Source organism: Dromiciops gliroides, chromosome 2 (assembly GCF_019393635.1).
Source record: "Dromiciops gliroides isolate mDroGli1 chromosome 2, mDroGli1.pri, whole genome shotgun sequence".
Taxonomy (NCBI): domain Eukaryota; kingdom Metazoa; phylum Chordata; class Mammalia; order Microbiotheria; family Microbiotheriidae; genus Dromiciops; species Dromiciops gliroides.
In genome coordinates, this window is record NC_057862.1 from 663,364,010 (window position 1) to 663,428,678 (window position 64,669).

The 64,669-nt window shown below is 38.7% G+C and overlaps 3 protein-coding genes across 3 annotated transcripts; all 3 read left to right on the top strand.

Moving 5' to 3' along the window:
* Nucleotides 1-5,324: 5,324 nt before the first annotated feature.
* LOC122741061 (zinc finger protein 850-like) lies at nt 5,325-24,153 on the top strand. Its single transcript, XM_043984125.1, has 4 exons — nt 5,325-5,494; nt 15,415-15,541; nt 16,854-16,949; nt 20,512-24,153. Exons 1-4 carry the CDS (start codon nt 5,459-5,461, stop codon nt 22,632-22,634), a joined length of 2,382 nt encoding a protein of 793 aa, XP_043840060.1. The 5' UTR covers nt 5,325-5,458; the 3' UTR covers nt 22,635-24,153.
* Nucleotides 24,154-45,727: 21,574 nt separating this feature from the next.
* LOC122741074 (zinc finger protein 780A-like) lies at nt 45,728-56,962 on the top strand. Its single transcript, XM_043984153.1, has 5 exons — nt 45,728-45,949; nt 46,528-46,622; nt 50,778-50,904; nt 52,422-52,517; nt 55,742-56,962. The coding sequence occupies exons 2-5, from the start codon at nt 46,587-46,589 to the stop codon at nt 56,941-56,943; spliced, it is 1,461 nt and encodes a 486-aa protein (XP_043840088.1). The 5' UTR covers nt 45,728-45,949; nt 46,528-46,586; the 3' UTR covers nt 56,944-56,962.
* Nucleotides 56,963-57,276: 314 nt separating this feature from the next.
* On the top strand, nt 57,277-57,621 carry LOC122741079 (zinc finger protein GLI4-like). Its single transcript, XM_043984159.1, has one exon. It carries the CDS (start codon nt 57,277-57,279, stop codon nt 57,619-57,621), a length of 345 nt encoding a protein of 114 aa, XP_043840094.1.
* The last annotated feature ends 7,048 nt before the right edge of the window (nt 57,622-64,669 follow it).

Consider the following 64,669-nt stretch of genomic DNA (forward strand, 5'->3'; position numbering starts at 1 on the left):
TTTCAGATGTAAGACACGGGTTGTGTTGTTTTTTGAAAGTAACAATCTTTTTTTTTCTTAGCCTGTCTTCCCACTACACCTCCCCACCCCTCCGACAGCAAATTAAATGTTTCCTTGACTTACCTCAAGTTTCAGCTAAAGTCCCAAGAAGACTTTCTTAGTTCCCCTTCATCTTAGTTCCTTCGCCTTGAGATTACTCCCAGTTTATCTTGTATATATCCTGTTTATACACAATTGTTTGCATGTGACACCCTTCCCCTGCCACCATTTAACTGTGAAGTCTTTAAGAACAAGGACTCCTTTTTGCTTTTCTTTGTGTCCCCAGTGCTTAACACAGAGCCAGGCACATAGTAGGCACTTGATAAATGTTTACTGAATGAATGAATGCTGGAGCACTGTGGAAGATTTGATGCAGTCCTGTGGACATGAGTAATGTACAACATCATCATTCTCTGCATTGTTACTGGGGGAGTGAAGTTGGTCTTGGGACCAAATCCACTGACTGATGCAGGTAGGGAACTCAGAATCAGCAGTCATTCAGGAAGTTCCTTAGACATTGGGAAGGCAGATAGTGGGGGTAACTGAGAAGTAAGGTTTGATGAGGCATCACTTGCATCAGGACAAAGGGCAAGGAATTCCAGGTGATAGGACAGTATAGAGATGAAGTAGTTACCTATGGGGTTAGACTAAAAGGGGAGAAAAGTGAACCCACAATCAGGGTGATGAACTGGGCAAACAAGGAGGGATTGAAGAAGGTGAGTTCATAATAAGAAATGAGAGTAGATATGGACCTGTGAGGCTGAAGGAGAGATAGAAGAGTATTCTATCTGTTAAGAGTCCCATTTCATCAGGTCTTAGTCATACCTATAAGGTTGAATTTGCCTGCTTGTCTTAAGACCTCTAGTTTCCCTTGCTTGTCAGATGTGCTTTGTACACTTATCTAGACACACTTCAGGCTGTGGGTTTCATTGCTGGATCCATTCCTGGATTTGGTCTCCTGGGATGTATGAGTTACTCAGCAATGTTTCTATTATTCTTCTTTCCTTCAAGTTACACTTGATGAAATTTACCTGGGTGGACTGTGAAAAGTTTGTTTTCACTGCCATCCTTTTGAAGTTTGTGGCATATTAGACATTTCTTTTTCTACCAACTCATATTGTGAATTCCACACCCCATTCTGAGATACCACTTTCTTAACCATCTGTTTACCCTGCCCCCATACCAATATCCTTGTCTGACTTTTTTAGCCTTGCCTTCTAGAAGTAGCACTTGATGGACACATACCCATCAGATGAATAAAGTTGATCAGAAACAAAAAACAAAAATGACAAAATATAGAGCAGCTATGGGAAAATGAATATTAATGCATTGTTGGTGAAACTGAACTGGTTCAGCTATGCTTGAAAGCAATTTGGAACTTTTCCCAGAAAGCTATTCAACTGTGCATATGCTTTGATCCAGCAATACCACTACTAGGTCTCTATCCCAGAGTGACCAAAGAAAAAAGAAAAGGAATAATATGTCCAAAAAATTGATAGCTTCTTTTGAGGTAGTAAATATTTGGAATCTGGGAAAGTATCTGCTGTGAAAGTAGTAGAAGGGCATAAGAGACAGAAGCTCAGACCAGATATTCTTCCCTCCCCAGAGGTGAGTAGAGCCCAACATTAACATAAAGTTCAAAGACAAGTGGTAGGCTAGAAAAATGAGCAAACAATATAAAAAAGAACCTGAACACAAAAAGTTGCCATGGGAACAGGGAAGCTCAAGACAACTGCAGAAGATACCAATGATATGAACACAAGTATAAGCAAAGCCTCAAAGGAAGAATGCAGATTGGACATGTGCCCAACCAGAATTCCACACAAAGCTAAAGGAAAGTTTTTGAGTTTTTTTAAAGAGTAAAAAAATGATTTAAAAAGTAACAGTTCCTTATTGATAGCCCCAATTTCTGCATAGACTCTAATTGCTGACCCAAATTCATTTGTCTAATTTCTTTTGTTTGAATTTTATTTCTCTTTTGACCCTGGATTTTCTTGGTGGTGCTCCATCATCTCTAGGGAGTCTCTACTATCTTTCATTTGACACTATTAATTCTTTTCCCCTCAATTGCTTAGCCATGTTGTTTTACTTTGGGGTTTTATTCATTCTTCCTTCTCTTTTTAGGATCTCCTTGTGTAGTTTATCTGCATGAGGACTGCTCTTCTGTTGACTCTTTTTCTCATAGCTTTTGGTGTTCATGCTCTCCCCCTACACACACACACACACACATTGTCTCATCACTTACTCTTTACTTAGTGGGAGTAGTCTCTCCTCTCACTAGTGCACAGACTCCTGAGGCTTGTCTACAATATTGCTTCAGGCTCCTTGTGTTAGGGGATATGGAGATGATGGACCCCTTTCCCTACCCTAGGTAACCTTTTCAATTACTGAATTGATTCCAGCTACTTTCTCATTCTCCTATATGGCAAGCCCAGTGAGCTACATTCAGCATTTGGCACAGTGCCTGGCACATAATAGGGGATAAATAAGTTCTAAATGATTGACTCTGGAGTGTGCCCCTGAGTTGCCCTCAGGCACAAAGTTGAGATTTCCTTTGTGCTCTCTATGGCTGGCATGTGCAGTATGTTCATTGAAACCGCCAAGTATTAATGTTCTCTGGCATTAATTCATAGGATGTACCTCCCCTAACAGTTCTGTCTATTTAGATTTTGTGATCATCTATAATTTCCCTGTCATTAGCACAAAGTACTTTGTTTTCCAGTCTTGGGATTGAGGACACTTGCCAAAAGTGACTATTTTATCATCTTTTGGATCATACAAAATTAGCCTGTGGCTGTTACTGTGATGCCGTGTGGACCCTTGCTTGTCTCAGACACCATCTTTGGTTCAGCCTTTGTCATTCTTGGGAAAACCAACTAATGCTCACCTCCTCCAATGTTAATATGGACATGCAGATTAGCGTAGTTCAAGGAAATTCTCAATATTTGCAAATCCCAAATTTCCCTGAATTCCCCACATTACAATTTTACTTCTCTGCACTACCTTAGTTGTAGAATGTGAAGTATGAATTCCAAGGGAGGATGGACTCTAATAGGATGGTGGACACTGAAATCAATTAAAAATATGAAAAAGAAGACAGTCCCTGACCTCAAAGAGTTTGCAGTCTAATATTGTTGTTTAGTCATTTGTCATTTTTTAGTTGTGTCTGGGTCTTTCTGACCCCTTTGGGTTCTTTTTTTTTTCTTTTTCTTTTTGGCAGAGATACTGGGGTAGTTTTCCACTTCCTTCTCCAGCTCATTTCACAAATGAGGAAACTCAAGTAAACAAAGTTAAGTGATTTGCCCAGGGTCCCACAGTGAAAGTCTGAGGCTGGATTTGAACTCAGGTCTTCCTGGCTCTAAGGCAGTGCTCTATCCACTGTACCACCTCGCTGCTCTCCAATCTAATAGAAGACAAAACAAAAAGAAGCTAAAAAGCTGGAGTCCATGGGGAAGGCTACCTATTCAGGGACATAGTGGAGAACTCAAGTCAGGGAATTCCCAAAGTAGTACATGGTAAAATTATGAGGTTGTGACATGAAACACATTTAGCATAATACATATTGTATATCTGACTACCTTTTAATTTTCCTGGGACTATTTTCTCCTCAAGCAATAGGTATCATATGCAATAAATCTTGCCTCTTTGATTTTCAAAGTAACAATATCTGAGAAGAACAAGAAATAGATAACTTCTCCCTTCTTTCTGAATTTTCCCTCTTTCCATTTTTGCAGAAGTGGTAGGGTTTTTTTGTGGAATATGACCTAGTGTTTGAGTCAATAAATGTGTTAGTTAGATTTGCTGAACTGCTTTTTCTCCCTTTTTATTCCTTGTTAGAAGGGATGATTCTTTGCATAAGAAAGGGGGAAGAACATGTATGTGGGGAGAAGCAATGTAAAAACAAACCTATCAATAACATTTGAAAACACAACCTAGTATTTTGTCAGATAATAATTCACTGAGCCTCTGAGAACAACTCAGTCAGAGTGGAGTCAGCAAGATTTCAGCTCAAATTTGGCCTCCAACACTTACTATCTTTGTGACCCTGAAAACGTCATTTAAACTTGTTTAAGGATCAACTTCCTCACCTCTAAAATGAGCTAAAGAAGGAAATGGATAACTACTGGAGGATCTTTGCCAAGAAAACCCCAAATGGAGTGAAGAAGAATGGAACAAGCCTAAACAACAAGGTCCCTACAATTTCCTGATTCTGTTCTCTTCTGTTTTTTGTTTTTGTGGGGTGATGAGGTTTAAGTGACTTGCCCAGGGTCACACAGCTAGTAAGTGTCAAGTGTCTGAGCAGGATTTGAACTCATACCCTTCAGAATCCAGAGCTGGTGCTTTATCCACTGTGCCAACTACCTGGCAGGGAGGGGCGGGGCTCCAAGGCAAGTAAGGCCGGGAGGGACGGGGCAGGCCTACATTCCAGGCGCGGGAGGGGCCAAGTTCATAGCATGCGCAGCAGAAGCAGAAGCCTCCGGACCACGATTCCCAGAAGGCCTTGTTCACCTGGGGAGCTTTTCCCAAAGAATATGGCCTGGCCTTTACGTCACTTCCGCCTGTCCTCCTTCAGCCTCTTCCATGGTTACTGCAGGTGTTTTCTTTTCCCGTGGGAGCAGAGTCAGCAGGATCCAACAGCAGCGCCCGCGCACTTGGAGGCCAGCTGCGGGGGTGCGGCAGGGTCGGAGCATCGGGGTCTCATTGGGGAGCGTCCCCCAGAAAGCCCTTGAGGGGCCCCCCCATAGCACCAAGGCGGCCAAGTGGTGGGGACGGGCCGGCGGGCTGTGGAGGCGGAGCCGGATTCCTATCAGGCCGCAGACAGCCCTGGACTCCAGAGCCCAGTCAGGCCTCAGGTCTTCGTCCATTCCTGCTCCATGTCTGGTCCTGGGCCCCGCTTTCACTTGGGCTTCTCCTCCTCCCCGCATCCTCCTGGCTGTCACCTCCTCCGGGAAGCCTCCTCTGATGCAGCTGGTGCCCCGGGCGCTCCCTTTCCTGAAAGTGTCACCTCTGTGTCCGTGCCCAGACTTCACTGTCGCCTTGTCCCTCCCTCGAAGCATCCTCTTCTCGCTGCAGATCACCTCCTGGGTACCACTTCTTCCAGGAAGCCTCCTCTGCTGGCCGAGCCATCAGGGCCCTCTGTCTGTCTGTCATCCTGGTTTCTCTCTAAGGGGGAAGGTCTTCCAAAGACCAGTCACCGCCACCCCCCCCTCCACCGCCCCGCACCAGGCCCACTCCTGCATCTCCTGCACCCTCCACCCCCACCCCCCACCCCCCACTGGAGAAGTGAGAATTTCTAGCCTTTGAGTAGGGGACACAGAGAGCTTGAGCTGGACTTCTCACGATTCTCCTTTCCTCTGCAGAACCTTGGCCTCTTGTGGCCTCTGCTCTTCTCCAATAGGTGCTTTCACTGCGCAAGGGAATGGCTCCTGTGCTCCTGACAACCAGGAATGGAAGGGTAAGTGGGGACTGCTGCTTTCCTGAGTTATCTGTCACTTTGAAGACCATTGGATACATTTCTTTTTGGTAGACAGCCCTAGAAACTGTGGGCATCACAGAATCATCTATTTAGAGTTAAAAGATAATATAGAAGTCACCTATTTATCCTCCCTTTACAAAGAAATTACCTTACCTTTATTTTGATTTTTAAGACATTCAACAATTTGGGGGTTCCAAATTGTTTCCCACCCTCCAGCCCCTCCACCACCCACTGAGAATGCAAGCCAAAGAGTCCACATTATGCATGGGAAGTCATGCAAAACATTTCCATATTAGCCATGTTGCAAAGGGGAAAAAATGCTTTAATCTGCAGGAAAAGTTCCTCAGTTCTCTTCATTTTTCATCATGAATCCTTTGGAATTTTCATGGATCTTTGTCTGGATCAGAGTAGGTAAGTCTTTCACAGATGATCACTGTTACAGTATTGCTGTCACTGTACAGAATGTTCTCCTGATTCTGCTCAGTTTTCTTTGCCTCAGTTCATACAAGATTTTCCAGGTGTTTCTGACACCCCCTTTTAGCTAATCTGAGTATTATGAAATGGTATGTTTCAGTTGTAATTTGCATTTCTCTTAGTGCTTTAGGATATTTTTATTGGACAATTGATAGTTTTGATTTTTTCTTTTGTAAAGTGCTTTTTCATAACCTTTGAGCTATTTTATTTTAAATTGGGGAATGGCTTTTATAAGTTTGACTGAGTTTCCTATATATTTGAGAAGTGAGGCCTTCATTAGAGAATTTTGCTGTAAAACCTTTTTCTATTTTCCTACTTGCTTTTTTATTTTGCTACATTGGTTTTGTTTTTGCAAAACTTAAATTTCATGTAATCAAAATTATGCATATTATCCCGTGATTTTCCTAGTCTTTTGATTGGTCACAGGTTTTTCTCTTATCCATAGACATGACAAGTAAATTCTTCCTACTTTGCTCATGATATCATCTTTCATGTTTAATTCATGTACCCATTTTGACCTTATCTCTGTTTACCTTGTCCGATGTTGGTGTATGCCTAGTTTTTGCAGACTGCTTTGCAGTTTTCCCAGCTATTTATCAAATAGTGAGTTCTTCCCCCTAAAGCTTGGATCCTTGGATTTTTGAACCACTAGATTATTATGGTCATTTATTTCTGGATCTTTTCTACCTAAACTACTCCACTAATCAACTACTGTATTCCTTTGCCCTCAGCAGATCGTTTTGATGATTATTGCTTTTTAATATAGTTTAAAATCTGATACTGTTAGATTGCCTTTCTGCATTTTTATTTTGATTTTTATCTATCCATCTATTTACCTATCTAGGTCTTTTTTGGTGGGCAGTGAGGGTTAAGTGTCAAGTGTCTGAGGCTGGATTTGAACTCAAGTCCTCCTGAATCCAGGGCCAGTGCCTTATCCACTGTGCCACCTAGGTGCCCCGCCTTTCTGCATTTTAAAACAAATTATTCCCTTGATATTGTTAGCCTCTTGTTCTTCCTGATAAATTTTATTATTTTTCCTAGGTGTACAGAGAAAAATTAATTGGTAATTTGATTGGTGTGGCACTGAATAAGTTAATTTAGGTAGAGTTGTCTGCTTACCCTTGAGCACTAAATATTTCTCTAGTTGTTTACATCTGCCCTTGTTTTTGTGAGAAGTCTTTTTAAATTATATTCATCTAGTTCCTGGGTATGTCTGGGCAGAGAGACTCCCCAGTATTTTATGGTGTCTGCAGGCATTTTAAATGGAATTTCTCATTCTGTTTCTTGATGCTAGGTTTTTTGGTAATATATAGAAATAGTAAATAATTTATGTGGGTCTATTTCGTATCCTACAACTTTGGTAAACTTTATTGTTTCAACTTGTTATTTAGTTGATTCTTTTTTTGTGGGGGGAAGGGGTGGTGGTGGGGGCAGGACAATGAGGGTTAAGTGACTTGCCCAGGGTCACACAACTAGTAAGTGTCAAGTTCCTGAGGCCAGATTAGAACTCAGGTCCTTCTGAATCCAGGGCTGGTGCCTTGTCCACTGTGCCACCTAGCTGCCCCCACTACTAAACTTTTAAAGGACATTTGATTCCAATACCCTATGAATGATTTGAAAAAAAAAATGGATAAAGGTATCCAACCAATTTTTTTCTTTGACACAAAGTAGGTTTTGGTAACAAAATCCAGGGATAGCATAAACAGGGAAATAAAATAACAAAACCAATTTCTCTAATGAATATTAAGACAAAAATTTTAGAGAAAATATTAGCCAGAGATTCCAACAATGTATCACAAAGATCATACACTAAACTGGGTTGTTTTTATTTTTTTTTTTTGTGAGGAAATTGGGGTTAAGTGACTTGCCTAGGGTCACACAGCTAGTAAGTGTTAAGTGTCTGAGGCCGGATTTGAACTCAGGTACTCCTGAATCCAGGGCCAGTGCTCTATCCACTGTGCTGTCTAGCTGCCCCTGGGTTGTTTTTATAAAAGGAATTCAGAGCAGGTTCAATATTGGGAAAATTATTATCACAATTTATCATATTAACAAGAAAATGTAGAGAAATAGGATTTTCTCATTATTTGCAGAAAAACTTTTTATGAAATAGAGCACCCTTATTAAAAACACTAGAGATAATGGGAATGAATGGAGCTTTCCTTAAAATGATAAGTAGTGTCTGTCTAAAACTGTCAGCAAACATTACCCCAATCGGATCAGGGGTGAAACAAGGATGTCCATTATCATGGTTATTCGTTATTATATTAGAAATATTAGCTTTAGCAAGAAAAGAAGAAAAATTAGAGGAATTAGAATAGTTATTCAAGGAACAAAGCTATTGCTCCTTACAGATGATATGATGGTATACTTAGAGAATCCTGGAGAATCAACTATAAAACTACTTGAAATAATTAAGACATTTAGCAAAGTAGCAGGGTATAAAATAAACCCACATAAATCATCAGCCACAATATATATGAAGAAAAATGCCCAGCAGCAAGAGACAGAGAAATTCCATTTAAAGTAACTGTAGATGGTATAAAATAATTGAAAGTCTACCTGCCAAGACAAACTCATGAATTATCAGAACAGAATTACAAAACACTTTTTATACAAATAAAGTAAAAGCTAAAGAATTGGAAAAATATCAGTTGTTCTTGGGTAGGCTGAGCTAATATAATAAAAATGACAACTCTGCCTAAATTAATTGACTTATTCAGTACCATACCAACCAAAGTACCAAAGAAATTGTTTTATAGAACTGGAAAAAATAATGAAATTCTCTGAAAGGATAAAAGTTCAAAATATCAAAGGAATTAATGAGAAAAATACAAAGGAAGGTGGCCTTGCTGTACCAGATCTAAAACTATATTATAAAGTGGCAGTCTTCACAACTATTTGTTACTGGCTAAAAAACAGAGTAACAGAACAGTGGCATAGATTAGTTATATGAGACACAATAGTCAGTGACTATAGTAATCTATTGTTTGATCAATTCAAAGACTCTAGCTTCTCTCTTTGACAAAATCTACTGTTATCTCCTACCATATAGCAAGATAAGGTCAAAATGGGTCGATAATTTAGACATAAAGGATGGTACCGTACGCAAATTAGAAGAGCAAGAAATAGTTTGCCTATCAGATGTATGGAGAAGGGAAGGATTAATGCCCAAACAAGAGCTAGAGATCATTACAAAATGTAAAATGGATGATTTTGAATACATTAAATCAAAAAATTTTTGCACCAACAAAATCAACACAACCAAGCTTAGAATTAAAGCAGAAAGCTGGGAAATAATTTTTATAGCAAGTGTTCCAGATAAAGGACTCATTTCCCAAATATATGGAGATCTGAGTCAAATAGATAAGAATACATGTCATTCTCAAATGGCTAATTGGTCAAAGAATATGAACAGGCAGTTCTCAGATGAAGAAATTGAAGCTATAGTCATGAAAAAGTGTTCTAAATGACTATTGATTAGAGAAACACAAATTAAAACAACTCTGTGTTACCTTTACCACTTATCAGATTGGCTAATATGACAAAATTGGAAAATGAAAAAGGTTGGAGAAGATGTGGGAAAATTGGAATATCACTACATCGTTGGTGGAGTTGTAAACTGATTTAGCCATTCTGGAGAACAATTTGGAACTGTGCCCAAAGGGCAGTAAAACTGTACACCCCCTGTGATCCAACAGTACCACTACTAGGTCTGTATCCCAAAGGGATAATAAAAAAGGGGAAAGAACCTACATGTATAAAAATATTTATCCCTGCTCTTTTTGTGAAGGCAAAGAATTGGAAACTGAGGGAATGCCATCAATTTGGGAATGGTTGAACAAGTTGTGGTATATGAATGGAATGGAATACTATTGTTTACAAGAAATGATAAGCAAGGTGGATCTCAGAAAAGCCTGGAAAGACACATGAAGTCATGCTGAATGAAGTGAGCAGAACCAGGAGAACATTGTACATAGTAACACTAACATTGTGTGATGATCAATTATGATAGATTTAGCTCTTCTTAACAGTACAGTGATCCAAGACCGTTCCAAAGGATTCATGATGGCAAATGCTACTCACATCCAGAGAAAGAACAGATGGAGTCTGAATGCATATTGAAGCATAGTATTTTCACTTTGTGATTGGTTTTTTCGTGTTTTTTTTTCTTTTGCTGTTTCTTTCACAACATGACTAATGTGGAAATGTGTTTAACATGTATAGTCTCTTTTAGATTTCTTGCTATCTTGTTAAAGAAAGGGGAGGGAAGGAAGGAGAACAGTTGAAAGCCAAAATTTCAGAAAAAATATTTGTTGAAAACTATTTTTTTGTGTAATTAAAGGTTCAGCAATACTATTTATGTGTGTGTGTATATATATATATATAAAACCAAAACACAACCAAACAGATGTGATTTGGAGGCAAGCAAGTGATGAGTCAAGGAAGAGCTTGGTGAGGACTGTGAATAAGGGTGGCTGAGAAGGCTAAACAGCTAAAATCTTACTTGGCTTTAGTTTTTTCAAATGAAGAATGATGATCTTTGAAGTGGGATGGAGAGCCCCAAAATTGTCGATAGCCAAGTCATTCACAATTCTTCAGCACACTGTATTGCTGTTACTATGTACAGTGTTCTCGTGGTTCTCCTTGTTTCACATTTTATCAGGTAGCGTATGTCTTTCTGTGTTTTTCTGAAATCATCCTGCTTGTCATTTCTTATAGCACCATAATATTCCTTGACAATCATATGCCATAACTTGTTAAGCCATTTCCCTATTGATGTGCATCCCCTTGATTTCCAATTCTTAGCTACCACAAAAAATGCTGCTATAAATGTTTTTATACAAATAGGTCATTTTCCATTTTTGGAGTATAGACTTAGCAGTGGTATTGCTGGAAGAGAGGGTAGGAACAGTTTTATAGCCCTTTGGGCATAGTTCCAAATTGCTCTTCAGAATGGTCAGATCATTCACAAGTCCACTAAGAATGCATTAGTGTCCCAGTTTTCCTACAACATTTATCATTTATCATTTTCCTTTTTTGTCATATTAGCCAATTTGATTGGTGAGAGGTGGTATCTCAGATTTGTTTTAATTTGCATTTCTCTAATCCATAGACATTTAGAGCATTTTAATATAACTAGGGATGACTTTGTTCGAACATTGCCTGTTCATATCCTTTGACCATTTATAAATGGGGGAATGATTTGTATTCTTACAAATTTGGCTCAGTTCTCTATGTATTTGAGAAATCAGACCTTTGTTAGATACCTGCTGTGAAATTCCCCCCAGTTTTCTGCTTTTCTTCTAATTTTTGTTGCATTGGTTTTGTTTGTATAAAAACTTTTTAATACTACAAAATGATCTGTTTTACATTTCATAATGCTCTATATCTTGTTTGGTCTTAAATTCTTCCCTTCTCCATAGATCTGATAGGTAAACTATTCCATGATCTCCTAATTTGCTGATGGCATCAACCTTTATGTACAAATCATATATCCATTTTTACCTTTGGTGTATGGTTTTGAGGTATAACTAGTTTCTTCCATGCTGTTTTCTAGTTTTCTTATCAATTTTTGTCAAATAGAGAGTTTTTGTTCCAAAATCTTAGATATTTTGGTTAATCAAACACAAGATTACTATGGTCATTTACTATGATGTCTCATGTATCTAACCTATTCCATTGATTCAGAACTCTATTTCTTAGCAGTACCAAATTATTTTGATAATTGCTGCTTTTTTTTATTAATAAAGTATTTTATTTTTTTTTCCATTACATGTAAAGATAGTTCTCAACTTTTGTTTTTACAAGCTTTCCAATTTCAGACTTTTCTCCCTCCCTCCCCTCTGTCCCCCCTCCCCTAGACAGCAGGTAATCTGATATAGGTTTTATATATATACATAATAACATTAAACATATTTCTGCATTAGTCATGTTATAAGAGAAAAATCGGAGCAATAATGAAAAACCTCAAAATAGAAAAACATCAGCACCAAAAACAAAAGAAATAGTATGGTTCATTCAGCATCTATACTTCTTTTTTTTTTTCCCCCTGGATTTGGAGATCCTCTTCTATCATGAGTTCCCTGGAACTCTTCTGTACCAATAATTGCTGCTTTAACAATATAGTTTGAGATCTGTTACAACTTGGCTACCTTCCTTCACTTTTTTTTTTTTGCAGGGCAATTGACTTGCTCAGGGTCACACAGCTAGTAAGTGTCAAGTGTCTGAGGCCGGATTTGAACTCAGGTCCCCCTGAATCCAGGGCTGGTGCTTTATCCACTGTGCCACCTAGCCGCCCCCCTTCACTTTTTTTCATTGATTCCTGTGACATTCTTGATCTTTTGTTCTTCCAGATGAATTTTATTTCCATTTTTTCTGACTCTGTAGAATAGGGTTTTGGTAGTTCGATTATATGGTGATGAATAAATAGATTAATTTTGGTAGAATTGTCTTTTTTGTTGTTGTTGGCTTGGCCTACCCAAGTGAAAATATTTTTCCAATTTTCTAGATCTGACTTTATCTGTATGAAATGCGTTTTGTAATTATGTTCATATAGTTTCTGGGTTTGTCTTGGTAGGTAGACTCCCAAGTACTTTATGTTATCTTCAATTATTTTAAATTGAATTTCTCTTTCTATTTCTTTCTCCTGAATGTTGTTAATTTATAGCAAAGCTGATGATTTATGTGGGTTTATTTTGTATCCTGCAGGTTTGCTAAAGTTATTCATTATTTCAGCTATTTTTTGGTTGATTCTCTAGGATTATCTAAGTATATCATCATATCATCTGCAAAGAGTGATACTATATTTTGTTAAATGTCCATTCTCCCCATCCCCTACCCCCAAAGGATGATACTCAGTTTTTCAGGGTAGGTGATTCTTGGTTGTATTCCTAACTCTTTTGCCTTCCAGAATGTCATAGTCACAGCCCTTTGGTTCTTTAATGTAGAAGCTGCTAAATCCTGTGTAGTCCTGATTGTGGTTCTGTGATATTTGTCTATTTCTTTCTGGTGGCTTATATTATTTTCTCCTTGACCTGGGAGCTCTGGAATTTGGTTATGATATTTCTGGGAATTTTCCTTTGAATATTTCTTTCAGATGGTGATTGCTAGATTCTTTTAAATTCAGTTTTGCCCTCTGGTTCTGTCAGTGCAGTTTTCCTTGATAATTTCTTGAAAGAGGTTGTCCAACTTCTTTTGTTGATGGTGGCTTTCACGTAGTCCAATGATTTTTTTTTGTCCAATAATTTTTAAATGATCTCTCCTGGATTCATTTTCCAGGTCAGTTCTTTTTCCAATGAGAAGTTTCAGTTTCTTTTTTTTTCTTCTTTTTGTTTTGTTGTATTTTTCCTTGAAGTCTCATGGAGTCATTAGCTTCCAATTGCCAATTCTAATTTTTAAGAAATTATTTTCTTCAGTGAATTTTTCTACCTTTTTTTCCATTTGTCCAGTTTTATTTTTCATTTAGAACTTTATTTTTCCCAAATTACATGTAAATACAAATTTTGACATCAAGTTTTTAAAAAAACTTTGTGTTCCAAATTCTCTTCCTCCCTCCCTTCCCCCCTTGAAGAACTCAAGCAATCCTGTATAAGCTATACATGAGCAGTCATGCAAAACATTTCCATATATGCCAGGTTTTGAAAGAAAACAGACAAAAACAAAACTTCAGAAAAAGGAACAAACAAAAAAAAATTATGCTTCAGTCTCCATTCAGACATCATCAGTTCTCTCTCTGTAGATGGACTGCATTTTTCATAAGACCTTCAGAGTTGTCTTGGATCATTGCATTGCAGAAAATAACGAAATCATTCACAGCAGATCATCTTGCAGTATTGCTGTTATTTTGTATACAGTATATTTCACATTGCATCAGCTGATGCAAGTCTGTCTGGGTTTTTCTGATAGCATCCTGCTCATCTTTATTTTTTTTTAATACTAAACTACATTTATAAATAAATTGTTTTCACTGTTACTATTATTAACTGTTTCCCTCCATCCTATTCTGTCCCCTATGATATTTACTCTATTTTCTATCTTCTTTCACCCTTGCCCTCCTCAAAAGTGTTTTGCTTCTGACTGCCCCCTCCCCAGTTCTATTTTTTTTTTAAGTGAGGCAATTGGGGTTAAGTGACTTTCCCAGGGTCACACAGCTAGTAAGTGTTAAGTGTGTGAAGCCGGATTTGAACTCAGGTACTCCTGACTCCAGGGCCGGTGCTCTATCCACTGCACCACCTAGCTGTCCCACCCAGTCCTATTTTTTAATGAGTTATTTTCTTTGGTGAATTTTTGTTTGTCTTTTTTCATCTTTTGTGTTTCTTTTATCAGTGTGTTGACTGCTTTGTCATGATTCTCTTGCATTAGGCCAGTTTCTTTTCCTAATTTTTCTTCTACTTCTGTTACATGTTTTTTAAAACTTTTTAAAAGCTCTTCCAGAAGTAATTTTTGGAACTTAGGCCCATTTATATTTTTCTTTGATGCTTCACAAGTTGCCATTTTGACACTGTTGTCGTCTTCAAAATTTGTGCCCTGATCTTCCCTGTCACCCGAATAACTCTAGAGTCAAGTTCTTTTTGTTGTTGTTGTTGTTGTTATTGTTTTGTTTTTTGGTCATCTTTTCTATCTATTTTTTGACTTTGTGTTTTTATATAAGAGTTGGACTCTGCTCCTGCAGTGTTCCAAGGTTCTTGTTCTGGGGCTTAGTGCCTTGTTGGTGCCCTTAACTGGGCCTCAGCCCTACACTCCCATGCCAGTGAGACTGAGTTTTCCTGCTTTGCTGGTAAACTGCTTCCCTGGTCCTCATTTGGTTCCTTGGCTTTTTAAAATGTTGTTTTTAGGGAAATTCAGGAGGGCTTTAGGAAGATTCTTCTTCACTCTGCCATCTTGGCACTGGAATTCCTTTAATAGTTGTTTTTACTTGTAATTGGGAAAAAATTTATTTTTTTTTTCAAAAGAGTGGTGAAGAGGTCATGCTGATTGGTCAGAGGATCTGAGAACGTTTAGCCTGCAAGAGAAGACTTGGGGCCTCATGATAGCGATGTTTCACTGTTTCATTTCAGCAAGTAGAAAAAGATTAGGCATACTACAGCCTGAGCTCAGAGTGCAAAGGTAGGAGCCATAGGTACAGGTTGTAAAACTGATATCATTTGAACCACTAAAACAATAGGCATTATTTAAGCATCATGCTATGTGCCAGGCATTGTGTTGAATGCTGAGGGTACAAAGGAAGGCACAGATAGCCCCTGCTCTCAAGGAGCTTACAGTCTAATAGGAAAGTAATTCTTAAATGCCTGCTGTTTGCACAGTACCAGGCACTATACTATGTTTCACATAAATGAATGAAATAATCCATAGAGTCAAGAACTTGACATTCAGACTTGGAACAATCATAGCTAACCCTGGGTAACCCAAACATTTTGGTGTTTCAGGAATCAGTGACATTCCAGGATGTGGCTGTGGAATTCACGCAGGAGGAGTGGGCACATTTGAACCTGTCTCAGAAAAAGTTGTACAGGGATGTGATGATGGAGAACTATAGCAACCTGGTCTCTTTGGGTAAGAACAGCTCTCCCTTTGGAGTCTTGATATATATATTGTGAAGACGTTCAAGATTTCAGCAGTCTTTGCTTAGTATGAATGGAAACTGAGTTATTGATTTTTTGTTGTCCTGAAAACTGCTAAGTCCAACAAAGTAAAGAAACAATAGAGTCTCTAAGCCATAGAAAATAGGTTTATTGAGAGAGGGTATCTGTCTCACAATAAAGCTGGTCTTAGGTCTGGGACCCAAAGACCCTGAGCAGTACCGGGAGATGGTAGTTATACCCTGCTATGAATACTTGAAAGCAATACACCCTAACCCTTTATAGGACCAACTCTTTTAGAGCATATTGCTGATGGTTCAGAAAAAGTATACACATAAACATAAAAATGAGCTTGAGGGGTGCCTCATCTTGGCTGGTGGCTTGCCAGTTCTGCACAAATGGGACATAGCCTAACAATGTTAAAAACATTATCTTTCTATAGTAACATTGTCATGATTCTCAATGCTGATTGCTTTCTTCAGCTTATAAGTTACTATGTTTAGCCTTGTGGTTTACCACAATGGACCAAGGCATATCACAACAAAGCTGTTTGTTACATAACCCATATTGAACAGCTGAAATAGAGTCAAAGAACATTGGATATGGTCCATGGAATGACAAGATTGAAATATGCACAGAGAGAAACAATGTACATATCTAGAGAATACTTAAACAGATTGAATCACCTTTTATCTCATAGTGATTATTATCACAGTTAAATCATTTATATCTAAGGGGTGGTGAAAATCTCACTCACAGTGTTGTTTCAAATCTAAGATTTTCTGTTTAATCCCAGTGGAGGTATCATCTCATATTCAAAGTGTTCCCATTGTCTAAGCTGGGAGTGTGTGCAGTGTTTTCTTTTTCCCAAGGCCTACCCCGTAACCCATTCTCACATAATATAGACTATCCTTCAGTGGTCATTTGTACCATCCTTGAAGTCTTCCAGCATGCCTACTGTTTTGTCCCCCAAAAAGAGCACACATAAGCTAGCTTTGTGTTTTATTAAATTTCATGGATGTTTGAGTTGATGTCAGTTCTCCTTCCACCTAAGAAAAATGCTGCTGCTCTCTCCAACCTGCGTATTGGACACTCCCTGATTAAAAAAGAGAAAAAAAATTTCAGATAAAATCAGCTAACATAAACAGTGACATATTTTGATGATATAAGATGCATTCTGCATTCTCATTCCCACACCTCTCTACTAAGGGTAGGATGGAGTATTTAAATCCTTTATTTTAAGATAGAATTCACAGGTTTCCATGCTGTTCTTTTTCAATGAACAGGATTTGCAGTTTCCAAACCAGATGTCATCTCCCTAATGGAAAGAAAGGAAGCCTTCTGGATGCCAGAGACAGATATCCCAAGAAGCAGCTGCCCAGGTGACTACATCAAAATCAAGCTGATGAATCCTAAAGTATAGCTCTGTTGGTCATTTTAGGTCAAAGTTCTTACAAAATGGTTATCAATGAGATATTTAACATTTTCTTCTAGTTTCTTGTTCTTTTGGTTTTGTTTCATTGGTTCTTGATGTCTTATAAAGGTAATAGCTTCCACTTGCCCAGTTCTAACTTTTATGGAAATATTTTCTCCAGTGTACTTTTGTACCTTTTTCCATTGGGTCATTTCTACTTTTTAAAGAGTTCTTTTCTTTCAGGAGTATTTGTGCCTCTTTTTCCATTTGACCAATTTTACTTTTCAAGACATTCTTCTCATTGGATTATCGTACCTCTATTACTATTTGGCTTATTTTGTTTTTTAAAGTGTTATTTTCTTCAGTGTTTTTTGTGCCTCCTTTACCAAGCTGTTGACTTTTTTTCATGGTTTTCTTGCATCACTTCCCTTTCACTTCCAATTTTTCTTCTTCTCTTGATTTTTTTTTGGGGGGGGGAAGGGCAATGAGGTTTTCAGATTTCTTTTCTGTTTTTTCCTGTCTGTTTCTTGACTTGTAACTCTGCCAAATTGGGGTGTCTGCTTCCAGAGGAGAAGGGGCACTTTTCCAAGCTTTAGATTTTTTATGCAGCTATTTCCAAAGGTCATTCTGGGGACCGGTAATGTTTTTATTCTTCTAAGGTGGTATTATCTGGGGAGAGGTGTTTGCTACTCTGCTATACTATGCAGTGAATGGTCTGTGAGCAACCATAAGTACTCTTTTATGGCTTGGAACTGTGTCCAGGTTCCCTGTGACCGAAAGCTCTAGTGTGCTAGTGTTCCTCCTTGGAACTGCCATGCCCCAGTCAAATGCAACAGAGTTCTGCCCCCAGTGCCAGAAAAGAAACCCTTTTAATTATCTGACCATTTTTCTGACCCCCTTCTTATCTTTGTGCTGAGAGCTCCAACAGCAGTGGCTGCTGCTACTGATTCATTTGCTCCCAAGGCCTACTGCTGGTTCTTGGGGTTGGTTTGCACTGATGCAGCTTACACTGGACTGTGATATTTTCTCACCATCATGCAATTGACCTTTCCTACTGTAGCCGTTGCCATGGTGCTGGTACCTCACATCATCACCACTCGTGACTCATGGCCAAATAAGGGGGAGGAGGGTTGAGTTTAAGAAATTTGGTAGGTTAATCAATTCCTGGCTGGCCCGCCAAAACTGTAGGTACCATTTTTTAATTGGGGAGTGTTAGCTAGGAGGCTCGCTACAATATCAGGGCAAGGAAGGAGACCAACAGCCTCTCTCAAAACAGAGCAGGATTTATTTCACAAGAATGAACTTAAAAAAACACAAACAGGAACAGTAGGATTAAGGGAAAGGATATAAAATGGGGAAAGGGAAATTATACAACCTGAACAACACAACCGCCCAGGAATCAGCTGAGAACACACAGCAGCGTCCTGTTGCCTTCCAGCTACCAGCTAGAATGGCGAAAAATCTCCCTTCTTCCCAGCAGATCCTAGGCTGGCCACACACAGCCCCCAGCCAATTGGCTGGACACTTCGACAGTCACAGGACTGCCATCGCTGGGTTTCCAATCATAATTTTGCCAGGCCCATGTAGGCATCAGTGAGTGGTGATGACATGAGGTACCAGTGCCATGGCTACAGCTACAACCAGTGGGTGGAGCAATGCGGTTTGCAGAGCTCCAGGCCAGCGAGCGCGCCAAGGTTTTTTTTTTTAATTCTAGCCAAAAGATGGGGTAATAAAAACCTCAGATAACAATTAATTCTTTACATTACCAACTTTGTAAGTTGTCTTGGGATGGAAAATTGTTTCACCTCATCCTTTTATGGGTCCTGCTCCCCCAGAATTTGTTTTGAGGCATTATTTAAAGTTGTTCAGAGGGGTTTAGATAAGAGCTCAGGGAAATCCCTGTTTTTTTTCTCCACCATCTTGGCTCTGCACCCCTAAGTTCTTACAAAATGTTGAACAAGGTCATGGTAAAAAGAGCTAAGATTTTTTAAAAAAGAAATTACTTTTTTATGCATCTATTTACTCATATACTTCCACTCTCTCTCTTTTTTTTTTTTGTGAGGCAGTTGTGGTTAAGTGACTTGCCCAGGGTCACACAGGTAGTAAGTGTTAAGTGTCTGTGGCCAGATTTGAACTCAGGTCCTCCTAACTCCAGGGCCAGTGCTCTATCCACTGCACCACCTAGCTGCCCATATACTTCTACTCTCGAAGAAACTTTTTGCCTCAGTACAGGGTAGGTTTTCTCTTCTGTTCTTTGAAGATCATCTTATCTTATGCAGATATTCTTAAGCCTCAGTTCCCTTTTGAAATAAACACATTACTTAAAATATTAACAATATGGCCTTTTTTTTCTGAGTCTCCTGATATTTTCTTTTGTATGGTTTTTATGTTTATGTTGCTTTGCTGCTATTACTTTTTAAAGCATTTAATCATAACATAATTAACATTTCTTCATTTTGTCATGTTATATATTATACTATTTTTCTTTATGCTTTGAAATTATGTTTTTAAATGCACAGTGATATTTTCATATGACAGGATTTGTTTAGCCATAGGCCTATCATTGAACCTATATATTTTTAGTATCGTGCTATTCCAAACCTAACTGCTGTAAACATTTTTGAGAGAGATCTTTGTTTAGTTTCAGTAAAATTTTGAGGATATGAACCTAGTAGGGGGATCATTGGATCACTGGATATGAATAGTTCATAGCCCTAGCTTAAAGTCCTGTTACTTTTTAGAGAAATGGTTAACAGCAGCTTAACAAATACCTATTTCACCATAACTGCCAAATTTGTTTTCATTTTAAAGTATCTTTTTGCTAATCAGATGAGAATTTGTTGATATATCCAAATAGTTTCATTTTGACTCCTTTAATCACTTGAGTTTGTGTAATGTTTCAGGTAGTAACTATTAATAATTTCTCGAATGAAAAATACTTGTATGTCTTGATACTTTTTGACATTGGATTTCACCCTTACAAATTGGAATCAATTCTTTGCACATCAGATATGTTGGATTTTTAGTAGAAATCTATGACAACAGTTTTTTCATATGATTCCCCTTTTCCTTATAGTTCTTCTTTATTCTCCTTACTTGATGACTCTTCTATTTCTCCTCACTCTATAATTTCATTGACTCTTCTTGTTCTTTCTGTTCTATTTCTTTCCTATTTTCACCTCACAAGGTAAAGATGTATTTACAAGCTCTTAAAGGTATATATTTTTTTATTGATAGTCTTTCATTTCCTTATTCCATTCAAATGTCATTGATTTACAGTAGAATAAGGGCTTATTCATACCTCTAGGAAATTTCATCTTAATTCAGTACCTTTAAATAAGTTAACTCTGATAACTATGAGTCATAATGTTTTCACATAAGAAAAACTATAATCCATATTAAAAGATTACTGAGACTAGCCCTCAGGTGGGAAGGCTAGAGAATAGTTCTAAAACAAACTTTTTATCAACTAGAAACCTTGGGAAAAGGCAAAAAGACAGGGTTAACCAGCCCTTTATTCTTCCTTTCAGAGAGCAAAGAATTCAGTGGACAAAAACCTTACAAATATAATGATTGTGGGAAGGCTTTCAGAGTGGGCACACAACTTGTTCAGCATCAAAGAATTTGTACTGCACAGATTGCTTATACGTGTAAGGAATGTGGGAAGGGCTTCCGTTACATAACACAGTTTATTGAACATCAAAGAATTCATACTGGAGAAAAACCTTATGAATGTAGTGAATGTAGAAAGGCCTTCAGACTGAGGATACAACTTACTCAGCATCAGAGAATTCATACTGGAGAGAAACCTTATAAATGTAATGACTGTGGAAAAGCCTTCCGCATTACCATGCAACTTACTCAACATAAAAGAATTCATACTGGAGAGAAACCTTATCAATGTAATGACTGTGGGAAGGCCTTTAGACAGAGGACAAAACTTACCATGCATCAGAAAACTCATACTGGAGAGAAGCCTTATAAATGTAAAGAGTGTGGGAAGACCTTCCAGTGTAACTCAGAACTTAATCGACATCTGAGAGTTCATACTGGAGAGAAACCTTATAAATGTAATGAATGTGGAAAAGCCTTCCGCCTTACTGTACAATTTACTGAACATAAAAGAATTCATACTGGAGAGAAACCTTATGAATGTAATGAATGTGGGATGGCCTTTAGATTGAGGAGACAATTTATTCAACACCAGAGAGTACATACTAGAGAGAAGCCTTATCAATCTAATCATTTGGGGGAAGCGTTCAGACCGAGTGAACAGCTTACTCAGCATCAGAAAATTCTTCTTGGAGAAAGACCCTTTGTATGTAATGAATGTGGGAAGGCCTTTAGGCTGGAGAAACAATGTATGCTACATCAGGGAATACATACTGGGGAGAAGCCTTATGAATGTAATTATTGTAGGAAAGCTTTCAGACTGAGGCATCAGCTTACTCACCATCAGAAAATTCATACTGGAGAAAAACCATTGGTTTGTAAGGAATGTGGGAAAGGCTTCTTCTGGAATTCAGATTTCATGCGACACCAGAGTATTCATACTGGAGAAAAACCTTATAAATGTAATGAATGTGGAAAGGCCTTCAACCGGAAGGCAGAGCTTCCTCTCCATCAGAGTATTCATACTGGAGAAAAACCTTATAAATGCAATGAATGTGGAAAGGCCTATAGACTGAAGACAGAGCTTCATCGCCATCAGAGTATTCATACTGGAGAGAAACCTTATGAATGTGATGAGTGTGGGAAGACCTTCAGACTGAAGACAGAGCTTTCTCACCATCAGAGTATTCATACTGGAGAGAAACCTTATGAATGTGATGAGTGTGGGAAGACCTTCAGTAGTGAACGATCACTTAATAAACACAAGAAAATTCATTCTGGAAAGATGCCTTATGAATGTAAAGAGTGTGGGAAGACCTTCCACTATAACTCAGAACTTAATCTACATCAGAGAATTCATACTGGAGAGAAACCTTATGAATGTAATGAATGTGGGAAGGCCTTTAGACTGAGGAGAAAACTTAGCTTGCATCAGAAAATTCATACTGGAGAGAAGCCTTATCAATGTCACGAATGTGGGAAGGCCTTCAGACTGAAGACAGACCTTCCTCGCCATCAGAGTATTCATACTGGAGAGAAACCTTATGAATGTAAGGAATGTGGAAAAGCCTTCCGCCTTACCATGCAGCTTACTCGACATAAAAGAATTCATACTGGAGAGAAACCTTATGAATGTGATGAATGTGGGAAGGCCTTTAGACGGAGGACAAAACTTACCATGCATCAGAAAATTCATACTGGAGAGAAGCCTTATAAATGTAATGAATGTGGGATGGCCTTCAGACTGAAGAGAGAGCTTCCTCGGCATCAAACAATCCATACTGGAGAGAAACCTTATGAATGTGATGAATGTGGGAAGACCTTCGTTAGCAAGCCATCACTTAATAAACACAAGAAATTTCATACTGGAAAGATGCCTTATGAATGTAAAGAGTGTGGGAAGACCTTCCGCTATAACTCAGAACTTAATATACATCAGAGAATTCATACTGGAGAGAAACCTTATAAATGTAATGAATGTGGAAAAGCCTTCTGCTATACCATACAACTTACTCGACATAAAAGAATTCATACTGGATAGAAACCTTATGAATGTAATGAATGTGGGAAGGCCTTTAAACAGAGGGCAAAACTTACCATGCATCAGAAAATTCATACTGGAGAGAAGCCTTATGAATCTAATCATTGTGGGGAGGCATTTAGACCAAGTGAACAGCTTACTCAGCATCAGAAAATTCATCATGAAGAAAAAACATTTATATGTAATGAATGTGGGAAGACCTTTAGTCTGGAGAAACAATATATTCAACATCAGGGAATACATATTGGGGAGAAGCCTTATGAATGAAATTATTCTGGGTAAGCTTTCAGACTGAGGCATCAGCTTACTCAACAACAGAGACTTCATACTAGAGAAAAACCATTTGTTTGTAAGGAATGTGGAAAAGGCTTCTTTTGGAATTCAGATTTCATGTGACACCAGAGTATTCATACTGGATAAAAACCTTATAATTGTAATGTATTGGGGAAGGCTTTCAGACTTAGGTCACAGCTTAGCACCAGAGAATTCAATCTGGAGAAAAACCTTTTAGATATAATGTGTGTTTATTGGGTCTTTTCCCCAAAGAGGTCATAAAAAAGGGGAAAAGGACCCACATGTACAAAAATATTTATAGCTGTTCTTTTTGTGGTGGCAAGGAATTGGAAATTGAGGGGCTGCCCATCAATTGGGGAATGGCTGAACAAGTTGTGGTATATGAATGTAATGGAATTCTATTGTGCTATAAGAAATGATGAGAAGGAGAGGTGGGGAGCCAAAATAGTGGAGGAGAGGCTATGACTCCCACAATATTCAGATAAACCTGTCCACTCATGCCCAAATAATGTGGTAAAAAAACAAAACCCAGAGCAGCCTAATACCCATAAGAACAGAGTGAGACTATTTCTCTGCAAAAGAGGGCAATTCCAATCACCTACTGATCAGGTTGAACATCTCAACGCACAGTCCAGACCCAGCTATGGACAATGCTTCCAGTACCTGTCAGAGTTTTCGGCACCAGCAGCTTCTGAGGCTGTGATCATGGACTGGTGAGGTGGTTGGGCAGTAGGCCAGGGTGATGTGGAGGCATTATCTGCTGGAGTTAGGGCAAAGCGCCCTGGGTCTGAACCAGTGGGCTGAATTGAGTGGTGGTTGCCCAGCGGGGGAGGGCACAAACATGCCAAGCTTCTGACCATAGAAAATCAGAGTTCAATTACACTTCTCTTTCCAGGTCAAATAGAAAGTGACTGATTACTCATAAGCCAGGCAGGCTGAGAAGAAGTCCAATCACTTCCTGGGCCATGCTGTAGCATGAACAGTGTGTCCTGGAAGCAGCGCTACACTTTAAGAAGGAGTTAAAATCCAAGAAATAGTAAACTAGGATGAGTAGGCAGAGAATGCAGAAGACCATCGAAAACTTCTCTGGGGTAAAGGTAGACCACAGTACACCCTCAGAAGAAGAAGATAATAACAGGGTTAAAGCTCCAACATCCAAAGCTTCCAAGAAAAATATGAAGTGGCCTCAGGCCATGGAAGTTCTCAAAAGGGACTTTGAAGAAAAAGTAGGAGAAATGGAAGGAAGATGTAGAGAAAGGGAGGAAAGAATGGAAAGAGAAATGAGAGCGATGCAGGAGAGTCATGAGAAAAAAGTCAACAGTTTGAAAAGCCAAATGGAAAAGTAGATTAAAAACCTGTCTGATGAAAAGAATTGCCTAAGAATTAGGATTGAACAAATGGAAGCTACTGACCTTATGAGAAACCAAGACACAGTAAAGCAAATCCAATTGAATGAAAAAATAGAGGGCAATGTGAAATATCTCCTTGGAAAAAGAGCTGACCTGGAAAATAAATCTAGGAGAGATCATTTGAAAATCATTGGACTACCTGAAAACCATGACCAAAACAAGAGCTTAGATATGTGAGGACCAAAATTTGATGTATAGAGTGTTTGGTGACTCGCCTTAATATTGGGGTCCCAGAAATATGACGGACCTTTTAGGTTTAACCCTCCCCTCTGAACTGCCCTTTTTAGATATTTCTCCTAGGCCAATAAGAATGGAACCTCTAAGCTTTAGTTCACAAAGGATCAGATTTTACTGCTTGGGAATTAAATAACAAAGGTGAAACGAATAAAAATCAAAGATAAGTAAATAGGAAAATAGAAATACAGATAGATATTCTTAACTCTAAACTTAGCCTATGCAATCCCCAGACCATTTTCTATTAAGCTAGTTCAAAGGAATTTAGGGTTTTCTGTAAGTAACTCACCCAACACCTGAACAGCACACCAGTCTAAATTTGCACATGCGCCACCAGGACAGCAGTCCCCAGACAGAGGTTGAACTAGCGTTCCAGAAGTGACTCAAGAGCTAATGTTCTGGAAGTGACTTCTAACCTCCCTTCAGGGAGCATTCAATTTTTTCTCCCCCAAAAGGGGAGGTCTTTCAAAAGCTGTCTCTACCACAAATAATTTTTACCACAGACACCATCCTCCAAGAGATTGTGAGGGAAAATTGCCCTGATATTCTAGAAGCAGAAGCTACAATAGAAATTGAAAGAATCCACCAATCACCTCCTGAAAGATCCCAAAAGGAAAACCTCCAGGAATATTATAGCCAAATTCCAGAACTCCCAGGTTAAGGAGAAAATATTGCAAGCAGCTAGAAAAAAGGAATTCAAATACTGTGGAGCTCCAATAAGGATAAAGCAATATCTAGCAGCTTCTACATTAAAGGACCGAAGGACATGGAATATGATATTCCAGAGGGCAAAGGAACTGGGACTACAGCCAAAAATCACATACCCAGCAAAACTAATCATAATCTTTCAGAGGAAAAAATGGAATTTCAATGAAAAAGAGGACCTTCAGGCATTTGTGATGACAAGACCTGAACTGAATAGAAAATCTGACTTTCAAATACAAGACCCTGAAGAAGCATAAAAAGGTAAACAAGGAAAAGAGTTCATGAGGGATATTAAAAGATCAAACTGTTTATATTCGTACATGGGAAGATAATACTTCAAACTCATAAGAACTATCTCAGTAAGGAATTCACAGAGGACACAGGTCTGAACTGAATATGCAGGGATGATATCTGTAAAGCATTTATGTTTTGTTCTTTGTGGGGCAGACAGGGTGGGGTGTCCTATGTCTGGGGCTGGATTTGGGCTTGGGACCTCCTGGGTCCAGGGCTGGTGCATTGTCCACTGTGCCACCTAACTAACCCATGATGACATCTTTAAAATAGGGTTGAGGTGTAAGAGGAATAGACTGGGGGAGGGGGAAGAGGAGAGATGGTCTGGGGAGAGGTAGTTCACATGAAGGAAACAAGAAAAAAGCCTTTGGAGGGGAGGGGAAGAGGGGGAAGGAGTTGGGGATTGAGTGAACCTTAATCTCATCAGAATTGGCACAAAGAAGGACTAACATACATACTCAAGTAGGTATAGTAATATATTTTTGCCCCGAGGGAGGGGAGGGAGATGGGGGGGGAGAAGAGGGGACGGGGGGGGGGGGGAAGGGCAGATTGGGGGAGATAACAGTAAAAAGCAAAACATTTTTGAGGAAGGTGAAGGTGTTCTGCATTACTGCACAAGTATGACATATTGAATTGCTTGATTTCATAGGGAGGGTTGAGGAGGGAGGGAGGAAGAAAAATTTAGAACACTGAATTACCTCAAAGAGCTTAATCTCATCAGAGTGGGCTCTTGGAGGGAATAACATTCACACCCAATTGGGAGGAGTAATCTATTTAATCCTACAGGAAAGTAGGAGGGGAAGAAGATATGGAAGGAAGGGTGAAAAAAAGGGAGTGCACCAGCCGGGGAGGGGACAGTCAGAAGTAAAACACTTTTGAGGAGGAATAGGTTAAAAGAAGATAGAAAATAGAGTAAATATCATGGGAAGTTAATAGGATGGAGGGAAATAGTTATGATGATTGATTATAATGGCAAAACATATGGTACCTACTTTGCTGGGCTATCATGAAGAAAATTCTCTGTCAAGTTTAAGGTACTATATACAGGTTATGATGAACAGGATACTATCAGAAAAATCTGGAAAGACCTACATGAACTAAAGCAGAGTGAAATGTACTGTATACAAAATAACAGCAATAGTGTAAGATGATCTGCTAGGAAGCATGTGGTTCTTTTCAGCAAGGTGATGATCCAATATAACTCTGAAGGACTTATGAAAATTGCAACCCATCTACAGAGAAAGAACTGATAGTATCTGAAAACAGATGGAAACACATTTTTAAAAAAAATTTCCTCTGACAATTCCTCAATCTGAAGTTTTGGGGTTTTTTGACTGTTTTCTCTTACAACCTAGCTAATGTGGGAATGTTTTCTATGACTACTCATGTATAACTTATTTTGTATTGCTTGAGTTCTAGTGGGTGGGGGGTGGGAATGGAGGAGGAAGAGAGGTTGGAACACAAAGTTTTAAAAGATTGATGTTAAAATTTGTTTTTCCATATATTTTGGAAAATAAAATACTATTCAATAAAAAAGAAAGAAAGAAATGATGAGCAGGTGGATTTCAGAGAAGCTGGAAGGATGTGCATGAACTGATGATGAGTGAGATGAGCAGAACCAGGAGAATACTGTACACTGTATCATCAACATTACGTGTTGATCAACTGTGATAGACTTGATTCTTCTCAGCAATACAGTGGTCCAAGGCAGTTCCAAAGGACTCAGGATGGAAAATGCTCTCCAAATCCAGAAAAAGAAAAAAGAAAAAAAGAACTGTGGAATATGGATGCAGATTGAACCATACTATTACTTTTGGTTTTGGTGCTGTTGTTTTTCTTTTCTGAGGTTTTTCCTTTTTACCCTGATTTTCTCTTATAACATGACTAATGCAGAAATATGTTTAATGTTATTGTACATATGTAACCTATATGAGATTACTTGCTATCTTGGGGAGGGAGGGGAGGGAGGGAGAAAAATTTGAAACTAGAGATCTTATAAAAAGAAATATTGAATAATATCTCTACATGTAACTGGAAATAATAAAATACTTTTATAATTAAAAAAATAAACATAATGTGTGTTGAAAGATCTTCTGCATGAAATCAGAAGTTATTCTGCACCAGAGAATTCATATGAGAGAAAACTTAAGAATGTAATAAATGTGGGAAGGCCTTCAAGAGTAAGACCCAATTTATTGTACATCACAGAATTCCTACTAGAGGTATTCTTTATGAATGTAAGTTGTGTGGGAATGCTTTCCACTGTAACTCAGAACTTATTCAATGTCAAATAATCCTTACTGGAAAGAAAAGTTTTGAATGTAATGTATTTGAGAAAGCCTTCTACCTGAACTCAGAACTTATTGACATCTGGGGGTTCATACTGCTGAGAAATATGACTGTGAGAATGTCTTTAGTGGGACACAGAACTTAGTTGACATTAGAAAATTCTTGGGGGCAGCTAGATGGCACAGTGGATAAAGCATTGGCCCTGGATTCAGGAGAACCTGAATTCAAATTGGGCCTCAGGCCCTGGGCAAGTCACTTAACCCTCATTGCCCCACCAAAACAAACAAACAAACAATCATTTTTTCCTGATTTCTCCCAACACACTCCCTCTAGACCAACATTTAAAATGCACCAAATTGAATTCTGAGTGAGAAAGTGAAGGAAAAGTCACACTGACTCATACAGGAAGTCAGAGGAGTATGTAGACAGTGAAGTAAGAACTGGCCAGAAGTGCAGTGCATAGGATTTTAGCTCAGCAGTGCTGAGCAACCTAGTGTGTCCAAGGAAGGTAAGGGCACTGAACATTTGATCAGAAAGCTTTCAGGGGACTTCTGTGCTAGCAGTAGGTGCTGGATGAGGTGCCATTTGGCAGCTCTAGGACCCATTACTCTCTTCTGAATTGTAGGTCCAAGTCAGAGAGGAATTGTTATAGTGGCAAGGGAGCATGTGACTGTGCCTGATTAAGGTAAGGAAGGCAGTGACCTGACTTCTTCCCGGGTCAGATTACCCTAAAAGCAACAAAAAAAACCCAAAACCTTACAAGTTCATAGACTTAACCTTAGAAAGCAGCAGAGGATAAAAATCAGATCAGATCTCATAGGTGTCCCCAGAGGTAATAAGAACCAAACACTAACAGAAAGTCCAAACTCAAAGAAACAGGCTAGAAAAATCAGCAAACTTTCCCCTGCACCCACACCAAAAAAGAACATAACAATAAAAAGCTTCTATGGGCACAGGGAAGCTCGAGACAAACTCAAAGGCAATGACTTATAAAGCCTGAAAGAAAAATGCAAATTGGACACAAGCCCAAAAAGAATTTCTTGACAAGCTCAGGAGAATTTTTTTAATAGAGCAAAATTTAAATCAAGTAGGAGTGGTAGAGCAAAGTTTGGGAGAAAAAATAAGAGTTGACACAAGAACTAACAGCTGGGGGGGCAGCTAGATGGCGCAGTGGATAGAGCACCGGCCCTGGAGTCAGGAGGACCTGAGTTCAAATCCGGCCTCAGACACTTAACACTTACTAGCTGTGTGACCCTGGGCAAGTCACTTAACCCCAATTGCCTCACTAAAAAAAAAAAAAAAAAAAAAGAAAGAAAAAAAGAACTAACAGCTGGGTTAAAGATACATGAAAAAGTGCTGAAGAAAATAAATTCTCAGAAATTAAAATTGGCCAATTAAAAATTGGTGAGTTAAAAGAGGTATAAAAAAATCACAGAAGAAAATATCTTCCAAAAATTAGAATTGGTCAAGTGGAAGCTAATGATTCCATGAGACATTAAGAAACAGTAACAATGTCCAAGGACCAAAAATATCAAAATGTGAAGCATCTCATGAGGAAAACAACTGATCTGGAAAATAGACCAAGGAAAGATAACTTAGTAATTATTGAGCTACCTAAAAACCATGATTTACAAAGAGGCTAGACATATTTCAACATTATAAAAGAAAACTGTCCAGATATATTAGAACCAGAGGGCAAAGTAGAAATAGAAAGAATCTACTGCTTCCCTCCTGAATGAGATCCCAAAATGAAAACTCCTAGTAATGATGGCCAAAATCCAGAGCTTCCAGGTCAAAGAGAAAATACTGCAAGCAGCCAGAAAGACACAGTTCAAATACCATGGAACCACAGTTAAAATCACACAAGTTGCAAGAGCAGAGGACTTGGGGTATGATAGTCCAGAAAGCAAAAGACCTTAGATTACAACCAAAAATTATCTACCCAGCAAAACTATGTATAATATTATTAGGGGGAAGGGGAATGGATATTTAATGAAATAGAGGATTTCCAAGCATTCCTGAAGAAAAGACCATTTCTGTAGCACTTAAACACAAGACTCAAATCATAAAATAGTAAGCATGAGTGAGAAATCATGAGGAAATTAATAAGATTAAGTTGTTTTTATTCCTAAATATACTCTTTAGAACCCTTAAGAACTTTCTTATCCTTGGCAGTTTATACTTACAAAGAGGGAATGGGTATAAGTTTGGTATATTGGGATAATCTCCAAAAAATGGATGGTTGAGAAAGGGATGCAGTGAGAGAAGGGGAAAAGGAGCAGAAGAATAGGGGAAATTATCATAAAAGATGTGCAAGGATGACTTTTTACAATGTTAGGAGGGAAGGGAATGAAGCAGGCAATGCTTGAACCTCATTCTCATCTGAAGTGTTTCAGAAAGGGAAGAAATACACAATTGGGTATAGAAATTTACCTTGCCCAAGAAAGAAGCAGGCTAGGAAGGGGCTCAGAGAATGAGGGAGGGGAAAATATTAGGGAGGGTAGACTAAGAAAGGCATAGCATCAAAACAGACTCTTAAAGAGGGAACAGAGTAAGCAAAAGAAGAAGAAACAGAATGTGGTACAGACTTAGGAATCAAAACTGAATGTGAATGGGATGAACTCAACTAAGAAAACTATATTCAGTAACAGCAATATTGTAAAGATAACTGAAAGACTTGGCCACTGTGATCACTACAATGGTCCAGAACTCCAAAGGACTCATGATGAAAAATGTTCTCCTCCTGCAGATAGAGAATTGGATAATTCAGAGTGCAGATTTTTTTTAAATTTTTTTTTTTTAGTGAGGCAATTGGGGTTAAGTGACTTGCCCAGGGTCACACAGCTAGTAGTAAGTGTTAAGTGTCTGAGGCCGGATTTGAATTCAGATACTCCTGATTCCAGGGCCGGTGCTTTATCCACTGCACCACCTAGCTGCCCCTAGAGTGCAGATTTTGAAGCATATTTTTGTCTTTCCTTTTTCTTGTTTCCCCCCTCCCCCCCACCTGAAAATATGATTAAAGCAGAAATGTGTTTTACAAGACCATTTGTATAATAGGTATGATATTACTTGCCTTCTCTGTGCTCAAGGGAAGGGGTGGAATAAGGGTGAAAATTTAAATAAAAGTTATATGTTTCATGAGTGGCTTTTGTGTATTGTCAGGATGAAGAGGCTGAGGCCTGTCCATTGTCCACCATGCATGTTTTCTCTCCATTCTTTCCCAGATACATTGGCAGAATAATCTTTGTAACATATGGGAGGGATATAGGGATACGCCTCTCTACTGAGAGGGAAAATGCCCCCCTCTCAGCCTAGTGATCTGATCCCAAGGTCTTAGAAGCCCCTTCTCTCTCTCTGTCTCTCTCTCTAGAGCTCGAAAAAACCAGGAAGCTACTATCCCCCTGCTAAATATAGGCATATCAGCTTGAAAGTTGCCTCATACTAAGGTCTGCATGCAGACATGACAGAATGTTTGCTGAAAAAGGAAATTTAGGATATTTTTGCAAAATAACCCACGACTGGATCCCTAAGGTGGAGCACTCTGACGTAGGAGAAAGATTTATTGCTGAACATATAGTTTCAACCTAATTACCGCATCCTGCTTAAAATAGATGTCTGTAAAGGGTATAAAAACTGCTTGATTCTTGATCTCTGTGTGTCACACCTCCTGGTTGCCCCAGTGAGTGTGTTGCACCTTTCTTTCAAAAGAAATAAAATCAGTGCTTTGACCTCCTTTCTCCTCCAGTCTCGATTAGGGGGTCAGTGGGTGTATTTCCCATCCCACTCATGTACAACTAAGAAAAATGGAATTTTGCAAAGAGGGACTGTGAGATTGCCACTACCATTCCTGGGGTGAGAGGTCTGCTATATGCTCCTTCTCTAGGATCTAACAGAAAAGGGTCACCTTGAACAATGACTTCATGTCCCTTAAACTTTTGATCAGTCTCATAATGCTTCCCTCAAGTTTATAGTTATATGATCCATAAGATGGTGAAGTGTTTGATTTCCACAGTCAGCTCCCTCATATCAACTTTAAAAGCATGTTTCAGATGTACAGTAATTAGAGTTAAATTTACAATTTAAGGCAGAAAGAACCCCCCAAGATAAAAGCCTCATGAAATGACAATGCAAAAGTGAAATACTTGGAGCTGCAACTCAGTGTTTTACTTCTCATAACATGGAAGACAAAGCATGTGCAAACCATGACAGAATCCCTGGAAGTGACTCAATCTAAACATGCCATAGCTCAGAAGAGCGGTTTTAATATCCAGGCTCAAAATAAACCTAGTGGAAAAATTTCCTATACAAAAAGGAAATAGTATAATAGGGAATCTGAGTCAACAGGATTCTACCTTTGCATGTGCAGGATTGTCCCCTCAACCTTCCTAGGCACCTGTAGCAATTCTTAGGGCAGCATGTGGCATTCGCCTTGAATGGTGGACTATTGACTTAATGACAGTTCAGACAGTCATACTTGAAAGCAAAACTCAGAACAATATTAAATCACAATCCCAAGAGATTTTACTTCAGATATCAAAATCTTGCTATTTACTACTTATTATTGTTTTTATCATGTTTTAATAAATATTAATGATAAACATATAGAGAGTATTTCTTTATTTGTCTTTGCTAGTTTAAATCCATCTTGGAGCATACATCATTAGAAATTTAAAATAATGGCATTCTAGAATTTTACACATATGGTGAATGTGTGTGATCATACTTAGTCACTCAAAATGCTAGAAACATGCTAGAAATATGTTTTAAGCCTCCAGGGTTTTTGTACTGCCTATTAGCCTCTAAGGTAAAAATGAAATCCTGGAACCTAAAGTTTATTGTTACTAAGTTGAGTCAAAGATATACCTTCAATTCACATAATTTACAGGTATAATACAGTTCTCATAAGTAATGGTCAAATACTCTAACAGATTAAACTCACTCTTTATTATCAGTAAACTTGTAAGTCCTGACACTTTGACTGGGATTGGTCCTAATGTTTCCAACTTCATTATTTTAGAACTTTACAACATGCTATCAACAAGTCTGATGAGATATTATGACCCTGCCCAAATGGAAAATCTCCAAAACCTTATCCATATTAAATCTAAATGTACCCAATTAAAAACTTAACAGTTTTCAAAAAATATTTTATTTTGTTAAATATTTTCCAATTATGTGCAAAAACTGTAACATTCTTTTTTAAAATTTTGAGTTCCACATTCTCTTCTCTCTTGCTCCTGCCTCACATCTTGAGGCAGCAAACAATATGATATCCATTATACATGTGAAGTCATACAAAACATTTCCATGTTAGCCATGTTGCAAAGGAAAACCTCAAGAAAAATAAACTAAATAAAAAAGTATGCTTCAGTCTGCTTCAGTCTGCTCTCCATGCTTAAGTTCTCTCTCTGGAGAGGAATGACTTTTTTCATCAACTTTGGAATTGTCTTGGATCACTGTCTTGCTCAGAGTTGAGCATTGTTACAATACCATTGTAACTGTACAATTTTCTCCTGGTTCTACTTACTTCACTTTGCATGAGTCCATATAAATCTTCCCAGGTTTTTCCTGAAACCATCCTGTTCATCATTTCTTACAGCAAAAGAGTATGCCTTCACAATTGTTCAGCCATTGTTCAGTTGATGGGTATCTCCTTAGTGTCTAATTCTTTGCCATCATGAAAAGAGCAGCTACAAATATATATATTTTTTGTACAAACAGGTCCTTTTGCCTTTTCTTTTATCTCTTTGGAATACAGACCTAGTCGTGGTATTGCTGGGTCAAAGGGTATTTACTGTTGTGTAGCTCTTTGCACATAGTTCCTAATTGTTCTCCAGAATGGTTGGACTAGTTCACAACTCCACCAACAGCACATGATTGGGATATAGGACTCCTAGCTGAGCTCAATACAGAACATGGAGTAGTGACTTCTTTTCCTAGGGGGATCCTAGAAGAAGTAGCTGCTTCCCTGAGCTAAAACTGCTGGGGAAGGTTTGTAAACAATGATGGAGGGGGCAGCTAGGTGGCGCAGTGGATAGAGCACTGGCCCTGGATTCAGGAGGACCCGAGTTCAAAGCCAGCCTCAGACACATAATACTTACTAGCTGTGTGACCCTGGGCAAGTCACTTAACTCCCATTGCTTCTCAAAAAACAAAACAAAACCAAAAACAAACAATGATGGAACACTGTGGGAGGGCATTGACCCCACTGATGACAGTAGGAGACTGCAACATTTTCAGCAGCCACTCCACTGATTGTGAGGGAGAAATCTATTCCAGACCCACTGCCACTGAACCAAGCAGGGACCCCAGATCCCAGGCTGGATGTGTTACGCATGAGAGATCTGGGGGCTATTTTTTTTTTTTTTTGCACAGGGCAGTGGGGGTTAAGTGACTTGCTCAGGGTCACACAGCTAGTAAGTGTCAAGTGTCTGAGGCAGGATTTGAACTCAGGTACTCCTGAATTCAGGGCTGGTGCTTTATCCACTGTGCCACCTAGCCACCCCCTGGGGGCTATTTCTGAATTCTGTTGGTACTAATGTAAGTAGCTAGTGTTTACCCTATGACTGGTCCTGCAGGACATGGTGATTCTCTCCCCTAGAGACAGACAAGGAGACCTAAGATTGAGTAAGGACAATCTCCTCTGTCATCTACAGTGAGAAAGAAAATACAAATGTTACCAAGAGTTAACCAAATTTTACCCCATTACTTTCAAGAAAAACCAGCATGTAAGTACCGTACACTCAAATAAAGGAGAACTTTCACAAGTCTCACAAAAGAGCTTTGGATGATATAAAAAGAACAAAATCACTATTATGGCTCCATGACTACTCTGTATTTTCCTTTCTTCCCTGTGAGTCAGAGCAGTAGAAGGTAGAAGAACTGAACTGGTGACCCCATCTTCATGCTATGCTCTGCCCAGTGCTGATCCCTTTTTGGAAAAGTGCCAAACTCCTTAATAAGTGCTCTGAGAAGCAGGAACAGGACAGAGGTGGGGGAGGGGCCATGCAAGCAGGATGTCCTATGGAAGAAAAGTGGAACTTCTAGCTGTAGAGTTTGCTCACCTCCTTTGCTCATCCCACCAATTCAACCTTCTTTCCATATTAAATATAGTAAATATAAAAGTCAGGGCTATGTAAAGTTGTGTTTTTTTTTAAAATCTCTGTAATGCTGATGATTTAGGGGAAAGAAAACATTTTAAAGTACACCAACACTCTAAGAGATACTTTCCCTTTATTAATTCTGTGCTCAGCTATAATATGGTTCCTTCTTTCTTTTGACAACTCAACTTGACTTTAATGTCCACACCAACCATTGAACTCAATGCCAGAGCCTGGGGTAGGAGTGGGTGTGGAGCTCTTAATGGTTATATAATAAATAACTCTTTTCTTTTTCTTCCTTTTTCTTCTTTTCTTCCTTCCTTCCTTCCTTTCTTTCTTTTTTTTGTCAGGGCAATAAGGGTTGTGACTTGACACAGCTAGTGTCAAGTGTCTGAGGCCGGATTTCAACCCTGCCCTTCTGAATTCAGGGCCAGTGCTTTATCCACTGGACCACTTAGCTGCCCCAAAGACATAGCTATTGATAAAGTTAATATTTAATTATTCTGTTGATTTATTTTCCCTTCTAAAGCCTAATTTAGATAACCATTAGATTAAGAGATATATGATCAGTATATTAAGAGTTTCTTATTTTTGCAGAGCTGAGCTCCTTCTAGCATGACTAGTTCCCAATTCTATAGTAGTCTCAGTTTCCTTTTGTGGTGGGGTAAATTAGGCCTCTCAGTCACAGTCACTACTAATACCAGACTTCTGTTCACTCAATTCTATAACAGATGTAACTAGTTAATGTTATAGCCAATTAGCAAGAAAGTTTGATGATTGCTATGCCACTAAAATACCCCAGAATGCCTCCACAATGTCCTCCAGCTCAATATTGCAAATCACCGAAGTTGCTTATTCCTTCCAACCTATCAGAAATCAGTTAAAACTTATTCAAGATTCTGTAACTTTTGATTTCTCTTTATTGACTATAAAAATTCTCCCCGTGAATCCCTCAACTTGTCTTTGGCTACTGAGGGGCTATTGATGTCATTTATTGTCAATTGCTAGCCTTGATAATAAATTGATCATACTCAGAACTTGTGCCTCAGTTTTCCTTATTCATAGATTTTTATTGCAACCATTGCATATAGTGTCTACACTGGATTAGCATTAGAATCTTGGGGTTCCTTTCAATAAAATCTGCACACAGAGATAATAAAGGCTTTCCCTTCCTCAGCATAGGTATTTCTGTCATCTGTGATGAGTAATTATTAATGTTAGCTATGAGCGCAGAGATTCCAAAACAGTTACAAAATGCTGGATTAGATAACTGAGATGGTCAGATGTTGGTCCTAAAGAGACAAAGCCCCCAAACTGCTACCAGAATGAAACAATGACTAAGAGAGGAGGAAACCAATTCCCTACTGAGATAATCTGTCAGGTTAGGAGGGGTGCTAAGAACCATAAACCTTGTCCATCTTTTCTCCCCTGCTTCCTTTCACTTACAGCAATTATTCTCAAGGGCAGTTTTCTCTTCTCTCTCCAGACACTTGAATCTCAAATTCCAACTAATTCATTGGCTTTATAGAGGCCCCCAAAATTATGACCAAGTCCATTAGCTAATCCAAAAATACTTTATGTCACACCTTGGGAGTTGTCAAGGCCTTTTTCTACCTTAGTGAACAATCAAGATATAGTTTCCCCTGATCAAGGTATAGCATTTTATCACTTGCTTTAAGTTGGGTCCTAACACCCCCCTAATTTGGCAGATGAGGAAAATGAGACTAAGAGAATTAATTAATTGACTTGCCCAAGGTCACAAAATGTGAGTCTGAACTGAACCACAAGGATGCTAATAATTAATACTGTCAACAGGACCAAAGTGGCCTCTAACCTGTGAATGACCAGAACCAAACAGAGCAGGGTACAGACAGGAGGGTCAGAAATCTAATAAAAGTTTAATTTCGAAGTGAGGAAAATGACTTGCAAACAAGGAGGGATCTATGTCTTGGGGCCCTGCCCCTAGTGGGGGGACCTGCTGTCACATGGCTAAACCTTGATTCTTTTACCAATGGTTACACAGTGAGCTGTAGTCCTGACCATGAGGAGTAACAGCAACAATGAGACAAGTTTGATTCATGGCAGGGCTTTATTCCTGGAACTTATCTGAGTTTCTCTGGTGCTTGACCAAGCTCAGAGAAGACCAGGTGCTAGTCAAAGCAATACAATAATTATATGCCATAGGGTGAACTCAAAGGATTGTTATGCCAAGCTCAGGGCACAGCTTCCTTGTTGGGCCTTAGCTCTGGAAAACAGAGCATCTCCTAATATCTTTTTTTTTTTTCAGTGAGGCAATTGGGGTTAAGTGACTTGCCCAGGGTCACACAGCTAGCCTCCTAATATCTTGACAATACAATGCTCTTTAAGTTATAAGTTGTCTCCAACTAGACACACTGCTCATCTGATTAAACACAACAGGAACTCTATGAGAGAATATTGGGACCATGAGAAACCTCACAATTTAATGCCTTAGAAAAAATCCCTCACCCCTTCAGGGATATCCCCAAGAACCCTGTCCTGAAATGTAGGCAGCCTTGCTCTGGGCATTCAACCTATCAGTGTGTGTAGAAGTTGAGATAAGGATCCCCGATTCTGCCTGGGCTACACTCGTGTATCCCCATTACCGACTTTTTAGTTGTTCCCTTTCCAATTTATCTGTAGACCCCAGAGTCTGGATTGTAATGGTGTCTCAGCCTCTTTGTAAACTTTACTCCTCAGAAATCAACAAATGCTACAAATCAAGAGTGGATTTACTGCTTCGTTGATTGCTCCCAAGCATGCGCGCTTTGTTTTGCCAAGAAGAATAAAAGGGCTGCTTGCCTTGCTGAGCTGATGCTCACTACTGTTTCATGGGGCTCTCTGTTTTTTTACATCCGTGAAGGACATAGTCTTTGACTTCCCTTCACTGATTCATGGGAAAATTAGTTTTCTCACTCTATTTACTGTGGGGACAGTTCTTTTTTTAACAGAATTAATTTGGATTTAAGGGAGGCAGGGCTTTGCAGAGTCACTATCCTCACTCTCTCCTCCAGACTGGGTCCAGTGGCGAGATATAGATCAGGACAAGTAGAGACGGCCGTGGGATACAATTGGAGGCCGTGGCCTTTTTAACCTAAGGTCTTTCACAGGTCTCAGTTTGTCTGAGGCAATGCTTCTTCAATGATTAAGGCTAGGTAACAAATGAGGAAAAAATGACCTCTTCTACCTACTCAAAAAAATCAATCTGGGAAGGGAAGACCCTCAGGGTTTCTGGCCAAAACAGAAACAATTGCTTCTTCCACTCACTCTGGGCAATCAAAGCCCAAACAACGACCAAATAAGGCTTAGGTTGGGACCTGTTGTTGGCCAATCAGTGAAAGCCAGAGTGACTTGGGTTTAAAGCATGGTCAAGTAGCTCAATTTTAATCCTAATAAGTTTTATCAAAGGCTGGTTGTCCAATGCTGTATTTCAAGAAATCATAAATAACACTACATGGGGTCGTGGCATTTCAAATTATATGTGGTTGCCTTATTTCTGTCGAAGTTTGGGGAAAATTAGCTGTGGTTTCTAATATATTGCTACTTATAAATTAGAAGCTTTAGCACCAGTTGGGGGGGCATTAAGCCTTTATCAAAGTATATTAGATATTAGTAAAGAGAGATAGCACATGGCTCAGAAAGTTAGGAAAGTCTGTCTAGCCTAGAGGAGAGATAAGAGCTCAGCCTGGCCTGCTTCTTCCTCCAAGTCTTCCTCCACAAGCACATCCAAGAGCCTAACTGTGAGTGGAAGCTTCCTCAGGGAGGAGAGGTGGCCTTTCTATACTGCTCCAAGCTCATTGGCTAGCATCATTTAAGTCTATTGGTTTACTGGACCTGAGGGCGGTCCATGAGCAGAATGTGCTGAGGTCAGAGTTCAGAGAACACCCCCCCTGAGGGCCAGGCTCTCAGGTAGGTGTGGTTTCAATCAAGTCAACTTTAAGTGAGTTAATCAGCAAAGCCAATTCAATCATTCCCAATATTATCCTCTCAAAGGGGCCTCTGGACATTCCAAAATCCATTACCCTCTCACAGGGCAAAAAAAGTTCATTGTCCCAGTTTTATAAAATGGCAGAATGAGTAGGGAAAAGAAAAAAAGAAATCTACGCCATAAAAACCAAGATGTCTTTTAAGGTTTCAGTGATCAAAATTTATATTCTTTTGGGCAGAACACTCACAGGCAAGTATATGATTACCAATATGGACAGAGGGAGAGGAGGGAGAGAAGAAGGGAGAAGAAGGAAGGAAGGAAGGAAGGAAGGAAGGAAGGAAGGAAGGAAGGAAGGAAGGAAGGAAAGCTGGAAGAGGGTGTGAGAAAATAATTATCAATAATTGATTTCTTGGTAGACCCAGAGATCTATCTTTCTTAGTTCTTTCTTTCTTCCCCTACTCAAGAAAGTCCAGTGTCTGTAAGAGACTTCATCAAATTTCATCTGGGAGAAATCCAAGAGATCAGATGAGCTTTGGGTGGAGGTAGATTCCTTTGTCTAGATAGCCCAAGGACTGATATGATTAAACTACATCTAGATAATGAACTTTGACCTGACCAACTTGAGTGAGGGGGTCTTGTATTCCTTTCTCTTATGTCATACCTAGAGTTTTACATTAGTATTCATTAAAGGTATTGGTTTAGTTTTCTTCTCTTTTGGCTTTCCTTAGCTTAGGTTTCAAGATCATATTTGTATCATATGAGGAAATTGGTAGAATCTCCTTATTTTCATATTTTTTCATATAGCTTATCTGGTATTGGAATGAATGATTTTTAAATATTTTATAAAATTCACCTATAAATTCATCTGTGCCTAGATTTGTTTTTTTCAAGGAATTCATTTATGGTTTATTCATTTTCTTTTTGCTAATATTGGGTCAAGTCCTCTATTTCCTATTCCATTAAACTGAGCATATTCATCCTTTTCATTCACATTATAACGTTTGGGGCATACATTTGGAAGAAATAGTTCTTAATAATTTTTTAAGTTTCTTATTGTGAATTTCTATTTTCAATACTGGAAATTTTTTATTCTTTTAAAAATCAAATTATCAGGGGCAGCTAGGTAGCACAGTGGATAAAGCACTGGCCTTGGATGCAGGAGGACCTGAGTTCAAATCCAGCCTCAGACACTTGACACTTACTACCTGTGTGACCCTGGGCAAGTCACTTAACCCTCATTGCCCTGCAAAAAAAAAAATCAAATTATCTTACAATTCATCTTTTTTTCCCCAAAAAAGTCTCCTAGATTTACTTATTAATCTGTTTTTCACTTTCTTCTTTGATTTTCAGTATTTCTATTTTGGTATTTGATTGGGCTTTTAATTTGTTGCTTCTCTAAGTTATTTTAATTGCATGTCCAATTGATTTAATCTCTTCTTTCTCTCTTTTATTAATGGAAAGTGTTTAGAAATATAAAATTTTCCCTAACTAATGCATTGAATTGATCCTTAAATTTTTTATATTCTTTTACATTATAGTCATCATCAGTGAAATTACCAATAGTTTCTATGATTTGTTCTTTGACTCATTCATTTTAAGACTGTTATATTCAATCTACAATTAGTTTTTAATTAATTCTACAAAGACTATCAAATGTAGTTTTTATTGCATTATGGTCTGTAAAATGTGTTTAAGATTTCTGCTTTTCTGCATTTCTTTGCAAGGTTTTTATGTCCTAGTACATGATCAATATGTGAAGATGTCATGCACAGCTGTGAAATATATGTGCATTTTATACCAATTAACAAGACAATGCAAAATTTTGAGCTACATAGATATGTCTTCTGATTGGCTTTTGATGACATAGTCAGAATTGAAATTATATAATTTGAATCTCCACTTCTGAAATCCCCTTAGCCACAGCCAAGACATGTGATTTGAGTAACAATACAAAAGTTCTCAGATATGGGTGTTAAGATTTGACTATTCAGGTTAATTAAGTTGCTCTGGAAAGTAAGTGATGGGTAGGGTTTCAAAGGTGGAGGTAACAGAGATCATGGGAAAGGAAAAGGAACCCACTTGTACAAAAATATTTATAGCTGGTTTTTTGTGGTAGCAAAGAATTGGAAATTGAGGGGATGACCATCAGTTGGGGAATGGCTGAACAAGCTGTGTTACATGAATGTAATGGAATACTATTGTGTTCCAGAAAAACCTGGAAAGATTTACGTGAATTGATGCTGAGTGAAATGAGCAGAACCAAGAGAACATTGTACACAGTATCAACAACATTTTGTGATGATCAACTGTGATGGACTTGGCTCTTCTCAGCAATGCAATGATCCTAGACAATGCCAAAAGACTTATGGTGGAAAATGCTCTCCACATTCAGAAAAAGAACTATGGAGTCTGAATGTAGACTGAAGCATACTATTTTCACTTTTGTTGTTGCTTTTTTGTTATTGTTCTTGTTTATTTTTTCTTGTGTTTTTCTTTCCTTTTGTTTTGATTACTGTGGAAATGTGTTCAACATGATTGTAATATATAATATATATCAAATTGCTTCCTGGCTTCAGGAGTAGAGAGGAAAGGAAGGGTGGGAGAAAAATTTGAAACTCAAAAAATATCTTTGTAGGTAATTGAGAAAAAAAATAAATAATTTTAAAAAAATGAAGGTGGAGGTAATTACAAGACGAAAGCTTGACCCTTAGGCAAGTTTCTCTGGGATGTGGGTCATGGATGAAGTTGGGAGGTTGGAGATACAAGTTACCATACAAGAACTGTGAGACAAATGACCTGGGGTTACCTGAATCAAAATAATAAAATTCTTTTTTAACCTCAAGGTGACTTGAGTTTAACTGAGTAAAACTTACAGCAGAGGGGAGCATTAAATCTAGCTCGACTAATCCTTAAACATAGAATTAGAATCAATTTTCAATTTTACTCATTATATGTTCACCCCTTCTCTCTTTTTCTCTCCTACCTCCTGCCCAAGAATTATCGTCAGTTTTGCTCAATGGTTTATTCTTGATTGGAATCCTAGCTTCTTTGCCTTCTGGAATCATATTCCAAGCCCTCTGCTCTTTTAATATGGAAGCTGCTACATTTTGTGTGATCCTAACTGTGACTCCATGATATTTGAAGGTTTTCTTTCTGGCTGCTTGCAATATTGTCTTCTTGACCCGGGAGCTCTGGAATCTGCTACATCCTTAGCATTCTTCCTATCTGTTTGCTTAGCAATCTTGTTTAAAAAAAAAAAAAAGAAAAGAAATGACTTTAATCCAGCATGAACTATTCTTGTTGAAGCCATGGTGCCTCCTTTTATTCATTCCTTTCCTTTCTGCATGGCTTGTACCCACCTCTTTAATGATGCATTCTAGAATTTTCTCAAGAATCAAAATGAAGTTGATTGGCAATAAATAAATAGCTTGTAGACTCTGTTCTCTTAGCTTTTAGGAAATATGGGGAAGCATTTGCATTTCTTCAGTTTTGTGGTACTTTTCTCACTTTCCATGATCTTTTGAATATCTCTGACAGTAAATATGTAATCACACCTGTAGTTCATCTGTACCAAATCACTTGAATTAATCAAGGGCAGTTGGATGCCCCTTTACTGTCTCCTTACTTTTCTTGGGCATTCACTGTGAATCATTTCTGTTCTGAAGTTTCAAGTACAGATGTCACTCTCCTTTAGAGAGAAAACAAAATAAAATAAAAGTTGAGATCTTCACTGTGTTGTCAGTTAACAACCTTTCTGTTCTTTGATCTTCCTTTTTTCTCCCAACATGACTGAACATTAACAAAAGCAATCTATTTTGGGCATCCTCAGTCTTCATTATGAGTCTCAGCTTATTCTGAATTTTAACATCCCTAATAAAATGTTTCTAGGACCATACAAGACTCATATATTGATTCCTTCTTATCTGGTCTTGCTTTTCTTGTCTTTGCCTTCCTTCCTTTCTTCCTTTCTACCTTCCTTCCTTCCTTCCTTCCTTCCTTCCTTCCTTCCTTCCTTCCTTCCTTCCTTCCTTCCTTCCTTCCTTCCTTCCTTCCTTCCTTTGTTTTTCTTTCCTTTCTTTCCTTTTTCCTTCCTGCACTTCTTTCTTCCTTTCTACCTTCCTTTCTCTCTCTTCCTTTCTTCCTTTTCTTCTTCCTTCTTTTTTCCTTCCCTTTCATTCCTCCTTCCTTCTTTCCCCTTTCTTTCTTTTTTTCTTCCTTCCTCTTTCTTTCTTTCTTTCTTTCTTTCTTTCTTTCTTTCTTTCTTTCTTTCTTTCTTTCTTTCTTTCTTTCTTTCTTTCTTTCTTTCTTTCTTCTTTATTGTAACTTGGTTGGTGACTTTGCCATGGATACACTTTGGTCTGTCCAGATAAAATTCATTTTTCTTCTTGGTTGGAATTTTTTCTTTCTCTCTTTAACATTTCATTGCTGAGCTTCTCTCATTCCTTTTTGGCTGACTTCACCCTAAAGCATTTTACTCCATGGGACTATACCTCTAAACCTTTCCTCTGAACCACTTCAAATGGGCTTTCTCAAAATCTAGAGTACAGTTAGATTGTTTGTTTATTTTTGCAGTTTGGTTTAAAAGTAAAAAATTCCATAACATACATTCTCCTATCCTTTGCTTTGATATTAAAATATATTTTCAAAGATGAGCAGATTTTGATCAGCTTATCATGAATATACATGATAATATCAAAATTATAGCTTAAGCACTTTTCCTTCAGAATACTTAAAATCAGTCTAAGGCCAATGTGTGTAAAATTTTACATTCTGAAGAGAAAAAAAATTTTAATATAATTTTTTTTCCACCTAAATGAAAAATCACATTGCTGATATCTTTACAGTATATAGCCAAACATACCTCCAGCAATGAAATATACCTAAATTATATTAGGAAAAGTTTATAAGGGGAAAAACATGTGAATCATTCTTTCAGAGAAATGAAGGGGACAAATGATGCAAGTTTACTTAGAAGAATTGCTAAATGTAGCAAAGTAATTATAGGTTTTCCCTTTTTTGCAGGTTAAATCATATAACAGATTAAAAAACACCCCACAATTTAAAAAAAATATTTTCTCTGACCTAGGGAAACAATAAAGCAATACATGTCTATCATTTAAGAGGGAAGTAAACTCTTGCATTCTATAATTTCCAGTTGAGTGACAGTCATGCATCAGAAAAGGATGTCAGAAGTGAGAAGACATTTTCAGTAATTCCCCCCCTATCATGCTGAAAATAAAAATACATGGTAAAATTATGAGGTTGTGACATGAAACACATTTAACATAATACATATTTTATATCTGACTACCTTTTAATTTTCCCAGGATTATTTTCTCCTCAAGCAATAGGTATCATATGCAATAAATCTAGCCTCTTTGATTTTCAAAATAACAATATCTGAGAACAAGAAAAGATAGATACCCCCTCCCTTCTTTCTGAATTTTTCCTCTTTCCTTTTTTGCAGAAGTGGTAGGGTTTGGGTTTTTTTTGTGGAATATGACTTACACTGTTTGAGTCAATAAATGTGTTAGTTATGTTAAGGCTAAAATTCTTGCTAGTCTGTCTAAAATATCTAATGAGTGGTCGCCAATAAATTATAAGCTTTATCAAGGGTTAGACTTTTAAGCATTTATTAAGGAGAATAAGAATTTGGTAAAGAGAGAGAGAAAGGCCTAGATTCATCTATCCATCAAAGGGAGAGCATATTTCTAGCTCCACTCTCCGCCAGAGTCCACAGGAAGGAGCATGAGTCAGAGTGCCAGCCTCCACCTTCTTCCTCCCACAAGCAAACGTTACTTCCTGAAGCCAAAGAAAAGAGTCATGGTCTTGCCTTCAGAGACCTTCACTTCATGGCAGAGTTTTTCTACAGTAAGTCTCCAGCAGGTGGCGTCATTCCAATCATTACAGTTAGATTTGCTGAACTGTTTTTTTCCCTTTTTATTCTTTGTTAGAAGGCATGATTCTTTGCATAAGAAAGGGAGAAGAACATGTGTGTGGAGAGAGGCAACATAAAAATAAACATATCTATAACATTTGAAAATACAACATAATATTTTGTCAGATAATAATTCACTGAGTCTATGAGAACAACTCAGAGTGGAGTCAGCAGGACTTCAGCACACATTTGGCCTCCAACACTTACTATCTTTGTGACCCTGAAAATGTCATTTAAACTTGTTTAAGAATCAACTTCTTGGGGCAGCTAGGTGGCGCAGTGGATAAAGCACTGGCCTTGGATTCAGGAGGGCCTGAGCTCAAATCCGGCCTCAGACACTTGACACTTACTAGCTGTGTGACCCTGGGCAAGTCACTTAACCCCAATTGCCTCACCAAAAAAAAAAAAAAAAAGAATCAACTTTTTCACCTCTAAAATGAGCTAAAGAAGGAAATGTATAATGATTGGAGGATCTTTGCCAAGAAAACCACAAATGGAAAGAGGAAGAATGGAACAAGCCTAAACAACAAGGCACCTACAATTTCCTGATTCTGTTATCTTCTTTTATTTTTGTTTTTGTGGGGCGATGAGGGTTAAGTGACTTGCCCAGGGTCACACACCTAGTAAGTGTCAATTGTCTGAGGCTGGGTTTGAACTTAGGTCCTCCAGAATCTAGGGCCAGTGCTCTATCCAGTGGGCCACCAAGCTGCTAGGGAGGGGCGGGGCTCCAAGCCAGACGAGGCCCTGAGGGGCGGGGCAGGCCTACAATCCAGGCTCCAGAGGCACCAAATTCATAGCATGCGCAGCAGTAGCAGAAGCCTCCGGACCACGATTCCCAGAAGGCCTTGTTCACCTGGGGAGCTTTTCCTAAAGAGTATGGACCGGCCTTTACATCACTTCCGCTTTACCTATTTCAGTCTCTTCCGTGCTTACCTGTGTTATTTTCATCTCCACGTGGGAGCAGAGTCAACTGGATCCAATAGTGACGCCCCCGCACCTGGAGGCTGGCTGCGGGGTGCGGCGGGGTCGGAGCATCGGGGTCTCATTGGGGAGCACGGGAATAACGGGGGAGCGTCCCACAGAGGAAGGAAGCGCTTAAGGCGCCCGCGGTAAGCAGAGGGCGGCCCAGGGGTGGGGGCGGGCCGGCGGGCTGTGGAGGCGGAGCCGGATTCCAATCCAGCCTCCCAAGGCCCTGGACTCCAGAGCCCAGTCAGGCCTCAGTCCTTCATCCATTCCTGCTCCACGTCTGGTCCTGGCCCCGCTTTCACTTGGACCTCTCCTCCCCGCATCCTCCTGGCTGTCACCTCCTCCGGGAAGCCTCCTCTGATGCTGCTGGTGACCCGGGCGCTCCCTTTCCTGAAAGTGTCACCTCTGTGTCGGTGCCCAGACTTCCCTGTCGCCTTGTCCCTCCCTCGCAGCATCCTCCTCTCGCTGCAGATCGCCTCCTGGGTACCACTTCTTCCAGGAAGCCTCCTCTGCTGGCCGAGCCATCAGGGCCCTCTGTCTGTCTGTCCTCCTGGTTTCTCTCTAAGGGGATGGTCTCCCAAAGACCACGAACCTCCAGCAGAGAAAGGAGTGTTTCCTGCTGCTCCTTCCCGCCCCCCCCCCCAGAAGTGAGAATTTCTAGCCTCTGAGTAGGGACACAGAACTTGACCTGGGCTTCTCATGATTTTCCTTTCTGCTCCAGAACCTTGGCCTCTTGTGGCCTCTGCTCTTCCCCAGTAGGTGCTTTCACTGCGCAAGGGAATGGCTCCTGTGCTCCTGACAACCAGGCCTGGAAGGGTGAGTGGGGACTGCTGCTTTCTTGAGTTATCTGTCACTTTGAAGACCATTGGATACATTTCTTTTTGGAAGACAACCCTAGAAACTGTGGGCATCACAGAATCATCTATTTAGAGTTAAAAGATAATACAGAAGTCACCTATTTATCCTCCCTTTACAAAGAAATTACCTTACCTTTACTTTGATTTTTAAGACATTTAACAATTTGGGGGTTCCAAATTTTTTCCTTCCCTCCAGCCCCTCCACCACCCACTGAGAATGCAAGCAATAGGGTCCACATAATGCATGGGAAGTCATGCAAAACATTTCCATATTAGCCATGTTGCAAAGTGAAAAAAAATGCTTTAATCTGCAGGAAGAGTTCCTCAGTTCTCTTCATTTTTCATCATGAATCTTTTGGAGTTTTCATGGATCTTTGTCTGGATCAGAGTGGTTAAGTCTTTCACAACTGTTCCCTGTTACAGTATTGCTGTCATTGTACAGAATGTTCTGATTCTGCTCAGTTTTCTTTGCCTCAATTCATACAAGTTTTTCCAGATGTTTCTGACACCCCTCTTTTAGCTAATCTGAGTATTAAATTAAAGCTATAATCATGAAAAAATATTCTAAGTGACTTGATTAGACAAATGCAAATTAAAACAACTCTGTGTTACCTTTACCACCTATCAGATTGGCTAATATGACATAAATGGAAAATGTTAAAAGTTGGGGAAGTTGTGGGAAAATTGGAATATCACTACATTATTGTTGGAGTTGTGAACTGATTTAGCCATTCTGGAGAACAAATTGGAACTGTGCCCAAAGGGCAGTAAAACTGTACACCCCCTGTGATCCAACAGTACCACTACTAGGTCTGTATCCCAAAGGGATAATAAAAAAGGGGAAAGAACCTACATGTACAAAAATATTTATCCCTGCTCTTTTTGTGATGGCAAAGAATTGGAAACTGAGGGAATGCCATCAATTGGGGAATGGCTGAACAAGTTGTGGTATATGAATGTAATGGGATACAATTGTGCTATAAGAAATGATGAGCAAGATGGATCTCAGAAAAACCTGGAAAGACACATGAAGTGATGCTGAATGAAGTGAGCAGAACCAGGAGAACATTGTACATAGTAACACTAACATTGTGTGATGATCAATTATGGTAGACTTAGCTCTTCTTAACAATACAGTGATCCAAGGCAATTCCAAAGGATTCATGATGGAAAATGCTCTCCACATCCAGGGAAAGAACTGATAGAGTCTGAATGCATATCGAAGCATAGTATTTTCACTTTGTGGTTGTTTTTTTTTTTCCATGGTTTTTTTTTTCTTTTGCTCTGTTTCTTTCACAACATGACTAATGTGGAAATATGTTTAAGATGTATCATGTCTTTTAGATTTCTTGCTATCTTGGTGAAGAAAGGGGAGGGAAGGAAGGAGAAACATTTGAAACCCCAAATCTCAGAAAAAATATTTGTTGAAAACTATCTTTTTATGTAATTAGGGGTGTGGCAATACTATTCATATATATTAAAAAAAACACAACCAAAGAGACCTGGTTTGGAGACAAGCAAGTGATGAGGCAAGCAAAAGCTTGGTGATTACTATGAATAGGGGTGGATGAGAAGGCTAAACAGCTAAACTCTTACTTGGCTTTAGTTTTCTCCAATGGAGAATGATGATCTTTGTAGTGGGATGGAGAGCCCCAAAATAGTCAATAGCCAAGTCATTCATAATTCTTCAGTACACTATATTACTGTTACTATGTACAGTGTTCTCCTTGTTTCACATTGTATCAGGTAGTGTATGTCTTTCTGTGTTTTTCTGAAATCATCCTACTTGTCATTTCTTATAGCACCATAATATTCCTTGACAATCATATGCCATAACTTGTTCACCCATTTCCTTATTGATGTGCATCCCCTTGATTTCCAATTGTTAGCTACCACAAAAAATGCTGCTATCATTATTTTTATACAAATACGTCATTTTCCCTTTTTGGAATGCAGACCTCGTGGTGGTATTGCAGGAACAGTTTTATAGCCCTTTGGGCATAGTTCCAAATTACTCTTCAGAATGGTCAGATCATTCACAACTCCACTAACAATGCATTAATGTCCCAGTTTTCCAACCTCCCTATATCTTGTTTGGTCTTAAATTCTTTCCTTCTCCATAGATCTGATACGTAAACTATTCCCTGATTTCCTAATTTGCTGATGGCATCAACCTTTATGTATAAATCATGTACCCATTTCTAACTTTGGTGTATGGTTTTGAGGTGTAACTAGTTTCTTCCATGCGGTTTTCTAGTTTTCCTATCAGTTTTTGTCAAAAAGAGAGTTTTTGTCCTAAAAGCTTAGATATTTTGATTGATCAAACACTAGATTACTATGGTCATTTACTATGATGTCTCATGTATCTAACCTATTCCATTGATCCTGAACTCTATTTTTTAGCCAGTACCAAATTATTTAATAATTGCTGCTTTAACAATATAGTTTGACATCTGTTACAACTTGGCTACCTTCCTTCACTTTTTTCATTGATTCCTGTGATATTCTTGATCTTTTGTTCTTCCAGATGAATTTTATTTTCATTTTTTTATTTTCATTTTTTCTGACTCTATAGAATATACAGCAGAACAGTGGCGAAACCCAGTTCTTTTTTTTTTTTAAGTGAGGCATTTGGGGTTAAGTGACTTGCCCAGGGTCACACAGCTAGTAAGTGTTAAGTGTCTGAGGCCAGATTTGAACTCAGATACTCCTGAGTTCAGGGCCTGTGCCACCTAGCTGCCCCCCCAGTCCTATTTTTAAAGGAGTTATTTTGTTCTGTGAATTTTTGTTTGTCTTTTTCATTCTTTTGTGTTTCTTTTACCAAGGCGTTGACTCTTTTTTTCATGATTCTCTTGCATCAGGCCAAATTCTTTTCCCAATTTTTCTTCTACATCTCTTACATGTTTTCTAAAACTTTTTTAAAGCTCTTCCAGAAGAAATTTTTGGAACTTAGGCCCATTTATATTTTTCTTTGATGCTTAACATGTTGCCATTTTGACACTGTTGTCGTCTTCAACATTTGTGCCCTGATCTTCCCTGTCACCTGAATAAGTCTAGAGTCCTTTTTTTGTTGTTGTCATTATTATTTTGTTTTTTAGTCATCTTTTCTATGTATTTTTTGACTTTGTGTTTTTATGTAAGAGTTGGGCTCTGCTCCTTCACTGTTCCAAGGTTCTTGTGCTGGGGCTCAGTGCCTTGCTGTTGCCCTTAACTGCACCTCAGCGCCTACACTCCAAACCCAGTGAGACAAACCTTTCCTGCTTTGCTGGTAAACTGCTTCCCTGGTCCTAAATTGGTTCCTTGGCTTTTTTGTTTGTTTGTTTCTGTTTTTGTTTTGTTTTTGCAGGGCAATGGGGGTTAACTGACTTGCCTAGGGTCACACAGCTAGTAAGTGTCAAGTGTCTGAGACCGGATTTGAACTCAGGTCCTCCTGAATCCAGGGTGCTCTATCCACTGCACCACCTAGCTGCCCCTGCCCCCCTTGGCTTTTTTAAAATGTTGTTTTTAGGGAAATTCAGGAGAGCTTTAGGGAGATTCTTCTTCACTCTGCCATCTTGGCACTGGAATTCCCTTAATAGTTGTTTTTACTTGTAATTGGGAAAAATAATTTTTTTTCAAAAGAGAGGAGGGCACCTACATCAGTGGTGAAGAGGTCATGCTGATTGGTCAAAGGATCTGAGAACGTTTAGCCTGCAAGAGAAGTCTTAGGGCCACATGATAGCGATGTTTCACTGTTTCATTTCAGCACATAGAAAAAGATTAGGCATACTACTGCCTGAGCTCAGAGTGCAAAGGTAGGAGCCATAGGTACAGGTTGTAAAACTGATATAATTTGAACCACTAAAACAACAGGCATTATTTAAGCATCATGCTGTGTGCCAGGCATTGTGTTGAATGCTGAGGGTACAAAGGAAGGCACAGATAGCCCCTGCTCTCAAGGAGCTTACAGTCTAACAGGAAAGTAATTCTTAAATGCCTGCTGTTTGCACAGTACCAGGCACTGTACTATGTTTCACATAAATGAATGAAATAATCCATAGAGTCAAGAACTTGACATTCAGACTTGGAACAGTCAGAGCTAACCCTGGGTAACCCAAACATTTTGGTGTTTCAGGAATCAGTGACATTCCAGGATGTGGCTGTGGAATTCACGCAGGAGGAGTGGGCACTTTTGAACCTGTCTCAGAAAAAGTTGTACAGGGATGTGATGATGGAGAACTATAGCAACCTGGTCTCTTTGGGTAAGAACAGCTCTCCCTTTGGAGTCTTGATGTATATTGTGGAGACATTCAAGATTTCAGCTGTCTTTGCTTAGTATGAATGGAAACTGAGTTATTGATTTTTTGTTGTCCTAGACCTTCTCTGTTGTCCTGAAAACTGCTAAGTCCAACAAAGTAAAGAAACAGCAAAGTCTTCAAGCCATAGAAAATAGGTTTATTGAGAGAGGGTACCTGTCTCACAATAAAGCTGGTCTTAGGTCTGGGACCCAAAGACCCTGACCAGTACCGGGAGATTGTAGTTATACCCTGCTATGAATTCTTGAAAGCAATACACCCTAACCCTTTATAGGACCAACTCTTTTAGAGCATATTGCTGATGGTACAGAAAAAGAATACATTTAACCATAAACATGAGCTTGAAGGGTGCCTCATCTTGGCTGGTGGCTTGCCAGTTCTACACAAATGGGACACAGCCTAACAATGTTATAAACATTATCTTTCTATGGTAACATTGTCATGAGTCTCAATGCTGATTGCTTTCTTCAGCTTATAAGATACTGTGTTTAGTCTTCTGGTTTGCCACAGTAGACCAAGGGACATCACAACAAAGCTGTCACATAACCCATATTGAACAGCTGAAATAGTCAAAGAACATTGGCTATGGTCCATAGAAGGACAAGACTGAAATAGGCACAGAGAGAAACAATTTGCATATCTAGAGAATACTTAAACAGATTGAATCACCATTTATCTCATATTATACTGATTATTATCACAGTTAAATCACTTATATCTAAGGGGTGGGGAAAATCTCATTCACAGTGTTGCTTCAAAACCATGATTTTTTGCTTATTCCTAGTGGAGGTATCATCTTATATTCAAAGTGTTCCCATTGTCTAAGCTGGGAGTGTGTGCAGTGTTCTCTTTTTCCCAAGGCCTACCCTGTAACCCATTCTCACATAATATAGACTATCCTTCAGTGGTCAGTTGTACCATCCTTGAAATCTTCCAGTATGCCTACTATTTTGTCCCCAAAAAAGAGCATACATAAGTTAACTTTGTATTCTTTTATTAAATTTCATGGATGTTTGAGTTGATGTCAGTTTTCCTTCCCTCCCTTCCACCTAAGAAAAACGCTGCTGCTCTCTCCAACCTGCCTATTGGATACTCCCTGATTAAAAAAGAGAAAAAAATTTCAGAGAAAATCAGCTAACATAGCCAGTGCCATATTTTTTTGTTTTTGTTTTTGTTTTTTTTTAGTGAAGCAATTGGGGTTAAGTGACTTGCCCAGGGTCACACAGCTAGTAAGTGTTAAGTGTCTGAGGCCGAATTTGAACTCTGGTACTCCTAAATCCAGGGCTGGTGCTCTATCCACTGCGCCACCTAGCTGCCCCTACCAGTGCCATATTTTGATGAATAAGGTATACTCTGCATTCTCATTCTTATACCTCTCTGCTGAGGGTAGGATGGAGTATTTAAATAATTTAATTTTAAGCTAGAATTCACAGGTTTCCATGCTGTTCCTTTTCAATGAACAGGAATTGCAGTTTCCAAACCAGATGTCATCTCCCTAATGGAAAGAAAGGAAGCCTTCTGGATGCCAGAGACAGATATCCCAAGAAGCAGCTGCCCAGGTGACTACATCAAAACCAAGCAGATGCGTCCTAAACTAGAGCTCTGTTGGTCATTTTAGGTCAAAGTTCTTACAAAATGGTTATCAATGAGATATTTAACATTTTCTTCTAATTTCTTATTCTTTTGGTTTTGTTTCATTGGTTCTTGATGTCTTATAAAGGTATTAGCTTCCACTTGCCCAGTTCTAATTTTTATGGAATTATTTTCTTCAGTGTACTTTTGTACCTTTTTCCATTGGGTCATTTCTACTTTTTAAAGAGTTCTTTTCTTTCAGGAGTATTTGTGCCTCTTTTTCCATTTGACCAATTTTACTTTTCAAGACATTCTTCTCATTGGATTATCGTACCTCTATTGCTATTTGGCTTATTTTGTTTTTTAAAATGTTATTTTCTTCAGTGTTTTTTTGTGCCTCCTTTACCAAGCTGTTGACTTTTTTTCATGGTTTTCTTGCATCACTTCCCTTTCCCTTCCAGTTTTTCTTCTCTTGATTTTTTTGGGGGACAGGACAATGAGGTTTTCAGATTTCTTTTCTGTTTTTTCCGGTCTGTTTCTTGACTTGTAACTCTGCCAAATTGGGGTTCTGCTTCCAGAGGAGCAGGGGCACTTTCCCAACCTTTAGATTTTTTGTGCAGCTATTTCCACAGGTCATTTTGGGGACCTGTAATGTTTTTATTCTTCTAAGGTGGTATTTTCTGAGGAGAGGTATTTGCTACTCTCCTATACTATGCAATGAATAGTTTGTGAGCAACCATAAGTACTCCTTTATGCCCTGGAACTGTGACCAGGTTCCTTGTGGCCAACAGCTCTAGTGTGCTAGTCCTCTTCCTTGGGACTGCCATGCTCCAGTTCAGTGCAACAGAGTCCTGCCCCCACTGCCAGCAAGGAGACCCTTGTAATATTCTGACTAGTTTTCTGACCCCCTTCTCATCTGTGGGCTGAGAGCTCCAACAACAGTGGCTATTGCTACTGATTCCTTTGCTCCCAAGGCCTACTGCTGTTTTCCTGGGGTTGGTTTGCACTGATGCAGCTTACGCTGGACTGTGCTACTTTCTCACTATCACGCAACAGACCTTTCCTACCAACCTTGTAAGTTGTCTTGGGATGGAAAATTGTTTCACCTTGTCCTTTTATGGTTCTACTGCTACAGAATTTGTTTTGAGGCATTATTTAAAGTTGTGCAGAAGGGTTTAGAGGAGAGCTCAGGGAAGTCCCTGCTTTTTTTATCCACCATCTTGGCTCTGCACCCCTAAGTTTTTACAAAATATTGAACAAGGTCATGTTAAAAAGAGCTACGTTTTTTTAAAAAAAAATTTCTAGGGGCAGCTAGGTGGCGCAGTGGATAGAGCACTGGCCTTGGAGTCGGGAGTACCCGAGTTCAAATCCACCCTCAGACACTTAACACTTACTAGCTGTGTGACCCTGGGCAAGTCACTTTACCCCAATTGCCTCACTAAAAAAAAAAAAAAATTCTTTTTTTGTTTGTTTGTTTGGTTTTTGTTTTTTGGTTTTTGGTTTTTTTTTTGCGGGGCAATAGGGGTAAAGTGACTTGCCCAGGGTCACACAGCTAGTAAGTGTCAAGTGTCTGAGGCCGGATTTGAACTCAGGTACTCCCGAATCCAGGGCCGGTGCTTTATCCACTGTGCCACCTAGCCACCCCAAGAAATTTCTTTTTTATACATCTCTTTACTCACATTTACTTCCACTCTCAAAGAAACTCTTTGCCTCAATACAAGGTAGGTTTTCTCGTTTGTTCTTTGAAGATCATTTTATCTTATGCAGGTATTCTTTACCCTCAGTTCCCTTTTAAAATAAACACATTACTTAAAATATTAACAATATGGCCTTTATTCTTCTGAGTCTCCTGATATTTTCTTTTGTATGGCTTTTATGATTAGATTGCTTTGCTGCTATTACTTTTTTGTTGTTGTTGTTGAGGCAATTGGGGTTAAGTGACTTGCCCAGGATCACACAGCTAGAACATCTTGATTGTCTGAAGCTGACTCCAGGGCTGGTGTTCTGTCCACTGCCCCTGCTATTACTTTTTAATTTTTAATTTTTTTTTAGTGAGGCAATTGTGGTTAAGTGACTTGCCCAGGGTCACACAGCTAGTAAGTATTAAGTGTCTGAGGCTGGATTTGAACTCAGGTACTCCCGACTCCAAGGCCAGTCCTCTATCCACTGTGCCACCTAGCTGCCCCTCTGCTATTACTTTTTAAAGCATTTAATCATAACATAATTAACATTTCTTCATTCTGTCATGTTATACATTATCCTCTTTTTCTTTATTCTTTGAAATTATGTTTTTAAAGGCACAATGATGTTTTCATGACAGGATTTGTTTAGCCATAGGCCTATCATTGAACCTGTATGTTTTAAGTATTGTCCTGTTCCACACACGACTGCTATAAACATTTTTCATTGAGATCTTTTTTAGTTTCAGTACAATTTTGAGGATATGAACCTAGTAATCGGATCATTGGGTTAGTCGATATGAATAGTTTTCATTTTAAAGTATCTTTGCTAATCTGATGAGAATTTGTTGATGTATCCAGATTGTTTCATTTTGACTCCTTTAATCACTTGAGTTTGTGTATGTTTCAGGTAGTAACTATTAATAATTTCTCGAATGAAAAATACTTGTATGTCTTGATACTTTTTGAAATTGGGTTTCATCCTTAAAAATTGGAATCAATTCTTTACACAGCAGATATGTTGGATTTTTAGTAGAAATCTGTGACAGCAGTTTTTTCATGACTCCCCTTTTCCTTATAGTTCTTCTTTATTCTCCTTATGTGATGACTCTTCTATTTCTCCTCACTCTATAAATTCATTGACTCTTCTTATTGTTTCTCTTTTGTTTCTTTCTCATTTTCATCTCACAAGGTAAGGATGTATTTGCAAGCTCTTCAAGGTATATAGCTGTTTTATGGATAGTCTTTCATTTCCTTATTCCATTCAAATGTCATTGATTTACAGTAGAATAAGGGCTTATTCATACCTCTAGAAAATTTCATCTTAATTCAATACCTTTAAATAAGTTAACTCTGATAACTATGAGTCATAATATTTGCACATAAGAAAAACTGTAATCCATATTAAAAGACTACTGAGACTAGCTCTCAGGTGGGAAGACTAGAGAATAGTTCTAAAACATGTGATCACCTAAAAACCTTGGGAAAAGGCAAAAAGACAGGGTTAACCAGCCCTTTATTCTTCCTTTCAGAGAGCAAAGAATTCAGTGGACAAAAACCTTACAAAGATAATGAATGTGGGAAGGCCTTTAGGCTGGAGAACCAATATATGCAACATCAGGGAATACATACTGGGGAGAAGCCTTATGAATGTAATCATTGTGGCAAAACTTTTAGACTGAGGTATTACCTTACTCGACATCAGAGAATTCATACTGGAGAGAAACCTTATGAATGTAACAAATGTGGCAAGTCCTTTATACTGAAGACAGAACTTACTCATCATCAGAGAATTCATACTGGAGAGAAGCCTTATAAATGTGATGAATGTGGAAAGGCCTTCAGCCGGAAGGCAGAGCTTCCTCGCCATCAGAGTATTCATACCGGAGAGAAACCTTATGAATGTAACAAATGTGGCAAGTCCTTTAGACTGAAGACACAACTTACTCATCATCAGAGAATTCATACTGGAGAGAAGCCTTATAAATGTGATGAATGTGGAAAGGGCTTCATAGTGAAGACAGACTTAAATCAGCATCAGAGAATTCATACTGGAGAGAAGCCATATAAATGTGATGAATGTGGAAAGACCTTCAGAGTGAAGAAATACTTAAATCAGCATCAGAGAATACACACTGGACAGAAGCCTTATAAATGTAATCATTGTGGTCAGGCCTTCAGATTGTGCGAACTGTTTACTCAGCACCACAAAACTCATAATGGAGAAAAACCATTTGTATGTAATGAGTGTGGGAAAGGCTTCTTTTGGAATTCAGCTTTCATGCAACATCAGAGGATTCATACTGGAGAGAAACCTTTTGAATGTAACAAATGTGGCAAGGCCTTTAGACTGAAGACACAACTTACTCAGCATCAGAGAATTCATACTGGAGAGAAGCCTTATAAATGTGATGAATGTGGCAAAGCCTTCCGCCTTATCATGCAACTTACTCAACATAAAAGAATTCATACTGGAGAGAAACCTTATGAATGTAATGAATGTGGGAAGGCCTTTAGACAGAGGACAAAACTTACCATGCATCAGAGAATTCATACTGGAGAGAAACCTTATGAATGTAATGAATGTGGGAAGGCCTTCAGACAGAGGACAAAACTTACCATGCATCAGAAAATTCATACTGATGAGAAGCCTTATAAATGTAATGAATGTGGAATGGCCTTCAGATCGTGGAGACGATGTATTCAACACCAGAGAGTACATACTAGAGAGTAGACTTATGAATCTAATCATTGTGGGGAGGCATTCAGACCAAGTGAATAGATTACTCAGCATCAGAAAATTCATCATGGAGAAAAATAATTTGTATGTAATGAATCTGGGAAGGCCTTTAGTCTGGAGAAATAATACATACAACATCAGGGAAAACATCCTGGGGAGAAGCCTTATGAATGTAATTATTGTGGGAAAGATTTCAGACTGAAGTATCAGCTTACTCAACATCAGAGAATCCATACTGGAGAGAAACCGTATTAATGTGATGAATGTGGAAAGACCTTCATTAGCAAACCATCACTTAATAAACACAAGAAATTTCATACTGGAAAGATGCCTTATGAATGTAAAGTGTGTGGGAAGACCTTCTGCTATAACTCAGAACTTAATCTACATCAGAGAATTCATACTGGAGTGAAACCGTATGAATGTAATGAATGTGGAATGGCCTTCAGATTATGGAGAAAATTTATTCAACACCGGAGAGTACATACTAAAGAGAAGCCTTATGAATCTAATCATTGTGGGGAGGCATTCAGACCAAGTGAACAGCTTACTCAACATCAGAAAATTCATCATGGAGAAAAACCATTTGTATGTAATGAATGTGGGAAGGCCTTTAGGCTGGAGAAACAATGTATTCAACATCAGGGAATACATACTGGGGAGAAGCCTTAGGAATGAAATTATTGTGGAAAAGCTTTCAGACTGAGGAATCAGCTTACTCAACATCAGAATTCATACTGGAGAAAAACCATTTGTTTGTAAGGAATGTGGGAAAGGCTTCTTTTGGAATTTAGATTTTATGTGAGATCAGAGTATTCATAACTGTTGAGAAGCCTTATGAATGTAATGAATTTGGGAAGGCTTTCAGATTTAGGTCGCAGCTTAGCAACAGAGAATTAATTCTTGATCAAAACCTTTTAGATATAATGTGTGTTTATTGGGTCTTTTTCCCAAAGAGATCATAAAAAAGGGAAAAGGACCCACATGTACAAAAATATTTATAGCTGCTCTTTTTGTGGTGGCAAGGAATTGGAAATTGAGGGCCTGCCTACCAATTGGGGAATGGCTGAACAAGTTGTAGTATATGAATGTAATGGAATTCTATTGTGCTGTAAGCAATGATGAGCAAGTGGATTTCAGAGATACCTGGAAGGACTTGCATGAACTGATGATGAGTGAGATGAGCAGAACCAGGAGAACACTGTACACTGTATCATCAACATGATGTGTTGATCAACTGTGATAGACTTGATTCTTCTTAGCAATACAATGAATGGTCTAAGATAGTTCCAAAGGACTCAAGATGGAAAATGCTTTCCAAATCCAGAAAAAAACCAAAAAAACCCTGGAATATGGGTGCAGATTGAACCATACTATTTCGTTCAGTTTTGGTGCTGTTGTTTTTCTTTTTTGAGGTTTTTCCCTTTTGCTCTGATTTTTCTCTTATAACATGACTAATGCACAAATTTGTTGAATGTTATTGTACCTATATAACCTATATGAGGAGGGGGGAGGGAGAAAACGTTGAAATTAGAAATCTTATAAAATCCTATAAAATCAAATGTTTAACACTATCTCTACATGTAACTGGAAATAATAAAATACTTTTATAATTTAAAAGTAAATATAATGTGTTGAAAGATATTCTGCATGAAATCAGAAGTTATTCTGCATCAGAGGATTCATATGAGAGAAAACTTAAGAATGTAATAAATTTGGGAAGTCCTTCAAGAGTAAGACCCAAGGTAAGTTGTGTGGGAATGCCTTCCACTATAACTCAGAACTTATTCAATGTCAAATAATCCTTCCTGGAGAGAAAATTTTTGAATGTAATATATTTGAGAAAGCCTTCTACCTGAACTCAAAACTTACTTGACATTAGACAATTCTTGGGGGCAGCTAGATGGCACAATAGATAAAGTAGTGGACCTGGATTCAGGAAAACCTGAGTTTAAATCCGGCCTCAGGCACTTGACACTTATTAGCTGTGTGACCCTGGCAAGACACTTAACTCTCATTGCCCCACAAAAACAAACAAACAAAAAATAAAATTCTTAGTGAAGGAAAAGCTTATGAAATCAGTTAATGTGGGAACATCTTCAGACTATGGACACTCTTTACTATGCATCAAAGAAATCTTACTCAAGTGAAATGTTATGCATTTAGTGAATATGGAAAGGTTTTCACATTGAAACACAGGGCAGAGCTAGAATGGTGGAGTGAAGCCAGCATTTTTTCCTGATTTCTCCCAACACAGTCCCCCTAAACAAACATTTAAAATGCACCAAATTGAGACAGCTAGGTAGCTCAGTAGATAGAGCACTAGCCCTGGATTCAGGAGGACCTGAGTTCAAATCTGGCCTCAGACACTTAACACTTACTAGCTGTGTGACCCTGGGTAAGTCACTTAACCACAACTGCCCCACAAAGGTAAAATAAAATAAAATGCACCAAAGTGAATTCTGAGTGAGAAAGTGAAGGAAAAGTCACATTGTCTTATACAGGAAGTCAGAGGAGTATGTAGACAGTGAAGTGAGAACTGGCCAGAATTGCAGTGCATAGGATTTTATCTCAGCAGTGCTGAGCAACCTAGTGTGTCCAAGGAAGGTAAGGGCACTGAACATTTGATCAGAAAGCTTTCAGGGGACTTCTGTGCTAGCAGTAGATGCTGGATGAGGTGCCATTTGGCAGGTGTAGGACCCATTACTCTCTTCTGAATTGTAGGTCCAAGTCAGAGAGGAATTGTTATAGTGGCAAGGGAGCATGTGACTGTACCTGGTTAAGGTTAAACCACACCTAGATACTAGACTTTGCCTTTGCCCTTCTGCAAGGGTCTTTCCCTGCCTTATGTCACTGAGAGTTCCTTTTCATTTGGACCACATCAATCAATGGAATTGAATGATGCTAACCAATTAGCTTTGATCAATGTATAATGACCTGCAGAGGTCAGTAAGATAAATAGGGGAAAGAGGATAGTAGGAAATACATAGTTGGTAATCATTACTGTGAAAAAAAATTACAGCAAGTTTCTCTGATGAAGACCTCTTTTCTCAAATACATAGAAAACTAAGTCAAATTTATAGAAATAAGAGCCATTCCTTAATTGTTAAGTGGTCAATAGACAGTTTTCAGGCAAAGTAATCAAAGCTATCCATAGTCATATGAAAAAATGTTCTAAACTCTTATTGATGAGAGAAATGCAAGTTAAACTGAGACAATAATGCATCATTATTGAAGTTGTATACAACTTCAGCCATTTGGGAGAGCATTTTAGAACTATGCGCTATAAAGGGCTATAAAACCATGCATGCCCTTTGACCAAGCAATACCACTAGGTCTGTATCCCAAAGAGATTTTTAAAAAAAGAAGGAAAAGCACCTATATGTACAAAAATATTTACAGCAATTCTGTTAGTGGTGGCAAAGAATTGGAACCTAAGGGTATGTCCATTTAATTGGGGAATGGCTGAACAAGGTGTTGTATATTATTGTGTTTTTTTAATAGAATTTTATTTTCCAAAATATATGTAAAAACAAAATTTTAACATCAATTTTTAAAAAACTTTGTGTTCCAACTTCTCTTCTCCCCTCCATTCCCACCCCCCACCCACAAGAACTCAAGCAATTAAAAATAAGTTATACATGAGTAGTCATGGAAAAATTCCCATATTAGCTAGTTGTGAGAGAAAATAGTCAAAAAAGCCCCCCAAAACTTCAGATTAAGGAATTGTCAAAGGGGAAATAAAAAAAAATTTTAAATGTGTTTCCATCTGTTTTCAGATGCTATCAGTTCTTTCTCTACAAATGAGCTGCAATCTTCATAAGTCTTTCAGGGTTATATTGAATCATTGCCTTGCTGAAAATAACCACATGCTTCCCAGCTGTTTTTTTTTGTATACAGTACATTTCACTCTGCTTCAGTTCATGTGGGTCTTTCCAGGTTTTTCTAATAGTATCCTGTTCATCATAAACTTTATATAGTATCTTAAGCTTGACAGAGAATTTTCTTCATAAAAGCCCAGCAAAGTAAGTACCATATGGGCAGCTAGGTGGCGCAGTGGACAGAGCCCCGGCCCTGGAGTCAGGAGGACCCGAGTTCAAATCCAGCCCCAGAAACTCAACACCCACTAGCTGCGCAACCCACCTCACAAAACAAAACAAAACAAAACAAAAAGTAGGTACCATGCATTTTGCCATTATAATCAATCATCATAACTATTTCCCTCCATCCCACTCCCTTCCCATGACATTTACTCTATCTTCTTTTAACTATTCCTCCTCAGAGGTGTTTTACTTCTGACTATCCTCTCCCTTGCTCTGCCTCCCTTTTTTCACCCTTCCTTCCTTATCCTCTTCCCCTCCTATTTTCCTGCAGGGTTAAATAGATTGCTCCTCCCAATTGGGTATGAAAGCTATTCCTTCCATGAGCCCACTCCAATGAGATCAGGGTCCCTGAGCTAATTCTGTGTTCTAAATTTTTCTTCCTCCCTCCCTCCTCAACCCTCCCTATGAGATCAAGCAATTCAATATGCCATACTGCTTCAGTAATGCAGGACATCTTCATCCTCCTTGAAAATGTTTTCCTTTTTACTGCTCTCTCCCCCAATCTGCCCTTTCCTCCTCTTCACCCCCAACACAACACAAGGGGTATCCTTGGATATAAAGCACAGGTATGAGTTGAGTATGATGGGACAATTATCTAAAAAATGAAGGGGTGAGAAAGAAGAGTGCACTGGGAAAAGGGGAAAGGAAGAGGTAGGATGGGGGTAAATTATCTGACAAACGAGGCATGAAAGGTTTGACAGTGGAGGGAATGTTGGGGGAAGTGAAGAGGAAACATGTGAATCTTACTCTTAGTGCAATTGTCTCAAGGAGGGAAGAACACACACTCAGGTGGGTATAGAAATCTATCTTACCATACAGGAAAGTAGGAGGGAAAGGGGATAAGCAAAGGGGAGATTGCTGATAGGAAGGAGGGCAGGTTTGAGGAAATGTGTCAGAAGCAAAAATCTTGAGAATGGACAGGGTGAAAGAGAGAAAAGGATACACAGAGATATTAGGATGGAGAATTATAGTAGTCTGTGGGCAAAAAATGTTACAGTATGTTTCTGATAAAGACCTCATTTCTCAATATATAATATCAATATAAAATATATAATCTCAATATAAAATATCAACTTTATAGAAATGAGAACCATTCCCTAATTGATAAATGGTCAAAGCATATGAAGAGGAAGTTTTCAGACAAAGTAATAAAAGCTGTCTGTAGTCATGAAAAATGCTCTAAATCATTGATTAGAGAAATGCAAATTAAAACAACTTTCAACTGTTACCCCATTCCTATCAGATTGGGTAATATGACAGAAAAGGAAAATGACAAATGTTGGATGGGGTGAAAAAATAAAGACACTAATGCAGTGTTTGTGAAGTTGTACATTGATTCAACCATTCTGGAGAGTCATTTGGAACTAAGTTGAAAAGGCTATAAGAGCCTGCATACCCTTTGACCAAGCAATACTAATACTAGGTCTGTATCCCAAAGAGACAAAAAACAAAAAGAGAAAGGACCTATATGTAAAAAAAAAATTATAGCAGCACTTTTAGTGGTAGCAAAGAATTGGAAATGAGGGGATGCCCACCATTTGGGGAATGGCTGCACAAATTGTATATGATTGTGATGAAATACTATTGCGCTATAAGAAATGATGAGCAGAATGGTCTCAGAAAAAGCTGGAAAGACTTACATGAACTGATGATGAGTGAGATGAGCAGAAGGAGATGCATTGACAAAAACTAAAAGGTTCAGTCCCCTTTAGGAGGTAGATATTACAAATAAAAAAATTAACAGGGGCAGTCCCCTTTAGGAGGTGGATATTACAAATAGCATATATAATGGGAAAAGGAAAACAGGAAAATGTCCATTTAAGTCTTTGAAAGTCTTATCTCAGATAGTTCTTGGGATGTCATCTGTGTATAGCTCTGCATTCTGGCTCTGGGTATGGTCTCAGGTGTGGTTGTAAAGTCTCTCAGGTGTGGATGGAATTTGGAATCAGGTATTTGCAGAACACTGGGGATTGCCTGGTTCTCCATGCTGCTGGAAGATTTCCTACAAAGTCAATCTTAACACAACTTTAAATAGCTTTGCCAATAACCAAATCAAACCATGAGAGTTCTCAAAAACATATGTCTAAAGAAATTCAGAATCTTTTATGTATTGTCCAGTTGTTACATATGAAACAGATATAATCAAAACAAAAATGGAAACATTTTCTAAAACTTAATATTACATACCCCCCTCTGGAGAATAAATTGAGAAGGTGTAATATAAAAGTTGTCAGATTAATTTCAGTTAACAAAAGTAGATGTCTCCTTAAGTTACTTGCAAAAGACTGCATCAGTTATACTAGTATAACCTTCTTTAATACATGGCCAAGACAATTGTGATATTAATTAAGAAAAGGATTTATATCTTAATTTCATCACTTTCTGCCATCACGTGCCTAATTAATCTCATGCCATTATCAGAAAGTAAAGAATCTAATATAACTGGTAATAGATGCCAAGGCCAAATTCAACATCATGTTTATCATGACACCTGAGATAATTATGGAGTTACTATAAAAGAACAGAGAAGAGAAATGAGTGGTGCCAAACTTTGTGGTTTTGCAGACAACCAATGCAGTATGTGGAGGGGAAAGTGAGTCAGGCTTAATGAGATGCATGGGATTGAGATGTCCATGGCATCAGGCATATAGGAGGGGGAATAGAAGTCAGGCATGGAATGAGATGGCATAGCCTGGCCATCTGGTGCTATGGGGGGGAGGAGGAGGAATTAAACCAAGAGAATCCAACCTCAGCTCTTGCCAGTGGCCATTCTCTTGGCCTCACAATTTCTTCCTGGTTCCCTGCTGGGGTGAGATAGCTGAAATCCTCCTTAGGTCCTGCAGACACCCCTGTATTTTCTACCCCCCTGCCCCTGCCAGGCATTCAGCCCTGTCACCCGACCATAAGCCCAGTGAGCTACATTCAGCATTTGGCACAGTGCCTGGCACATGATAGGGGATAAATAAGTTCTCAATGATTGACTCTGGCATGTGCCCCTGAGTTGCCCTCAGGCACAAAGTTGAGATTTCCTTTGTGCTCTCTATGGTTGGCATGTGCAGTATGTTCATTGAAACTGCCAAGTATTAAAGTTCTCTGGCATTAATTCATAGGATGTACCTCCTCTAACAGTTTTTTCTATTTAGATTTTGTGATCATCTATAATTTCCCTGTCATTAGCACAAATTACCTTGTTTTCCAGTCTTGGGCTTGAGGACACTTGCCAAAAGTGACTGTTTTACCATTTTTTGGATTATACAGAATTAGCCTGTGGCTGTTACTGTGATGCTATGTGGACCCTTGCTTGTCTAGGACACCATCTGTGGTTCGGCCTTTGTCATTCTTGGGAAAAGCAACTAGTGCTCACCTCCTCCAATGTTAATATGGACATGCAGATTAGCATAGTTCAAGTAAATTCTCAATATTAGCAAATCCCAAATTTACCTGAATTCCCCACATTACAATTTTACTTCTCTGTACTACCTTAGTTATAGAATGTGAAATATGAATTCCAAGGGAGGATGGACTCTAATAGGATGGTGGACACTGAAATCAATTAACAATATGAAAAAGAAGACAGTCCCTGACCTCAAAGAGTTTGCAATCTAATATTGTTGTTT

Bases quoted from the DNA above. Each gene is read 5' to 3' on its own strand.
- LOC122741074 (XM_043984153.1), top strand. From the start codon at position 46,587: ATGGCTCCTGTGCTCCTGACAACCAGGCCTGGAAGG. The intron at 46,623-50,777 runs GTGAGTGGGGAC...TTGGTGTTTCAG, and splicing joins TGACAACCAGGCCTGGAAGG to GAATCAGTGACATTCCAGGA. The intron at 50,905-52,421 runs GTAAGAACAGCT...TTCAATGAACAG, and splicing joins TAGCAACCTGGTCTCTTTGG to GAATTGCAGTTTCCAAACCA.
- LOC122741079 (XM_043984159.1), top strand. From the start codon at position 57,277: ATGCCTTATGAATGTAAAGTGTGTGGGAAGACCTTCTGCTATAACTCA.
- LOC122741061 (XM_043984125.1), top strand. From the start codon at position 5,459: ATGGCTCCTGTGCTCCTGACAACCAGGAATGGAAGG. The intron at 15,542-16,853 runs GTAAGAACAGCT...TTCAATGAACAG, and splicing joins TAGCAACCTGGTCTCTTTGG to GATTTGCAGTTTCCAAACCA. The intron at 16,950-20,511 runs GTGACTACATCA...TCTTCCTTTCAG, and splicing joins CCCAAGAAGCAGCTGCCCAG to AGAGCAAAGAATTCAGTGGA.